Source organism: Lathyrus oleraceus, chromosome 6 (genome assembly GCF_024323335.1).
Source record: "Lathyrus oleraceus cultivar Zhongwan6 chromosome 6, CAAS_Psat_ZW6_1.0, whole genome shotgun sequence".
Taxonomy (NCBI): Eukaryota; Viridiplantae; Streptophyta; class Magnoliopsida; order Fabales; family Fabaceae; genus Lathyrus; species Lathyrus oleraceus.
Window position 1 is genome coordinate 421,639,024 of NC_066584.1, and position 72,089 is coordinate 421,711,112.

At 38.1% G+C, this 72,089-nt stretch overlaps 1 protein-coding gene across 1 annotated transcript; it reads left to right on the forward strand.

The window, feature by feature from the left end:
• The first annotated feature begins 20,776 nt into the window (after window positions 1–20,776).
• On the forward strand, window positions 20,777–22,351 carry LOC127096027 (uncharacterized). Its single transcript, XM_051034653.1, has 2 exons — window positions 20,777–21,897; window positions 22,036–22,351. Exons 1-2 carry the CDS (start codon window positions 20,777–20,779, stop codon window positions 22,349–22,351), a joined length of 1,437 nt encoding a protein of 478 aa, XP_050890610.1.
• Window positions 22,352–72,089: the final 49,738 nt, after the last annotated feature.

The following is a 72,089-nucleotide window of genomic DNA, read 5'->3' on the forward strand; positions in this document are numbered from 1 at the left end:
TGCTGATCCAATGTTGTCCGTAACTGGATAACCATAAAGACAGTTGATGGGTACTCCACAAAGCATGCCGAGGGACATGAGTGTCCTAGATGGAATTTGCCCATCCTGCGTAACAGGATAAATGTCTATGGGCCCAATATTGAACTGGACAAGGATGACACGGTCTATACCTTGTGTTCAATATAGACATAAGGGCAAAGGGGTAATTATACACATAATTATTATCACAAGAGGTTTTTTCAGATCACATGACATTTTCGTGACTTGGGTAGCAGTGATGTGTTGCTAGATACCGCTCACTGTTTATTATGTTAAATGCGTGATTTAATATAATTGCCAACGCCGCGAAAACCTATAGGGTCACACACAAAGGACGGATTGATGAGAGATAGAATAATTAAGGAACATCGTAAGGTACGGTGTACTTAAGTAGAATACGAAATATGGTAAGGTACCAAATACTTAAGTGATTTTGGCATATTATGAGATATGGGCCAAAATGCACTTAAGTGGGCTTTTTGGCTTGAAGCCCACACAAGTGGTTCTATAAATAGAACCCCTTGGGTAGAAGCATTGTCACTCACTGAGATAGACAACACAACTGAAGAGTTGGAATTTCGTATCTCTCTCTCACTCAAAGCCTTCATTCATAACAGCTAGCACTGCGATTGAAGGAATCCGTTCGTGTGGACTGAGTAGAGACGTTGTCATCGTTCAACGTTCGTGATTGCCCCGTGGATCTGTATCAAAGGTTTTGATCATTATCAGAGATCTGCACCAAAGGTTTGAATCGCCACAAGAGGTAACGATTCTATCACTGATCATGCCCATTCGTAAGGGTCACTAAATGGAGAAATTTTTAAATTCCGCTGCGCCTTGGATGGCAATTCTCCAACAGGCTGAAGTATTGGACTTGTAGTGTTTAGATTGATGAAAATTTATTGTATCAAAATACTTGTATATTAACTTTAAAAATAGTGGAAGACCTTATAATTTTCAATGGTGAAACCAGTTAAGAGTGGACTAAGCTATAAGGGACGCATGAGTTGAACAACTATATATTTGGGGTACACTTTTCATTCCCTATCTCCTTTTATTTTCCGCATTATATCACATTCTTTAAAATGGTTTGTCTTTTATTAGAGATATGTTAGCTTAGGGTAGCTCTAACTACCATGACTAATAATTTTCAATTTAGTCTGTAATTTAGCATGCAATAGCAGATCAACTGATTGTTACTATAAATGGAATCACTTGTAGTATTTTGTAATCAATCAATTCATAATAAAAAAAAGTTAGTTACAACTAAAGTATGAATAGTGAAACTATCAATTTCTAACATGGTATAATATTTCTAACACCATATTCGACCATGACTTCTCCACCGCTGGTGTCGTTGCTATCTTCAACTCATGTTTCAACCACTTAGGTGTCGGTAGCATCATCGGCGAGTGATGATCTACATCGTCTCAATTTTCCTTCAAAATTTCAAAAAAGTTCTATGAAAATAATTGTTACCTCTGGTGTCAATAAGTTGAACCTTACATCAATGCACATAATCTCATAGAGTCTATTGTTTGCGCGTGAATTCCTCCTCAGTTTCTTGGTGATGCATCTCATAATTTTGGATCTTTTAATCACGTGTACTCAATGTGGATTCAAAAGGATCAAATCTTGTTGTCTTGGCTTCAATCTACATTTTCCAATGAAATCCTCTCTCATGTTTTAGGTTATTCGCATGCGAATCAACTATGGGTTAAGTTGTTTAGCTATTTTCAAAAGCAAACATGTGCACGAGCTTGTCAATTGAAAGTGGAACTATGTGATATTACAATCAACAATCTGACTATTCAGGATTATCTCCTCAAGATTCGTGCAACTGTTGATGCCCTAGCTTTTATTGGTGATCCAATTTCATGCTCTCATCAAGTAGATGTGATATTTGAAGGTTTGTATGTTGATTATGCACCGGTTGTTTCTATTATCGAACGAAAGTTTGGTGTTATGGACCTTGATAAGGTATAAATTGTATTAGTTTCTCACGAGCTTTGTCTCACCAAGTTTAAAAAGAATTTAGTTCCTGATTTAGTGTCTCTTAATCTAAATCATATTGCATCTCCTCATCCACCTTATGATGACTTACAAACTGCCATCTTTGAGTTCTCTTAGTCTCTAATCCCTACTTCTAATATTTAAAAGTGATTATAAAGCCTTTCGCGGTAGAAATAACATAAGAAAAGGTCCAATTGGCGAAGGTATAGGGGGTCGATTCTCCAATTCTAGCATCCAATGCACCATTTGGTCCAAATTTGGTCACTCTGTCTCGAACTACTAGAACGAGTTCAATCAACATTTTCAAACATCTTCCTTCAATGGCCTTAATACCTACGGCAACAAACATAAGGCTTGGCAAGGTTATCATCATCTTTCTTCATTAGCCATAATCCATATGGTAACACACAACATGCTTTACAAGGTTACAAACAACCAATCTGAATCCTCTTAGTCTCTAATGCCTATTTTTATTCCTTAAAATGATTATCAATCCTTTTGTAGTAGCAATGACAGAGGGAAAGATCAAATTGACATAGGTATGAGAGGTCTGTAACACTCCCAAATTCGATTAATTAATTTAATTAGACTATTTGGAATTTTATTTGATTAATTGGGGTTTTTTAAATTATTGTTGTGTGATTGTAGGGGTTAGTATCCTTGGAATAGAGGTATAGAGAGAGTAAGAGTTTAGTTTAATTGTTTACAAATTACCAAATTAAATAATGTTTTATTCCAATTAATTAAATAAATAGTAAAATGATAAAATTGGGTCATTTATGAGAATTAGAGAAAATAGGTGGTGAAAATAGAGAAGCTAGTAATGAGTTGGGAAAAAACTAGGTGATGGGGGACTATATATTATAAGAATAGGGAGAAAACTAGGTTTTAGAGAAACCATCTAACATACGTAGAAAAGAGGTAAAAATGAGAGAAAGAGAAAAAGCTAAAAATTTGAAGAGGAAGCTCATAGAAGTTGTCCAATTCAATATCAATTTATGGAAATCTAAGGTAGAGTGAATTGCATGTTAGTCATAGATAAATGATGTATTATTAAGTTAGATGTTAAGAAATAGTAAAAATTTATATGTTTTTAGGTATAATGATGTATGGCATGTTTTGGAACCGTTAGAGGTTAAAACTTAGGGTTTGGAGTCAAATGAACGATTGAAAAACAAGAGCGATCGCACAAAATCACGAGAAAATTGGGTTTTTCTAGGCTCTGCTACGTATCGTAGCACGTGCTTCGGGTGGCTGTAATTGCCCTCTGGTTTTTGTACTAGAGGCATGCCCAAAAAAGGGTTTTTGGATGGGGAGTGCTACAGGTGGCCGTAGCAGCTCCCTGGATTTTTACCAAGTGAGACGTTTTCAAGCGTAACTTGAGTTTCGTGACTCAGATTGAGGTGTGGTTTGAAGCATTAGAAAGCTAATGCACAAAACTATCACACGATGATGATTCATGAACTATTAGAATTATAATCATCTACCTACTGTGGCAATGTTTGTGATGACTTATGTGATCGGTTAGAGAATCGTTATGGTTATACAATGATGTGTCATTGTTTTGGTGGAGTAACATGAATAAATGCTTATGAATTTAGATATATGAAATTATTGTTGTTTGTTGTTATTTAGTGATATCGTGACATTGATTGATTATTGAGTATGATGAATGATCTTATCGTGTGAAATAAGATTGTGATGATGTCATTATGTGTTAAGGTGATATTTATGACTATTATGTTATTGCATGTATGAGTAATATCTTGGATGAGGAGAATGATTGTATAGTTGTGTTGCATTTAATTATATTATATTGTGTATTTTGTGATTGTAATTATGATGTAATCTAGAGAGGGAATTACTAGAGTTGTCAATGCATTATGTTAGGATCAGAGAGGGGTCTTAACATATCGATTTAATGATATACTTATAAATCATTGAGTCATGTCAAGAGGCATGCCTGCTAGTTCAGAGAAGGGACTAATGTCTTGTCCAAAGTTCAAAAAAGGGGCTTGAAGATCAGAGAGGGTTCTCATCATTGAGTTGTGTCAAGAGACATGTTTTCTAGTTTAGAGAGGGGACACCTGGCTTGTCCCAAGCTTAGAGAGGGGCTCATGGGTTCGAAAAGATTGAGACCCAGTTTCCATAGAGAATCGAATATTGATTTGGTACCAAATGCATATGCATAGAGTTGCATTACTCCAGTAACATTGCATAATGAGTTGTATGCATAATTATTGAGTTGTGATTGGTTGATAAGTTTGGGTTTTAGAATATATTGTGATATACTGTGAATGAGATTGTGTAGAACATATTTTGTTTGATATCCTACTTGTAGTATATGCATGCTATTATTATTTGTGATTTCTCACCCCTTTCTTATTGTTGTGGTCTATACTCCTCTTCAGAGTAAAGGTAATGAGGAAACTGAGTAGCTGCTTAGAGTCATAGGAAGGCATGAAGTTGTTTTTCATTTTTGTGTTATAGTTTACATGCTCTGATATGTAACGCTGGGGAATGTTTCTGAATTTGTTTCTTGTATTTTCATTAGAGAGTTAATGTACACTCTCATGTTTGATATTTTTATATTTTGAGGAGATTCCATTTATGAGTTTAGCTATGCCATAAAGTGAATTTGAATTTTAAATTATTTAATTAATCCATGCTTTATTATTAAATTTTCCACTACAATGATACCCTAAGTGAAAGTGAGCATGCGATGACACTCTAAGTGAAGGTGTTGATTGTTGTTTTATTTGATAAAGTGTTACAAGGCATGTATGTTTTGAAAAGAGAATGTGTGATATCCTATTAATTCTGTGAGTAATCTTACTTTAATATGTATTTATGCGCAAGGTAAATAGGGTGTTACATAGTTGGTATCAGAGCATGTTGGTCCACCAACCATGTTTTTAAATGTTGTTGAGTCCCTAGTACGCGACATGTGTGCAAACATGGTTGATGCTTTTTCAGTTCTTTTTCTCTACTAGTTATAATTGGTTAAACTGGTTATGCATAAAGGAATTGATGGCAGGATTGATCGTGTGATTGAGAAAAAATTTCAAGTGATGGCTCTAGTTGAAGGAAGAAAATAGAAGTTCCAGCATAATGGTGCAGGTGGGAAAGAGAAAAGTCGGGGACGGACTCCTGCTTCTGTGAGATGTTTCAAGTGCGGACAGTCAGGTCGTCGTGCTGCTGAGTGTAAGAGGGTAGACCCAAAACGCTTCAAGTGTGGGAGGACAAGTCACCGTATTGATAAATGCAGGAGTAATAACTCGACTTGTTTTAACCATGGAGGGTAGGGCCACATCAGTACTACTTGTTAGAAAACTAAGGAGGCTTAATTTGGAAGGGAAGTTTTTGTGATGTATGGAGTACATACTGTAAGGACAAATTTAGTTCTACAATGTATCTCTAAGATTTTGATGATAACAAAGGATGAAACAAAAATGGTACCCTAACGAAATATTTCTAAGTGTGCAGGACTCTAATCAAACCAGTAAGATAGACAATCATCAAATATAGAATCAAGCACTAAGATACCACTCAGAAGATACGCAACCAGAAGCTCTGAGTCTGATCAAACGCAAGTGCAAGCTAAACTAAAGAAGTCAGAAACTCTGAAGTGGAAGAATGACTCTAGAATCTGAAGACGTACGCTCTGATAAAGTCAAGTAAAGAGAAACTCTGAAGATAGTCAGCAACAAGCATCCTCTGAAGTCGCCATTGCTCAAAGAAGACTCTGACTCTAGGATTCTTGATTCAGAAAGCTTAAACTTGAAGAAACTCGCTTATGGAAAGAAACTATTTTTACAAGGATGTTAGGGCACTCCAAATATTGCTTTGGAAAGAAAACGAAGATTAATTACATTAATCATTCATCAACGCCCAAGATTCTAACATCAACATCACCCAATGGTCTTCTCACTCTCCTATATAAAGGATGGAACGCCACCCAAAGAAAATACCTAAAACACACGAGAATACAATACTTCCTCCAATCATTATTCTCTCTCTCACGAGATGTTGCTCTAACGTGGGAATATTTCCTATTCTTATCTTGTGTAATATCTGCTTATTGTTAGAAACACTATGCATTATTGTAAACATATTATTGCTAAGATAATTCCTTAAGTGACTTGTGAAGTCTGAAAACTTGAGAGGGCTAAGGGATCATTATTCTCTTAGACGGTTGGTTGTGTAATCTTTCAAGATTAGTGGATTAAGTCCTTTTTGAAGGCGAAATCACCTTGGCCGGGTGGACTGGAGTAGCTTTGAATTTCAAGCGAACCAGTATAAAATTCTGTGTTGATTTCTTTTGTTTTTGCGTGTGTCTCAATTCGAAAAAGTTTTTATTCTTATAAAACAATTCAAACCCTTCTTTCTTGTTTTTCTATACCTTCAATTGGTATCAAAGCTTTGGCTCTGTTATTGATTTTCTAATCAAACACTTAACAATGTAGAGAGATCCAGCATGAGAAAAACACTATGGCCAACACCAATGAAAGAGATAGTTACAATGCTAAACCTCCAATCTTTAATGGATAAAAATTGATTACTGGAAAGATAGAATTGAAAGTTTATTTCTGGGATAGGATGTTGATCTGTGGGACATAGTTACTATTGGCTACATACCTCCTGTATCTGACGCTGGCGTTGCCATTTCCAGAAGCAAGATGAAAGATGATCAGAAGCGCGACTTCAAAAACAATCACAAAGCCCGAACAATACTGCTGAATGCCATTTCCTACAATGAATATGAAAAGATCACCAACAGGGAAACAACTAAAGAAATACTTGACTCCCTAAGGATGACTCACGAAGGAAATTATCAAGTCAAATAGACAAAGGCTCTGGCTCTAATTCAGAAGTACGAAGCCTTCAAGATGGAGGACGATGAAGCTATAGAGGTAATGTTTTCTAGATTTCAAACTTTAATTGCAGGACTCGAGGTTTTGGACAAAGGCTACACAACTGCAGATCATGTCAAAAAGATAGTCAGAAGCTTGCCAAAGAAGTGGAGGCCCATGGTCACATCATTAAAATTGTCAAAGGATCTGAACAATATCAGCCTTGAAGAACTTGTTAGTTCACTCAGAAGTCACGAGATAGAACTTGAGGAAGATGAGCCTCAAAAGAAGATCAAATTTGTAGCACTAAAGTCCAGATCTAAAAGACGCAAAGCAGAAAGGAACAAAGCCTTCCAAGTTGAAGAGGAAGACAATGAAGACTCTGAAAAGGAAGACTCTGATAATGAAGAAGAGTTATCCCTTCTGACCAGAAGAGTAAAATAACTATGGAGAAAAAGGAATAATAACTTTAGAAGACCAAGACCCAAGGGAGATCGCTCAGAATCAACTTCCAGAGGTAAATCTAATAAAGAAATAACATGTTATGAATGTAAGGAAACATGTCATTACAGAAACGAATGTCCAAAGCTGAAGAAGGAAGGCTCCAGAAGAGAAAGTTTCAAGAAAAGCTCCTTCAAGACCAAAAAGGGACTGATGGCCACCTGGGACGACAGTGGATCTGATTCCTTTGAATCAGACTCTGAAGAATAGGAAAATGTTGCATTCATGGCTACCACCTCTGGAAACACATCAGATGGAGAATCTGATCCTGAAGAGGTATTTTCTGATCTTTCTCGCTCTAACCTTGAATCATGCCTTTCTGAATCTTTGAACTTATATCAAAAACTTAAACAAAAATTTAAAGCACTAAAAAGGGTTCTTGAAGGAACCTTCGAAGAATGTGATAAGCTTGAGATGATAATTTCAGAACTAAAAGATGAAAATCTAACTCTGACAAAAGAAAGAGACTCCACAAATAAACAATGTTTAAAACTTGAAGAAGCTTTATCTCAAGCCCCACAAACTTCTAACACAATGATATATAAATATGAAAAATCTTTTAAAAAATTTATGAAAAATGGGATAGAAAGAAGCAGAATGGCATCCATGATTTATGGAGTCGGTCAGAATAATAAAAGAGGAATAGGGTATGATCCTAGTAAAGATAAAACTTCGACAGATGACAAACCCCAATCTCCTTTTTCTTATCACTACACACATGCACAAGCACAACATTTTGATAATGCAAGAAAACCCAAAGTTCTAAGAAACTCTGAGAAAACTAATCACAAAGGACCCAAAATATTCTGGGTAGTAAAGGATAAAATTGTTTATGTTGCAGATATCTTATGCAACAGAGTTAAGACACCAATCACGGTACCTGGACTCTGGATGCTCGCGATACATGACGGGAAGAAAGTACATGTTCCAAAGCCTAGAACTTAAAGATGTTGGCTTTGTATGTTTATGAGGAAATCAAAAAGGAAGAATCATAGGCTCCGTAACTATTGGTGATGGAACTCTTCCCTCTATATCTGATGTTCTCTACGTAGAAGGATTAATGCATAACATGTTATCAATAAGCTAATTAAGTGATAACGGTTATGATGTAATCATCAATCAAAAAACATGTAAAGCAATTAATCAGAACAATGGAACAATTCTATTCACTGGCAAGAGGAAAAACAACATTTACAAAATAAATCTTTCAGATCTAAAAGAGAAAAATGTAAAATGCTTGATGTCTGTTCACGAACAGAAATGGGTATGACATAGACGCTTGGGCCAGATTAGCATGAGAAAACTTTCTTAGCTAAATAAACTCGAGTTAGTCAAAGGTCTACCTAAGCTGAAGTTTTCTTCAGAAGCTTTGTGTTAGGCATGTCAGAAAGTAAAATTTTCTAAAACATCTTTTAAAAAGAAAAATGTTGTTTCCACCTCGAAGCCTCTGGAACTTCTTCACACTGACCTTTTTGGGCCTGTTAAGACAGCATCTGTCAATGGAAATAAGTATGGACTAGTCATTGTTGAGGATTTTAGTCGCTGGACATGGGTAAAATTCCTAAAGCACAAAAGTGAGTCTCACTCTATATTCACTAGCTTCTGTTCTAAAGTGCAAAATGAATTTGACTCTAAAATTATCAGAGTCAGAAGTGATCATGGTGGCGAATTCAAAAATAAGTTCTTTGAAGAACTGTTTGACTCTAATGGAATATCCCATGATTTCTCCTGCCCTAGAACTCCACAATAAAATGGAGTTGTAGAAAGGAAGAATAGGACACTCTAAGAAATGGCCAGAACCATGATCAATGAAACAAATGTGGCTAAACACTTTTGGGCTGAAGTAGTAAATACATCGTGTTATATTCAGAATAGAATCTCTATAAGACTTGTTCTAGAAAAGACTCCCTATGAACTGTGTAAGAGAAGAAAACCCAACATTTCTTATTTCCATCCTTTTGGATGCTCTTGTTTTATTCTCAATACTAAAGAACATCTGAGCAAGTTTGATTCAAAAGCACAAAAAGGTATTATGTTAGGATACTCAGAATGCTCTGAGGGATATAGAGTATACAACACAAAAACCAAAACTGTGGAAGAATCAATACATGTTAGATTTGATGATAAGCTTGACCCTGAAAAGTCAAAGCTAGTTGAGAAACTTGCAGATTTGGAGATAACTCTTGTAGGCTCTAACGAAAAGACTAAAGCATCAGAAGAATCTAAGAAACAAAGTCCAGATACAACTGAAGTTTCAACTATCCAGAAAAGATCAAGAAGTCTCCCTAACATCTATGAAGATTTGATTCTGGGAAACAGGGATGAACCTGTTACAACTAGGTCAACATTCAAAGTATCTGAAGAAACTCCTCTAGGATTAGTATCTCTAATCGAGCCTACTTACTGTGATGAGGAACTTCAAGACAATGGATGGGTTCTGGCAATGAAAGAAGAACTGGATCAATTCTCAAAGAATGATGTCTCGGATCTTGCCCCAAAGCCTAAAGGAACTCATGTTATTGGAACAAGATGGGTATTCATAAACAAACTGAACGAAAAAGGAGAAGTAGTCAGAAACAAAGCACGACTGGTGGCATAAGGTTATAGTCAACAAGAAGGCATTGACTACAATGAAACCTTTGCTTCAGTCGTCAAGTTAGAATCTATTCGCTTACTTGTTTCGTTTGCTGTAAATCAATCCATCAAACTATATCAGATGGATGTCAAAAGCACATTCCTTAATGGTTATATATCAGAAGAAGTGTATGTCAATCAACCTCCAGGTTTTGAAAATTCTAAATGTCCAGAACACGTTTTTAAACTAAAGAAATCACTGTATGGACTAAAACAAGCTCCTAGAGCTTGGTATGAAAGATTAAGCAACTTTCTCCTAGAACATGACTTCATTAGAGGAAAGGTTGACTCTACGCTCTCCTGTAAAAACATTAGAAATGATCTCATGATATGCCAGATATATGTTTATGACATTATTTTTGGTTCAGCTAACCCCTCTGTGTGTCAAGAATTCTCTGAGCTAAAGCAGGCAAAATTTGAAATGAGCCTAATGCAAGAACTAAAGTTCTTTTTGGGAATTCAAATCAATCAAGCTTCAAAAGCTACCTATGTATATCAAAGTAATTGCATAAAAGACATTCTAAATAAACTAGAAATGGAAGAATGCAAACCTGCTAAGACACCCATGCATCCAACTTGCACTATGGAGAAAGAAGAAACTAGTCAAAAGGTTTGTCAGAAGCTCTATCGTGGTATGATAGGCTCTCTTCTCTATCTGATGGCTACACACCCTGATATTGTTTTTAGTGTATGTCTTTATGCCAGATTCCAATCAGATCCTAGGGAATCTCACTTAACAGTTGTTAAAAGAATCCTAAGGTATTTGAAAGGAACCCCTAACCTTGGCCTGATGTATGAGAAAACATCAAAGTATAGGCTCTCTGGTTATTGCGATGCAGATTATGAAGGGGACAAAATGGAACGCAAAAGTACATTTGGGAACTGTCAGTTCTTGGGAAATAATCTCATATCGTGGGCCAACAAAAGACAGTCAACCATCGCCTTGACTACTGCAGAAGCAGAATATATATCAACTTCACTCTGCACTACTTAGATGCTCTAGATGAAAAATCAACTAGAAGACCTTCTGATCTTTGAGAGTAACGTTCCTATCTTCTGTGATAATACTGCTGCAATATGTAACACCCCGATAAAAATAAGATAATTATTTAATTTAAGTTAATATTATATTTATTAATTTAATTAAATAATTGGAATTATTGGATTATTATTATTATTATTATTATTGGAATAATAATTATTGGAAAATATATAAGTTGGAAATAAGGAAAAAGAGTTCCATTTTTTGGTAAAAAGAGTTTTCACGTGAAAACAGAGAAGCGGCTGAAAAGAGAAAAAGGGCAAACAGGCAGAGCAAGAGGAAGAAGGTTGGAGAAGAGAAAGCTTGAAGCTTGAAGATTCGCCGGATTAACTCAGGTAAGGGGGGTTTATCGTCGTTTAATGGGTATTATGGATTAACATGTAATGGGTAGTGATAAGCCGTTGAATTGACCCTAATTGGGATGATGAGTGCTGAAAAATTGTGATGAATAAACTGTGTTAAAGCTGTAATTGAATCTGTATTTGTGTGAGTTGTGATTTCTCGAACGTATAACTTTTTACGGAATCGGAATCGGAGGTCCGGAAGTCCTCCAACGGCGGAAAATGCGGAGAATTCTGCATTCTGCTTTGTGTTAGCGCAGGAACAGCTTTCTGTCTTGCGTTAACCGGTTAACCCAGGGTGTTAACCGGTTAACACTGTTAGGAACTATGAAACATTGCTGTTTTGCTTGCGTTAACTGGTTAACCCAGGGCGTTAACCGGTTAACACTGTTGTGATTTCTGAGAAATTGCTGTTCTGTCTGCGTTAACCGGTTAACCCAGGGCGTTAACCGGTTAACACTGTTAAATTTGGCCAGGAAGCGTGTTTTGGTCTGCGTTAACCGGTTAACCCAGGGCGTTAACCGGTTAACACTGTTGGAAAAGTGAAAAATTAATATTTGAATAATGTGTGCATAATTGGTGTTTGGCCTATATTGGCGTGAGATGTAATAGGGATTAATTCCCGCTGTTTTGAGCAGTATAGGTATTAGTGGAGTGTGCTAATACTGTGATTAATTATTTGACATGATATGATGTTTTGATACATGTGCTGATGATGTGTGAAAATATGCATAATGTTGTGAATGTATATATTATGCATATATTGGTGAATGGACTGTTTTATGGCTTAGAGTGTGAGCATATGTCCATTGTGGATTGTTGTTAATGATGTTGCATGCTAGGTGATTTGGCATAGCATAATGTGGCCTTTATGGTGGTAGCTAATTCCCATGGTGAGGAATTAGTGATGTTAGTCATTTTGGACTGTTGTTGATGTTTGCATGCTAGGTGATTAGCGTGCATAGCATGGCCCTTGGGGTGGTAGCTAATTCCCATGGTGAGGAATTAGTGATGTGAGTCACTAGGTCTCAAATGAGTGGGACTAGTGAGCTTGGTAGCCGTACCTGGATTTGGTCGGTGAAGTTGAACTATATGTTCACGAATAGTCGGTACCGCATGCATGGAGTCTCATTGCATAATGTATGTATGGCGTATAATATGAATGGATGTATTCCAATATTATACGTGTGTTTTGTGTTGGTGTTGAGTATGAATTGAGATTATACGTATGCTTTATGTTGGTGTTGAGTATGATGTTTGAGTTGATGTGCCGTTACTGAATGTGTGTTATGATTAGGGTGATGAAATGTGTTAAATTACTTAACATTGCATGATATTTTATAATGCTTATTATATCGATTGAGGAACTCACCCTTACAACTATTTTTCAGGTAACGAGCAGTGATTGAGTAGGAGCTAGTGCTTGAAGTCTAGTGTAGTTCCTTAGTGGGTCATGCTCTGGTAGATGTAACATCGGGATGAGATGTTTTAAATGTTTTATTGTTGGTTGTGAACCAGTTTACATGTAATATGCTACATGTTTTGCATGATTGATTTAATCTCTATCCGCTGCGTATTGTGCAAATGCTTTATGTTTTGAATTAATAAAAGAGCATGACAGTTATCATGGTGAATGGTGTGAAGTAATTGTGTGACACCCTTAATTGCATATTTACTCTGATTGATATATGTTGTTATTTTAATTAAACTTTTGGGGTATTTTAGAAGGGTGTTACATTAGTGGTATCAGAGCATAGTCGGTCGAGTCGAGTCGTAATTATTTTGTTTCCCCTGTACGGGATAGGTGTTGTATAACCCTATCAGTACTTATTGTTTTATCTTGTTGGGTTCTCAGAATAGAGATGGCTGGAAGAAGTAGAGACGATGCTGCGATTGCTGAGGCTCTGGGTATGCTAGCTGGAGTACTTGGGGAAATCCGAATGTTGTGGGAATGGGAGCTGCTCGTCAACTGAGTGAGTTCCAGAAGAACAATCCTCCAATGTTCAAGGGAGCATACGATCCAGATGGTGCTCAGAAGTGGTTGAAGGAGATCGAGAGGATCTTCCGAGTGACTGAGTGTGCCGATAACCAGAAGGTCAGGTTCGGTACGCATATGCTGTCAGAGGAAGCAGATGATTGGTGGGTTGCTACCCGCACTGAGTTGGAAGCTGCCAGGAGTGCTGAGGTCACTTGGGCGGTGTTCAGAGAGAGATTTCTGAGGAAGTACCTTCCAGAGGATGTCAGAGGAAGGAGAGAGATAGAGTTCTTAGAATTGAAGCAAGGCAACCGGTCTGTTACTGAGTATGCTGCTAAGTTCACAGAGCTGTCGAAGTATTACACTCCCTATGATGAGGCTACTGGAGAATTTTCAAAATGCGTGAGGTTTGAGAACGGGTTACGTCCCGAGATCAAGCAGGCTATTGGGTATCAGCGGATTAGAGTGTTTTCTAATTTGGTCGACTGTTGCAGAATGTTTGAACAGGATACCAAGGCCAGAGCGGAAAGCTATCAGCAGAGGGTTGATAGGAAAGGCAAGAATCAGAATGACGATGGAAAACCGTATGCAGTTGGCAAAGGTTTTCAGAGACAGAGTGGGATGAAGAGGCCTAGTGGGGGAGACTCTAGTGCCCCTGCTAAGTGTTACAGATGTGGTCAGGCTGGACATCATGTCCATGAGTGTGCCAGTGCTGCGAGGAAGTGTTTCAAATGTGGCAAAGGTGGTCACTTGGCTGCAGAGTGCCGGTTGAAGACTGTGACTTGTTTCAACTGTGGAGAAGTGGGTCATATCAGTCCACAGTGTCCTAAGCCGAAGAAAGAGAACCAGTCGGGAGGCAAGGTTTTTGCTTTATCGGGTTCTGGGACTTCTGCAGATGATCATTTGATCCGAGGTACGTGTTATATTAATGGCTTTCCTCTTGTAGCTATTATTGACACAGGTGCAACTCATTCCTTTATATCTTTGGATTGTGCTGTGAAACTTAAATTAGAGATATCTGAGATGCATGGAAGTATGGTGATTGATACTCCTGCGAAGGGTTCAGTGACTACTACTTCAGTTTGTTTAAATTGTCCTTTGAGTATTTTTGGTAGAGACTTTGGGATGGACCTAGTGTGTCTTCCACTTGTGCAGATTGATGTTATTCTGGGTATGAACTGGTTGGTGTTTAACCGAGTCTATATCAATTGTTTTGATAAAACTGTGATCTTTCCTGAGATTGAGGAAGGAAAGAGTTTGTTTCTATCTGCAAGGCGGGTGAATGAGGCAGTAGCAGATGGGGCAGAGTTGTTTATGTTGTTAGCGACTTTGGAGGCTAAAGATAAACTGGTGAATTGCAATCTAGCCGTGGTGTGTGATTTTCCTGATGCGTTTCCTGAAGAAGTGAACAAATTACCGCCAGAGCGTGAAGTTGAGTTCTCGATTGATTTGGTACCTGGTACTAGGCCGGTGTCGATGGCTCCGTACCGTATGTCTGCTGTTGAGTTAACTGAGTTGAAGAGTCAGTTGGAAGATCTGTTGGATAAGAAATTTATTCGTCCGAGTGTGTCACCGTGGGGTGCATCGGTGTTGTTGGTTAGAAGAAGTTAGTTTTCTTGGTCATGTGATTTCAAGAGGTGGTGTTGCTGTTGATCCTTCTAAGATAGAAGCGGTATCTCAGTGGGAAGCTCCGAAGTCTGTTGCTGAGATTCGAAGTTTCCTTGGTTTGGCTGGTTATTATAGGAAGTTCATTAAGGGATTTTCTAAGTTGGCGTTACCGTTGACGATGTTGACTAGAAAGGGGCAAGCGTTTGTTTGGGACTCAAAATGTGAAGAAGGTTTCCAAGAGTTAAAGAGAAGGTTAACTACTGCTCCTATTCTGATATTACCGAGTCCGTCAGAACTATTTGAGGTTTTCTGTGATGCGTCATTGTTGGGTTTGGGTGGTGTGTTGATGCAGAACAAGCAGGTTATAGCTTATGCTTTGAGAACACTGAGGGTTCATGAGAGGAACTATCCGACACACGATTTAGAGTTGGCAGCCGTGGTATTTGTTCTGAAGTTATGGAGGCATTACTTGTACGGGTCAAGATTTGAAGTTTTCAGTGACCATAAAAGTTTAAAGTATTTGTTTGATCAGAAAGAGCTGAATATGAGACAGAGGAGATGGTTAGAGTTTCTGAAGGATTATGACTTTGGTTTGAATTACCATCCGGGTAAAGCAAACGTAGTGGCTGATGCATTGAGTCGGAAATCATTGCATATGTCTATGTTAATGGTTAAGGAATTGGATTTAATTGAGCAGTTTAGAGACTTGAGTTTGGTGTGTGAGAGTACTCACAATAGTGTTAAATTGGGAATGTTGAAGTTAACGAGTGGTATTCTGGATGAGATTAGAGAGGGTCAGAAATCCGATGTGCTTTTGGTTGATAAGTTGACTTTAGTAAATCAAGGTCAAGGTGGTGAATTCAGAGTTGATGAGAATGGTGTTTTGAAATTTGGTAATCGGGTGTGTATTCCGGATGTTACCGAACTTAAGAAGAGTATTCTTGAGGAAGGACATCGTAGTGGCCTGAGTATTCATCCTGGAGCTACGAAGATGTATCATGATTTGAAAAAGTTATTTTGGTGGCCGGGAATGAAGAGAGAAATTGCGAGTTTTGTTTATTCTTGTTTGACTTGTCAGAAGTCAAAGATTGAGCATCAGAAGTCGTCTGGGTTAATGCAACCGTTGGCTATTCCAGAGTGGAAGTGGGATAATATCAGTATGGATTTTGTTTCTGGTTTACCGAGGACAATTAAGAATTTTGAAGCTATTTGGGTGATTGTCGACAGATTGACAAAATCGGCTCATTTCATTCCGATCAGAATGGATTATCCGTTAGAGAGATTAGCCGAGTTGTATATTGAGAAGATTGTAAGTTTGCATGGTATTCCGTCGAGTATTGTTTCGGACAGAGATCCTAGATTTACATCGAAGTTCTGGGAAGGTTTGCAGAGGGCTTTGGGAACTAAGCTGAGATTGAGTTCTGCATATCATCCGCAGATTGATGGTCAGACTGAGAGGACGATTCAGTCACTAGAGGATCCTTTGAGGGCTTGTGTTTTGGAAAAGGGAGGTGCTTGGGATTGTTACTTACCTTTGATTGAGTTTCCCTACAACAATAGTTTTCATTCGAGCATTGGTATGACACCGTTTGAAGCTTTGTATGGTAGGAGATGTCGGACGCCTTTATGTTGGTATGAGTCCGGTGAGAGTGCTGTGGTTGGATCGGAGATTGTTCAACAGACTACGGAAAAGATTAAGATGATTCAGGAGAAGATGAGAATTGCTCAGAGTCGTCAGAAGAGTTATCACGACAAGAGGAGGAAGTCACTTGAATTTCAAGAGGGAGATCATGTGTTTCTTCGTGTTACTCCGATAACTGGGGTTGGTCGAGCTTTGAAGTCGAAGAAGTTGACACCTCGATTTATTGGTCCTTATCAGATTTTGGAGAGGATAGGGGAGGTAGCCTATCGTATCGCTTTACCGCCGTCACTTGCGAATTTGCATGAGGTTTTTCATGTGTCTCAGTTGAGGAGGTACATTCCTGATCCGTCGCATGTGGTCACAGTAGATGATGTACAGGTGAGAGATAACCTGACAGTTGAAACATCACCTATGAGGATCGAGGATCGAGAGTTGAAGCAGTTGCGGGGTAAAGAGATTGCTTTGGTAAAGGTAGCTTGGGGAGGACCAGCAGGTGGCAATGTGACTTGGGAACTTGAGAGTCAGATGAAGGAGTCCTATCCGGAGTTATTCGCTTGAGGTATGTTTTCGAGGACGAAAACTCTTTTAGTGGGGGAGAGTTGTAACACCCCGATAAAAATAAGATAATTATTTAATTTAAGTTAATATTATATTTATTAATTTAATTAAATAATTGGAATTATTGGATTATTATTATTATTATTATTATTGGAATAATAATTATTGGAAAATATATAAGTTGGAAATAAGGAAAAAGAGTTCCATTTTTTGGTAAAAAGAGTTTTCACGTGAAAACAGAGAAGCGGCTGAAAAGAGAAAAAGGGCAAAGAGGCAGAGCAAGAGGAAGAAGGTTGGAGAAGAGAAAGCTTGAAGCTTGAAGATTCGCCGGATTAACTCAGGTAAGGGGGGTTTATCGTCGTTTAATGGGTATTATGGATTAACATGTAATGGGTAGTGATAAGCCGTTGAATTGACCCTAATTGGGATGATGAGTGCTGAAAAATTGTGATGAATAAACTGTGTTAAAGCTGTAATTGAATCTGTATTTGTGTGAGTTGTGATTTCTCGAACGTATAACTTTTTACGGAATCGGAATCGGAGGTCCGGAAGTCCTCCAACGGCGGAAAATGCGGAGAATTCTGCATTCTGCTTTGTGTTAGCGCAGGAACAGCTTTCTGTCTTGCGTTAACCGGTTAACCCAGGGTGTTAACCGGTTAACACTGTTAGGAACTATGAAATATTGCTGTTTTGCTTGCGTTAACCGGTTAACCCAGGGCGTTAACCGGTTAACACTGTTGTGATTTCTGAGAAATTGCTGTTCTGTCTGCGTTAACCGGTTAACCCAGGGCGTTAACCGGTTAACACTGTTAAATTTGGCCAGGAAGCGTGTTTTGGTCTGCGTTAACCGGTTAACCCAGGGCGTTAACCGGTTAACACTGTTGGAAAAGTGAAAAATTAATATTTGAATAATGTGTGCATAATTGGTGTTTGGCCTATATTGGCGTGAGATGTAATAGGGATTAATTCCCGCTGTTTTGAGCAGTATAGGTATTAGTGGAGTGTGCTAATACTGTGATTAATTATTTGACATGATATGATGTTTTGATACATGTGCTGATGATGTGTGAAAATATGCATAATGTTGTGAATGTATATATTATGCATGTGTTGGTGAATGGACTGTTTTATGGCTTAGAGTGTGAGCATATGTCCATTGTGGATTGTTGTTAATGATGTTGCATGCTAGGTGATTTGGCATAGCATAATGTGGCCTTTATGGTGGTAGCTAATTCCCATGGTGAGGAGTTAGTGATGTTAGTCATTTTGGATTGTTGTTGATGTTTGCATGCTAGGTGATTAGCGTGCATAGCATGGCCCTTGGGGTGGTAGCTAATTCCCATGGTGAGGAATTAGTGATGTGAGTCACTAGGTCTCAAATGAGTGGGACTAGTGAGCTTGGTAGCCGTACCTGGATTTGGTCGGTGAAGTTGAACTATATGTTCACGAATAGTCGGTACCGCATGCATGGAGTCTCATTGTATAATGTATGTATGGCGTATAATATGAATGGATGTATTCCAATATTATACGTGTGTTTTGTGTTGGTGTTGAGTATGAATTGAGATTATACGTGTGCTTTATGTTGGTGTTGAGTATGATGTTTGAGTTGATGTGCCGTTACTGAATGTGTGTTATGATTAGGGTGATGAAATGTGTTAAATTACTTAACATTGCATGGTATTTTATAATGCTTATTATATCGATTGAGGAACTCACCCTTACAAATATTTTTCAGGTAACGAGCAGTGATTGAGTAGGAGCTAGTGCTTGAAGTCTAGTGTAGTTCCTTAGTGGGTCATGCTCTGGTAGATGTAACATCGGGATGAGATGTTTTAAATGTTTTATTGTTGGTTATGAACCAGTTTACATGTAATATGCTACATGTTTTGCATGATTGATTTAATCTCTATCCGCTGCGTATTGTGCAAATGCTTTATGTTTTGAATTAATAAAAGAGCATGACAGTTATCATGGTGAATGGTGTGAAGTAATTGTGTGACACCCTTAATTGCATATTTACTCTGATTGATATATGTTGTTATTTTAATTAAACTTTTGGGGTATTTTAGAAGGGTGTTACACAATATGTTTAAGTAAGAACCCTATCTTGCATTCCAGAGCTAAGCACATAGAAATAAAACATCATTTCATTAGAGACTATGTTCAGAAAGGGGTAATATCATTAAAATTTATTGATACAGACCATCAATGGGCTGACATTTTCACTAAAACCCTCGCTGAAGATAGATTCTCTTTTATTCTGAAAATTTTAGAAATTGAAAATTTCCCAGAATAAATCAAATGTGCTTCTCTAAAATAGCAAAATAAGGCTCTGAAATAAACATTTGGTATCTGGATCTGACTCTGATACTTCTACCAGTTAGGAGTTATCTGAATAAGAAATCCTCACGATCCAATCATTTGGTATTCCTGAAGATCAGATAAATCAACACGTGAGGTATCATGCGTCTGACTTTGGATCTTCTAGACAACTGTCTAGCAGAAATCAAGAGACAGACCCTTGAGATCTCCTTGAGCAATGTGCTGATTTGGGGATTAAACCTCCATCATAGGCTGTAATCATTTCTCCCCTAAGCGTGTAAACTTGGATAACGTGCATCATTAATTTCATAACTTTTAAGCTACCTCAAACACTATTGTTTTGCATGCATTTATTTGGGTATTTATACTTTTCACTCATCACAGACTCACACTTTTACACTCATGCCCTACACAAACCCTCTCTCTCTCTCTCTCTCTCTCAGTTCATCATCTTCATCAAGTTTTTTATCAACTTCAAGAAAGTTCTTCATCCTTCAAACCATTTTAACAATTCCTTCATGGATGCTTAACAACAATCAGTCTACAACTACTCATAATAGATGGAATCAACTGATCAAATATCCATTTCTCCTCAACAAACAACTACAACCACTGGTGTCGTTTCAACCCACCATACATTCTTGATCATGAACCTCACACTCACCTTGCAACGCCATTTGAGAAGCTTGAGGTACTGTGCGAATAGTTGGTGGATTTCGATAATATGAAGCGAAATGGCATAAACCTCACCGAGCAGTTAAGAATGCAAGGGTGGGAAACCTACTTTCATATACTCTACGGTCCGGTGTACAGCTATCTGGTAAAGGAGTTCTCGCGCTTCCCAGACTCAGATGATCACTATATCGTCTCTCACGTTCTGGGAGTCAAAATAGTCATCACTGAGACGTCAATAGCCTCCCTTATGAACATGGAAAAGACGGGGGGAAGAAGAATCTACAACATTAATCCTAGGGAAAAGTATTTATCCCAGGAAATAGCCCTCACCATCTTTCAACAGAACACTGAGGGAAAACACTCCAAGAACAAAGAACTTCATCATAATCTCGCGTCTGGCTGAAGATCATCCTGGGCACCATCCATCACCGCCCTGCATCAAACTCTTCTGACTACATCAACACGGATCAGAAGTGCATCCTTTATTGCATCCACAAAGGGCTGAAACTGAATCTACTAGCGCTGCTCTTCAAGTATCTCAGAGATTTTATCAAGGATACCTGAAACAATATGAAGCCCGGAACCTACATTCCTCTAGGAAGACTTATCTCGGATTTTCTGATTGAGAATGGATTGGTGGATCACCTGATCCGACACAATCTGATGGAGGATGTCATTGTTGACACTAGAAGACCTCTGAATGCTCAGAATCTAAAGAGTATGGGGGTGATTGAGCAAGTCAGAGCTAAACCAACTCTAGACACTTCCTGGGAACCACTCAAGGATCATAGGAAGATTCCCAACGGTCTCTATCTTTTCTCAAAGATTGACCCTCCAGAAGTAGTGGCTCTCTATCTGAAAGACCTTGCAAGCCAATGGGTGGATATTTCTGAGTTCTCCATGGACTGGCTGCCTAAGCATCCACCAAACTTCATGAAGAGGATGCGAGAGCCTTCTGAAAAGTCAAAGAAGGACAAAAAGGCTAAATTGGGAGATGCTTCTGGGTCAAGACATCCAGTCCCTCTGGATGATTCTCCAAGTAAGTCTCTGCCTCCCTCTCGCTCTGTTAAATTAAAGCCTATTGCTTATTCTCTTTCCCAAACCACTCCCATCTACACCCAATCAGAAACACCTCCCTCCACCACCAGAACTTCTAACCCACCATCTCTCAAATTTAATCTCGCAACCACTACCCTACCCGTTTCTGAAGCAGAAATGTTGAATGAAACCACCTCACCATCATCTTCCTCACCTTCATCCCCACCATACTACATTCTCTCATCATACAACGAACCCTCTGACCCCCAATCCCCCACTCTAGCTCAACTTCAGGCACATGCTCTGGCCTCACAACAGCCAGCACAACCTGAACCTGAACGTGAAGTCACCTCTCCACCCTTTGAACAACAAAATCCACCTCCATCTGAACAACCACAAACACCACCTCCTGAACAACCAGCACCTTCACCCTCTAAATATCAACCTAGTCCATCACCTGCACAAACGACACCACTTCCCTCTGATATTCCCCCACTACCAACCTCTGAAGACATCATCACTCCTCCAAATCCCGTTGACACCTACCCAATTCCACCATCCTCCCCATCCTCTAACCCTGAATCGGAAACAACCTTCCCCACATTAGAAGAAGCAATAACTTTATTTGCAGAGTCTTCAGTGGAGAAGATCAAGTCTCTGTCTATCAACTCTAGCATCAGTGATGATCCCTTTGCAGTGAGGATCCACTAGAATAGATTGATCAGATGGATGACCGCTGAGGCCTTCAAACTGAAAGGCCTCTCTGAACAAGTCCGCAACGACTTTATCAGAGATACTGGAGTAAGGCTACAGGCTCGCTTGGTCAGAGAGGCTGAGGAAAAGGCCAGGAAGGAAACAGAAGAGAGATCTCTCTTGGAAGAAGAGCAACGAATCAAAGAAGCTAAAGAGAAGGCTGTTGTTGAAGCTGCTGCTGCTGCGGCTGAAGCTGAGGCAAAAGCAAAAGCCGAAGCTGAAGAGGCAACACACATTACTGCAAAGGAAGCTGCAAAGGCCAGTGCTAATGCTCTGAATCAGGGGGAGCAATCTAACTATGGTTTTTCCCCTTTAGTCTTGAAAACTCGGGAAGAACTGCAAAAAGAACAATAAGTTGTAAGAGCAAGGTTGGATCTCCAGAACTCCGTCAACAACAACATTCAGAACCTGTTGACTCAATTGCTCTAAAGGATGCCTCCGCCTCCAAACCCTTAGGCACTTAGGCTCCTTGTTTCTTTTTGTTGTTTTCTTCTGATGTCTTTCTTATGCTTTCTGATATATGCTTTCATTGCGGCCTATCTGTACCAGTTTTTCTCTTATATATGAATATCCATTTCCTGCCTAAATTTCTATGTCTTTTTGAGTCTGACAAAAAGGGGGAGAACTATAACAGCTCTGATGAAAATACATATCTAAACCTCCTAATGCACTACGAACATTTATATCTTAATGACTTATGAGAACTAAAGTTATGCAGGATAACAACTAAGGTACAAAACCAACTACCATACAAGGAAGGTCCGGTAAGAACTTCTGATAAATCTGATGATCTAACTCAGAGGGAGTCCGTTTATCCTTATCTGATTCTGAGACATTACTTATTGTTTCATCTTCACTCTGACCTCTTTTGTTATCATCAAAAAGGGGGAGATTGTAAGAACAAATTTAGTTCTACAATGTATCTCTAAGATTTTGATGATAACAAAGGATGAAACAAAAATGGCACCCTAACGAAATATTTATAAGTGTGCAGGACTCTAATCAAAACAGACAGATAGACAATCATCAGATACAAAATCAAGCGCTAAGATACCACTCAGAAGATACGCAACCAGAAGCTTTGACTCTGATCAAACACAAGTGCAAGCTAAACTAAAGAAGTCAGAAACTCTGAGGTGGAAGAATGACTCTAGAATATGAAGACGTACGCTCTGGTAAAGTCAAGTAAAGTGAAACTCTGAAGACAGACAGCCACAAGCATCCTCTGATGTCGCCATCACTTAATGAAGAATATGACTCTAGGATCCTCTGATTCAGAAAGCTTAAACTTGAAGAAACTCGCTTATGGTAAGAAACTATTTTTAGAAGGATGTTATGGCGCTGTAAATATTGCTTTGGAAAGAACACGAAGATTAATGACATTAATCATTCATCAATGCCCAAGATTCTGACATCAACATCACCCAACGGTCTTCTCACTCTCCTATATAAAGGATGGAATGCCACCCAAAGAAAATACCTGAAACACACGAGAATACAATACTTCTGCCAATCATTATTTTCTCTCTCACGAGCTACTACTCTAACATGGGAGTATTTCTTGTTCTTATCTTGTGTAATATCTGCTTATTGTTAAAAGCATTATTCATTACTATAATCATACTATTGCTAAGATAATTCCTCAAGTGACTTGTGAAGTCTGAAAACTTGAGAGGGCTAAGGGATCATTATTCTCTTAGACGGTTGGTTGTGTAATCTTTCAAGATTAGTAGATTAAGTCCTTTTTGAAGGCGAAATCACCTTCGCCGGGTGGACTGGAGTAACTTTGAATTTCAAGCGAACCAGTATAAAATTTTGTGTTGATTTCTTTTGTTTCTGTGTGTGTCTCAATTCGAAAAAGTTTTTATTCTTCTAAAACAATTCAAACCCCCCTTTCTTTTTATTCTCTACCTTCAAATACTATTGCATCTAATAACTTGATTCAAGGTACCTACTTTATTAATAATATCCCTCTGGTTACTATTATTGATACAGGTGAAACACATTTGTTTATATCTGCTGAGTGTGCTGAGTGTGTGAAGTCCAAGGCGGAGCATCAGAAGTCGTTAGCTTTGATGCAGCCATTGTCTATTCTAGAGTGGAAATAGGAAAAAAATTGATGGATTTTGTGTTTGGTTTGCCAAGGATAGCAATGGGTTGTGATACAATTTGGGTCATCGTCGATAGGTTGACTAAATCGGCTCATTTACTTTTGATGAGACTTAATTATACATTAAAGAAACTAGTGGAGATGTATATTGAGAAGATTGTTAGTCTGCATTGTATTCCTTCTAGTATCGTATCAGATAGAGATCCAAAGTTTACTTCAAGGTTCTGGGAGAGCTTGCGGAAAGCGTTAAGTACGAATTTGTGGTTGAGTTCCGCTTATCACCCACAGACAAATGGTAAGACGGATATGACTATCCAATCTTTAGAAGACTTTTTGAGAATTTGCATGCTTGAGAAAGAAGGTGCTTGTGATGGATTTTTATCGTTGATAGAGTTTACCTACAACAACAGTTTCCATTTGAGTATCAGAATGACACCGTTTGAAGCATTGTATGGTAGAAGGTGTATGACATCTTTGTGTTGCTATGAATCGGGATAGAGTGTTGTAATTGGACTTGAGATTATCCAACAGAAGACATAGAAGATTAAAGTGATTCAAAAGAATATGAGAGCTTTGTAGAGTCTCTAGAGGAGTTACCATGACAAGAGGAGGAAAGCACTTGAGTTCCAAGAGGGTGATCAATTGTTTCTTGGAGTTACTGCAATAACTGGTGTTGGTTGAGCTTTGAAATCCCAAAAGCTCACTCCGTGTTTCACTGGTCCATACCATATTTTTGTAGAGGATATGAGAGGTAGCCCATCGAATTGATTTACCATCGTCGCTTGTTAATCTTCATGATGTGTTTCCTGTGTCTCAATTGAGCATATATATTCTAGATCTGTCTCATGTGGTCCAAGTGGATGATGTGAAAGTGAGAGATAACCTGACAATTGAGGCATCACCCTTGCACATAGAGGATCGGAAAGTGAAATAGTTCTATGGTAAAGAGATTACCTTGGTGAAGGTATCTTGAGGAGGACCTACTGGTGGAATCATGACTTTAGAGCTAGAGAGCCAAATGAAGGAGTCGTATCTGACTCTGTTTGCTTAAGGTAATTTTTTAGGGTGAAATTTTTTCTAAGTGGAGGAGAGTTGTAACACCCCAAATTTGATAAATTAATTTAATTGAATTATTTGGAATTTTATCTGATTAATTGGTGTTTTTCAAATTATTATTGTGTGATTGCGGGGGTAAGTATCTTCGGAATAGAGGTATAGAGAGAGTAAGAGTTTTGCTTAGTTGTTTATAAATTATTAGAATAAATAATGCTTTATTCAAAATAATTAAATAAATAATAAAATGATAAAATTGAGCCATTTGTGAGAATTGGACAAAATAGGTGGTTAAAATAGAGAAGCTAGTAATGAGTTAGGAAAAATACATAATTAAACTAAGTGATGGGGGACCATATATTCTAAAAATAGGGACAAAGCTAGATTTTAGAGAAACCATCTAACATACGAAGAAAAGAGGCAAAAAGGAGAGAAAGAGAAAAAAATAGATATTTGAAGAGGCAACTCATAGAAGTTGTCCAATTCAACATCAATTTTTGGAAATCTAAGGTAAGATGGAGAATAACCTTCAATAAGGGCTTATGCATGAGGGGTACGGTAGAGGAGTCCATAACCTTTTTAAGGGTCTTATGTTTTTCTTCTTATGAATGGTTTATGATGAGTTTCTGAAAATTGTTGATGGACATGGTGCTTATATGTGTTGCTATTATGAATCCATGATGAATTGAGTGAATTACATGTTAGTCATAGATAAATGATGTGTTGCTGAGTTAGATGTTAAGAGATGATAAAAATACATATATTTTCATGTACAATGATGTATGGTATGTTTTGGAACTGTTAGAGGTCAAACGATGGGGTTTAGGGTCGAATGAACGGCTGAAAAACAAGGGCGGTCGCACAAAATCGCAAGAAAATTGGGGTTTTCCGGGCTCTGCTACGGGCTGTAACACATGCTACGGGAGGCCGTAGCAGCCCTCTGGTTTCATGACTCAGATTGAGGAACAGTTCAAAGTGTTTGTAAGCTAAAATACAGAGCTATCTCACGGTGATGCTTAGTGAACTATTTGAATGATAATCATGTACGTACTATTACAATGTTTGTGATGACTAATATGATCGGTTAGAGAGTCGTTAGGGTTATACGACGATGTGTTGTTGTTTTGATGGAGTAACATGAATAAATGCTTATGAATTTACATTTGTTGAATTGTTGCACTTTGTTGTTATTTAGTAATGTCGGGACATGGATTGATTGTTGAGTATGATGAATTATGTTTCGTATGAAATAAGAGTGTGATGATGTCATTATGTTTTGAGGTCATATTTATGACTATTGTGTTGTTGCAAGTATGAGTAATAATCCGGATTAGGAGAATGATTGTATACTTGTGTTGCACTGAATTATATTATGTTGTACATTTTATGATTATAATTGTGATGTAATTCAAATAGGAGATTACTAGAGTTGTCAATGCATTATATTAGGATCAAGGAGGAGTCTTAAAGCATTGATTTAATAATATGCTCATGCATCATTGAGTCTTGTTAAGAGGCATGTCTGCTAGTTCAGAGAGGGGACTAGTGGCTTGTGCCGAGCTCAAAGAAAGGGGTTGGAGCTTATAGAGGAGGTGCATCATTGATTTGTGTCAAGAGGCATGTCTGCAAGTTCAAAAAGGGGACTAATGAATTGTCTCAAGCTCAGAGAATGGGATCATGCATATGCATAGAGTTGCATTAGTCGAGTTGCATTGCATAATGAGTTATATGAATAATTATTGAGTTGTGATTGGTTGACGAGTTTAGGTGGGAGAATGTATTGTGATATACTGTGAATGATATTGTGTAGAACATGTTGTATTTGATATGCTACCTTGCAATATATGCCTGTTATTATTGTTTGTGATTTCTCACCCCTTTCTTGTTGTTGTGGTTTGTGCTCCTCTTTGAAGTACAGGTAATTAGGAAACTTAGTAGTTGCTTAGAGTCCGAGGAAGGCATGAGGTTGTTCTTCATTTTTCTTTCTGCATTGTAGTTTATGTGCTCTGATATGTAACATCGGAGAACGTTTGGGAATTCTTTTCTTCTCTTTTGATTAGAGGGTTAATATACACTTTCATGTTTGATATTTTTATGTTTTAAGGAGATTTCATTTATGAGTTTGACTATGCCATAAAGTGAATTTAAAGTTTAAATGATTTAATTAATGCATGCTTGATCAATCACCATTTGCATTAAGTTTTCGTTACTGATTCGACAAGAAACCGAGGATTTTGAGACACTGTGCAAGCATTTTTAATACTTTTCAAGGAAATTTTACTTCCGGTATAATATTTAAGCATTTCCATTCATTGTTATATTTTATTTATATTTTCGTGATTTTATTCGTGGGATAGCTATGTTTTTGTCCGACATGTCCAAGTAGAAGAACCAGGAAACTCAATGCAAGACAATGCCAGATTCCTATAAGCAAAGGAGTGGAAAACCTCGATACAGGAGGCCTGACACGGCCAACCGTGTCACCTAACACGGGCCGTGTCAGGAAAAAGGGGGTGTGGCAAGGAAAACAGTGGCCTGACACGGCCACCCATGTCAGCTGATACGGGCCGTGTCAGGCACCATCCCCAGCCGTGCCAAGAGGCCATGGGCGTGTCACCAAGAACAGCAGACTAACACAACCACCCGTGTCAGCCCAAGACCAAAAAATTTCTATTTTTATCAGGCTTTTGAATATCGGTCTTTTAGAGAGATTTTTTTAGACATGTCCACCTGTTGCTTGGAATTTTCATTATAAAAGAGGACCTTCTGCCTAAGGAAAGATCATCTTGGAACAAGGAAAAACACAATATTGTCAAGCAATTAAGTATTACAGAGAGCGAGGAGTTCGGAGAGCTGAAGGTTTTCATGACCGGAAGCGATTGAAGGTCGAAGTCATCCAAATACTTGTAATGTGTAATTTTTATCTTGCATTTGTTTTGAACAATATGAGTAGCTAAACCCCCCAATTCTAGGGGGTGTCCCTGATTTAGAATTTAACGAATTTGAGTTTACATTTGCATTTATAATATTATGTTTACGGTAACCTTTTGATGTATTTAATGCTTTCTCTTTCGGACCAATCGAGATTGTTTTGTGATTATCAATTAGGCTGAACCGCCATTGATAAGGTTTTCATACGGTTACTCTACAGTAGATATCACCTAGGACTAGGGATACCCTGTATGAACCAGAGTATTCTTGATATAATAAAACTTAACTTCACCTTAATTGCCTATGGACATAGAAATTAGGATAGATTGATTAAAGGTTTTCTCACCAAGGACTTGGGAGAAAATACCCTGGAGAACTGGTAGTAATTTATATTTATTGATGCAATCATGACTTAGAGTTGTTTCAGGGATAAATTATACACCTTCCCTGGAATTGTTCCTTTTACCCTGCAAACCCTTATTTTCATTCTTATTTGCCTTTGCCTTTATTCTTATACTTTTACATCTAAAAATCAAATTAATACGTTTTGTTTAATTGAATGATAATTTGAACTCGATATTAACGTACAGTCCTTGAGATCGACATTCGGGGAATTTCCCCATTATTACTATAAAAGGCAAAATAATACACTTGCTATTTTCCCGATCAATTTTTTGGCGCTGTTGCCGGGGACTGCCAAAATATAAAGTTTAATTTTAAATTCAATTAAAATTTTGTTGCTTTGCAATAAAATTATTTTTATGTCATTTATAATTTACTAATTGGTGTATGCGAGGAGAATCCTCAGCTGAATTTCTTTTTCAGACAGAGATCGAGAGAACTCTTCACCGAAGATGCAGATATCAAATAGTGGATTACAAAGAAGAAAGTACCTCTGATCACTCAGAAGTGAAAGAACCAATGGCTGAAGTTCCTCCAATTCCACCTCCTCCACCTCCGGGAAGACTCCTAGGTGACTATGGAGGTGCAAATGCACCGGGTGGTCGACTGACCATTGTCAACCAACCGGTGAATGTGACGAATTTTCAACTACATCCTATCACAATCAATCAATTGGAAAGAAAACCTTTCACCGGAAAGGTTAATGAAGATGCCAAGAAACACCTGCAAAGATTTCTGACCATGAGCACAACGTTGAAAATTGATGGTCATACTGATGAAGAAAAAGAATTAAGAATGTTTCCGTTCACTTTAGTTGAAGATGCGGATGAGTGGTTCTATTCTCTTCCTGCCGGCAGTATCACATCATGGGAAGAGATGGAAATTGCATTCTTAAATGAGTACTTTTCAGCATCAGTATTCCTGAGAAAAAAGTATGAAATCCTTAATTTCAAACAAAAGGATGGTGAATCATTAGGAGACTCCTATAAAAGATTCAAAAGGGTCTTAGTAACGTGTTCAACTCATAATATGGATCAGACCGAACAAATGCAGATGTTCGTTAATGGGATGGAAATAAAAACAAAACAATTGATTGACACAACAGCTGGTGGCTCAACAAATTTCTCAACAGCCACTGGTATTAAGAGGATTATTGAAGCAATAGCTGCCAATGAGCATCTAGAATTATACGATAGGTGTACTAGTCAGCCAGAGGGGGTGATTGATCTAAAATTAGAGACAAATAAAGTCCGCCTGGAAAACACAGTTGCTGCCGAAGTAGACAAGAAGTTGAAAGCTATGAATATAGGTACTCAACAGATAGCTCCGGTCCAACCGGCTCAGGCTAGCACTTGTGAAATCTGTAATGGACCTCATCACACGGTCTATTGCTCTGCTACCCCCCAACAAATTGAAGAGATCAAATTCTTAAAGCAGAATAATCCCTACTCTATCACTTACAACCCAGGTTGGAAGAATCATCCGAATTTCTCTTGGAAAGATCAGAGAGGGAATGTTCCGCAATAGGGTACATGGAAATATCAGACTCAGTATCAACAACAATAACAGGCACCTAAAAAGGATGAATGGGAAATCGCCATTGAAATATTAGCCACCCACAAAATGCAGTTTCAAGAAGAAACCAGGACTAATCAGAAAACACCCCTGCCTCCATAAAAAATCTCGAAGTCCAAATGGGTCAAATAGCACAACAGTTAGCTTCAAATTATAAAGCCCCGGGTACCCTACCTATTGGTACGGTAACAAATCTGCGGGAATATAACACTGTTAACACTGTCATAACCCGAAGTGGAAAGTCAACCAAGGAAAACAGTATAGAGAAAGATGGATTGCTAGAAGTGGATCTAATAATCAAGGAAACCAAGGACCAATATGAAGAAGTGGTACTACCACTTGTCAAGGAGAAAGAAAAGGTTCCAAAACCAGTCATCAAACTCCCTTACCCTCCAAGATAGAAGAAGAAAGATCAACATGAAAAAATTTCGAGAGGTTCCTGGAAATGTTCAAAAAGCTGGAAATAAACATCCCTTTTTCTGAGGCATTGGAACAAATGTCAATATATGCCAAGTTCATGAAACACATCATCTCCAAGAAGCGTTCCACTGATATAGACCCAATCATCCTCACTGAAACATGCAGTGCCATTCTCCAAGGTATGAAAATCCTAGTGAAAAAGAAAGACAGGGGATCGGTTACTATTCCATGCACTATTGGTGATAGAAAATTCAAGAAGGCTCTGATTGACTAAGGAGCAAGTGTAAGCTTGATGCCACTATTCATCTATAAGAAATTAGGCATTGACACCGTTCAAGATACTCGAATGACACTTTAGTTTGCGGACCGCTCTGTTAGGAGACCCTATGGGATTGTGGAAGACGTTCTTGTAAAAATTGACAAGTTTTTTTTCCTAGTTGACTTCGTCATTCTAGAAATGCCCGAAGATGAGGAGATTCCTCTCATATTGGGAAGACCATTCTTGGAAACAGGACGGTGTATGATAGACATCGAGGAAGCAACAATGACCTTCAAAGTCTATCATGAAGAGTTAAAAATATATGTGAGGAACACAATGCAATACAAAGATGATATTGGCACAAGCCACACTATAAAGATAATAGATCAAGTAATTGTTCAAGAAATTGAAAAGCATATACCCCAGTCATCATTAAAACGTGTCTTAAGTCTATCGATTTTTGAAAGTGATGAAGATGAAGGAGAGTCTGAGGTGCTCGCAATGATGGAAAAATAACCTGAATGGATTAGATCTAGACCACACCGGTGGGTAGATTTAAGACCACCACCACCATCAGATGTAATTAAAGAACCCAAAACATGGGTAAATCTGAAGCAGCTACCAATAAATTTGAAGCATGTATTTCTGGGTACTGAGAAAAAATTCCCAGCTATTATCAATGTCAGTCTACAAAGTATCCAAGAAGCAGAACTAATTCATGTGCTAAAAAAATACAAAGGAGAAATCGGATGGGCAAGATCTTAATGGAAGATGATCACAAACCGGTGGTGCAACCACAACAAAGACTTAACCCAACCATGAAAGAAGTGGTATGCAAAGAGCTTGTAAAATTGTTGGATGCAAACTTATTTTTATCCTATTTCCGACAGTTCATGGGTAAGTCCAGTCCATGTGGTACCAAAAAAAGGGGGCACTACGGTGATGAAAAATGAGAAGAATGAGTTAATTCCAACCATAACTGTTACAGATTGGAGAGTGTGCATAGACTACATGAGACTAAACATGGAAACACGAAAGGACCACTTTCCGTTACCATTCATTGATCAAATGCTGGAAAGGTTAGTTGGACACGATTACCATTGTTTCCTAGATGGGTACTCGGGGTACAACCAGATTGCGGTTTCCCCTGAAGATCAAGAGAAGATTACATTCACATGCCCCTATGGTATTTTCACTTATAGAAGAATGTCATTTGGGTTGTGCAACGCACCGACCACTTTTCAAAGGTGTATGACATCAATCTTTGCTGAAATGCTCGAAAAGCATATGGAAGTATTTATGGATGACTTTTCAGTATTCGGTTCTTCATTTGATAAATGTTTAACTAACTTGTCACTTGTGTTAGAAAGATGCCAGCAAACAAAGTTGATCCTGAATTGGGAAAAGTGCCATTTCATGGTACGTGAAGGTATAATGTTGGGACACAAGATCTCCAACTGAGGTATCGAAGTAGACATAGCAAAAGTTTAGGTAATAGATAATTTACCACCTCCGATAAATGAAAAAGGCATCTGAAGCTTCTTGGGAAATGCGGGGTTCTACCGCAGGTTCATAAGAGATTTCTCCAAGATCGCAAAACCACTAACTAGTCTACTGGTGAAGGATACACCATTCCTATTTGACAAAGAGTGCAGACAAGCCTTCGAGACCTTGAAGAAGGAACTGGTGTCAACCCCTATAGTTATTTCCCCTTATTGGTCTCTGCCTTTTGAGATAATGTGCGATGCTAGTGACAATGCAGTAGGGGCAATATTAGGGCAACGAAAAGAGAAGCTTTTGCATGTGATCTATTATGCAAGCCACATATTGAACCCTGCTCAAAAGAACTATGCAACCACCGAAAAAGAGCCCCTGGAAGTTGTCTATGCGTTTGATAAGTTCAGATCCTATTTGTTGGGATCAAAGGTAATTGTGTATACTGACCATGTAGCTTTAAAATATCTTTTTGCCAAACAGGAATCAAAACCAAGGTTGCTACAATGGATCCTACTACTACAAGAGTTCGACTTGGAAATCAGAGATAAAAAGGGGAGTGAAAACACTTGTTGCTGATCACTTGTCTCGGATGACCCCGATTCAAGAAACAGAAGAAACACACCCCATCAGAGATGAGTTCACTGACGAACGTATCCTACTCGTTACGCATATCCCCTGGTTCGCAGATTACGCAAACTTTGTGGTAGGTGGACTAATACCTGATGACTTTGACTTTAACAGAAGAAAAAAGTTTTTGCATGATTGCAGGTTTTATGTGTGGAACGATTTGTTCCTATACAAAAAGGGAATATATGGCCTAGTGAGGAGATGTGTTCCGGAGGAAGAGCAAAGGGACATCCTCAAAGCTTGTCACAACCCAGAATATGGAGGATATTTTAGCGGAGATAGAACTGCAACAAAAGTCCTCCAGTCCGGACTGTACTGGCCTACACTATTCAGATATGCACAAGAGATAGTAAAAGAGTGCGACAAATGTCAGAGAACAGGAAACATATCAAAAAGAAATCAGATGCCTTAGAATTCCATGTTAGAGGTAGAACTGTTCGATGTGTGGGGAATAGATTTTATGGGACCCTTCCCACCGTCCTTTGGAAAGCAATACATTCTGGTCGCAGTTGACTATGTGTCAAAATGGGTGGAAGCAGTAGCACTACCCACGAATGATACGAAAGTGGTGATCAATTTCCTCAAGAATAGTATCTTCGCGCGAATAGAACATAATGCTTTTCTCAGATGCCAATTAAAATTTTATCTAATCAGCGATAAGATGCCACACACAATATTGAATCAATATGTGAGACAAGTTGGTATAAAATAATAGATAAATGATTGAACAATGTAATAAATAAAAGATAAAAAAATTTGTTATTCCAGTTCGACGCAATTGTCACCTACACCTGAACGACAATAACTTAGTGGAAAGAAAATTCATTATTCATAATCAGTTAATAGTACATGGTGGTCTTACCTAAACTATCCCGAGTTCAGATCTATTTTTCTAATACTACCCGTAAATTTCAACTCAAACTCTCTTGAATTTGAGATCTCTCCAGTTCCACTTAAACACTTTCCCAAGTGTATGTTAGTCTCCATAAATAAGAACGTGATAAACTTGACAAAAAAAACTACAACTCTGTCTCTCCAAAAATGAATAGTTAGAAAATAACATATGATATAGTTGAAAACACAACCAAGACACACTTTATTTCCTAATTAGCAAAATATAAACTACAAGTCCATATGATGAGCGCATGTTTTCTCTCTTGATATGGAGAAAATTCGATTAGCAGGTTCATTAGATTTTCATAAACAAATCCATAACATATCCAATCTTAAACACAAAAAATCTTCTCAAAATAAATCATGCAGACTTTGAAAAATAAAACTTTTTTAAAGAAACTTTTCCAAAATAAATGACTTGTAAATCCAATCAAATCACGCAAAATCCAGAACAAAAGAAAAATACGATCCTAATATGATTTTCTTCCAAAAGATCATAATTTAAAATGAAAAATCTTTCTAAAAATAACGCATCAAAAGATAAGATAGTCATAATATCTGAACAACTTATATGACATCTTGCTTAACATTTTTTTTTGATAAAAATAAACTAATCCATACTTTCTCAGTCATAAAATAAATGTCATATTTGTAAAAGTTATATGTGTCGCTTTTAGTTTCCCTTTCGTTTTTAGATTTGATCGTTCAATTATATCCCTAATTAATACTTCTAATTTACTATTTAGTTCATCTTACATTAATGATAATTAAAACTCACAAATAATAAAATAAGGATATTTTAATAAAATCGTTACTATTTAGACGTTCTTTTTATCTTTTTTCTTTCTTCAGAACTTAATGGGTACGCCTTGTACCGGTTGCTTTTGTTTCTATACGTTTTTCTTCAACTTATTTGAAAAAGATTTTTTTTTAACTTACTTCAAATTATATTTTTTAAATTGAATCTAATCTAACTATTTATATTTTTATATAATTATAATTAATATCTTATTTAGTTAACTATTCAATTAAATTTAAATTAAATTTAAATTAAATACTATGATTTAGAGTTATTTAAAAAACTTACGTTAAACTCCACTTATAGATACTTGATAATACATCTTAAATTAGCTGTCAAATTGATTTAACTTTATCACTAACAAAATATTATTGAAATGTGTAAGTATACTAAGTATGATACATAGTCATTCTAAATCACTCCTACCGTAATTTGATATATATTATTAAGTAGATTAAATTTATAAATTTGTTTAGAATTTAAAAAATTATTTAATATATCATTATATCAATTTATTTTAACATGTAATAAATTATTTAAAATATGTGAAGATATCAACTACAACAATAGTTTAAACTTTATATACATGATCATCATTTAATATTAACGTGCATTTATTTAATTTAATTTATGTAAAGTTTTATTAAAAATATAAATATATCAATTGGTTATATATAATATATATATATATATATATATATATATATATATATATATATATATATATATATATATATATATATATATATATATATATATATATATATATATATATATTCCCTTAAAAACTTATAAAATAAAAAAATAATTCCCAACATGTTGCGTGAGATGTTTGGGGGTAATAATTTGTTAATTGGACGAGGGTTTCCTATTTACACATATTTTATATCAACAAACATCAAAGACATTATTATCTCATCATGTCCTATCCATATACAATTATGGCGCCAACACTATGCTATGTGAACGTTGCGTTTCTCTTTCGAATTTTAAATTCCAAACCTCTTTGATCGTTGCACTTGCACTTGAAAATGACATGATATTGTGATAAGGTGGTTGAATAATGAAGATTATTTTTCAATATATTAACATTTTGTATTCTTCTTCCGTGGTCAATATATGTGTATATATATATAATCGTACTCTTAATTTCTCATCCATAGAATTTTCTCATTAGGAATTAGAACTTGTACCATAATTAATATTTTTTCAAATTAATAGAGAAAAGATTTTTGGACGATAAACATTGAAAAGTATTTTTTTATACTTTTGAACTTTATTAATGAATAAATAAAGATATATTTTTTCTTACAATAAGGATTTAAAGGAATATATTTACTTTACTTTCCTGTGTTTTCTGCCACTTCACGAATATATTAAATCAATAATTGAGTTTAAAAAGGAAATAAAAAACAAAATGCGAAATGCAACCATATGTAATTATGCAAGGCCACTGGACCCACTCAATTAATATGACATTTAATGCAGATAATTTTGAAGGTTATCTCTATTACAAGGTCCATATGGTATCATTAGGTGTACAAATCCAAATTTACAAAACACATAAAAATAGATGCATTGGATCCTTTAGTCAAAATAGATAAATAAAATATACAAGATACTTCCTTATCGGATATATTTACTTTACTTGAAATTGACGAAGCAATGCAATTTGTTGGTTGAGACAGATTTGCCAGGTGACTTATTAATTTGGAAAGACTTTAATTTTTAAGTGGTTGTAAGAAGGATGAATTCCCTGTCGACGAATTGTTGAATCAAGTTATAGATAATTTATCATCAAATATTCTGATGATCAAATTAATAAAATTTGAGTGCGAGTTTTAGGATATCAGAATAGTATGTATCAAAATGTAATTGTTCTTTAGGATTTGTAGTGAGATTATAGGACTTAGAGACCCAAAAATCTTATTTAGGGCAAATTGTCTAATAAGGTAAGTGTTATAGGATCTCACTTACTCTATCATCTAATGGTGTATAGAGATTGATCAATCCTAATCATACGTACTTTTAGGATGTAATTATTTTCTGATTCAAGACCCAATAATCTTCTCTAAGACGATTGTCTTGAGGAAAAGATGTCATCTCTAAAGATCGATGGAGCTTTATCAAATGTGCATTAAAGACATGTCTATCTATTACTCATTTCTTTCAAAGATTTTGGGTGACTTGGTGCGACTCAGTTTCTTGAGGATTGTATTTTATTCCAATATGAAATAGTTTCTCCCCGAGCCTAAGCTGGCAAGACTAAATTCTGGCTTATAATTAACTTCATGGTCACAATGTGTTCTATAATAGATATGGATACAACCACCTTTTCTTGCAAATTTGGAGTGATTGGTGACTATTAATGACTTGTTGGGTTGGAGCGTAATTTGGGGTGATTGGCTCAAATCGCAAAATTTTCAGGAGGTATATCAGTAATGTTTTGAAGCTTGAGTGACAAACATCCATACTCCTTACTTACTAGGATTCGTAGAGGGCCGAGGATCTTGTTGGACTCCTCCGTCATACACGTTATTGTTCACATTACGTTGTTCCACTTAAGTACATCATTTCTTACGTACATCATTTCTTACGTTGTTACGTATTGCACTTAAGTACATTGTACCTTAAGATGTACCGTGTCTCTCCAATTAACGCTAGTGCATTGCAAGACCACACAATCTAATACGATTTTTTTTATCTCTCATCAATTTTTCCTTATGTATTTGACCTTATAGGTTCTCGTAATGTTATCAAGTCACATATTTAATATAATAAAGAATGAGTTATATCTAGCAACACATCACTGCTACCGAAGTTATAAAAATGTCATGTTATTTGACAAAAACTTTGTGTGCTAATGTTTATGTGTACGATTACCATTTTCCATCATATCTATATTAAACACAAGACATATATCATGGAACTCTTGTCCAATTCAATATTAGGCCTTTGGAAATTTATCCTATTACGTAGGATGGGTGAGTTTCATCTAGGTTACTCGTGTACCTCATCATGATTTATGGAGTACTCATCAACCATTTTTATGGTCATCCTATTACCGGAAACGTTTGAACGGTAATAAAATACACGATCCACATCTAGGGTCTATAGTAGTTCTAGGTCGAAGAGTGTTATATACCACTATGACCATGAGAATAACTTATGACACTTGTATAAACTTTTGTATAGCATTATCATGGAAAATCAATCCAATGTTAATATTACTCATAATATTTATACCTATGTGAAGACTTAATAAATTTATCCATGATCCATGTGATCATTAGTCTATCCATATAATAGTCTCAATCCTCTAATGTTATACCAATTCACCATAAATCTTGACTACAAATATTTTAAGAATATTATTCTTATGTTTAATAAGGTTTCTTGATTAAGATATATTTAATGTTTCATCAAACATACTAGTTATTATAAGGACTTTATGACTTTGGAAAAACAAAACATAATAAGAAATTTCTTATTATTATTGATTGATAATTTGATATAACTACCAAGTTCTAATAAAACTATAGGTTTATAGGGATTTCACCAACAGTTTCCCACTAGAACTAGAGCCAATGATTCATACACCTAATACCCAGAGATCTAGTATGGCTGTCATGTTTCTGCTGAGCAAACGGCTTTATAAGTGGGTAAAAAACATTGCCAAATGTTGGTACTCTGTGTATCTTCACATATCCTCTATCTATTATCTCTCAAATGAGGTTATATCGCTTAAGTATGTGTTCGGTGTGGATCTATGTGCTTCCAGATATAAAGATGAAAATCCCACAGAAGATCCATCTGAAGTTTTGATGATGACAACATCGACTTAAGAAGGTGGGAATAGCTTTCAGCTCTTTGATGATGGTGAGCTAACCAGAGAAAATTCTCATCCCTCATCAATTGAAAGAGACTTAGGTTTAAAGTTCTCGTATGATCGATGTAATTCTTAGAGTTATAATAGAGAGGAAGTGTGAAAACTCGTGAGGTTGTGTCTTTCTGAATGACCTTAGTTTTGTAAAAGTAAGGAGTAACTCTTAAGTACGAAGGCAACAAACATACACACCTTAAAAATCCTTTTCAAACATTTTTATCTTGAAAATTGTTTTCTAGACCAAGCCCAATGATTAAGAAATTGTCCAATCTCTTTCTTAATCTTTTTTTAATTAACCAGACGATTGGATACTTAAGCCAATTGATTAGAGCATTAAACCAATCTATTGGAGAGAGCTTAATCAATTAACCAAGCGATTAGGATATCAATTTAATGAATTGTAACAACTCTATATTAAATATTTTCATGTTGGGCAAGGTAGTCAATTAAAAATGACTAATCCAAACGATTGGAGTCTTATGCCAATTGATTGGCTCATCAATTTTGCCCATGGAATTTTTTATTTATTTTTCCAACTCCTATATAAAGGAGGCGTGCCTCCTCTCCATTTCACGCCATTTTTTTGGAATTTATCACTCTAGTTTCTCTCTCCCTATCTCTTTTAAAAAAAATCACTTAAAGTTGCCATAGTACTTTTGAGTGAAACTTTGCTTGGGGGGAAGAGTTTGTAAGTGGTTGTTCTGTCTGTTTAAATCTTGAGATTGTGATAATCTTGAGAAGATTTAGTTTGGTTTATGAGATAAACCAATCATAAAATCTTTGTTTTAGTTTATTGAGCTTTGCTAGAAGAAGTTTTATTTTTGGTTATTGAGATCAATATGAAAATCTCTAAGAAGGTTTGTTAGCTTAGCCTGTGGTAAAAGTTATCTTTGATTGGGATAAGCTTGTAAAAATATCAAGATCATATTGTATAAAGGTTTGTGGGCTTAACCTTAAAAAGTTAAAACTTTATAGTCAAATTTTCAAGAAGATCTCTTGGGGACATGACTAGCCCAACGTTCGGTCAAACCTATATAAATTTGTGGTGCAATCTCTTTAACCTTATCCTTTTAATTTCTACTATTTATCATTTTAATTTCCGTTTATTTTTACTCTTAATAAACTACTAACATAATTTTAAGTTTAAAACTTGAGAAAATTTTAAAAGTAATCACGAATTTTAAATACCACAATTCACCCTATCCCTTGTGCTTGAAGTTATTTGTCCAACAAGTTGCATCAGAGCCTAACTCCTATTGAGGACTAATTGTATCAGAAGGAAAAATGTGTTCAATCTGTTCACTAAACAATCCCCCATTCTTCAATGGAGAAGAGTATAGTTTGTGAAAAGAAAAAATGAAAATTTTCATAGAAGAGACAAATCGTGGTATTTGAAAGGTTGTGAAAGAAGGTCCATTTGTCCCTACACACAATGTTGATGGTGTTGTAGTAGACAAACCTGAAAAGGATTGGAACAAATATGAAAAATAGAATGTGCAGCGTGATTTGAAAGAAAAAATATCACCAATACCGCTCTCGGTCTTGACTCACGATCTCAAAAAAAGATGAAAGCATATGTTGCATGGAAAGACAGTGATATGGAATCCTCGAAAGATGAAAAAGAATAAAAATCCAACATATAACTTATGGAAAATCATCAAGATTGTGAGGTAACCTCTCACTTCTCCTATCATGATCTATTTTGAGTCTGTAAAAAACTAACAAAAGAAACAAACAAACTAGAAAAAATTGTTTATGCATCTAAGGATTATATCCTCTCTCTTTAATTTAAAAATAAAATCCTTAAAAAGGAGATAGAACTCCTTAGAGAGAAACAAAATTATTCAATTCAAAGCTCTTCCATTTCAAATGAAGATGATAAAACTGACAAGTGCAATAGATGTGATAATTTAAAGAATGAAATTTGCGATCTTCAAAAAAGACTTGTCATGTTCACCAATGTAAGATATAACTTAAATGTTTTATTAGGAAATTTAAGAGCCTCTTACAACTAAGCAAGCCTAGGCTATGAACCAAATAACAATAGTATAAACTTTGAAATTATCTATAAGGCCAAAACTATATCTCATTCTAAAACCTTTAAATGCAACTAGCGTAATAAAGAAAGACACATGCCATATTTTGTTTCATCAAGAGAAGTCATGAAAGTAAATAAGGGCATCCTTCTTCATACTTTTATTACAAACAATGTGAACACAAAGAAAAAAAATTCGAACCTTAAAAATGCTTATATCTCTAAAACAAAGAAGAAAAATGTTTATGAAACTAATAACCAAGGATCCAAGATGATATGAGTACCTAAGGTTAAGACCAACATTTTCTTTGTAACAATGCTTTACAGTCTCAAACACCAAATGGTATCTTGAAAGTGGTTGTTCAAAGCATATGATAGGTGACAAAACCTTATTGCCCACCTTCTTTCATAAAGAAGAAGTTTTTTTTCCTATGGGGATAATAATAAGGGAAAAATTGTAGGTTTTGACACCATTGGTAAGTCCTCAAATCCAACGCTTAGGGAAGTTGTCTTGGTAAAAAGGCTTAAACATTACTTACTTAGAATAAGTCAATTATGTGACAAAGTTAAGAATGTAACTTTTGACTCTTCTGGTTACAGGGTCATAAAATATAATTAAAATGAAACTCTATTTACAAGCTTAAGAAGTGGAAATACCTACACATTGAATTTAAATATGATTCCTTTAAGTGATGTATATCTCATAAGTAACGAGGATGAGTTTTTTCTATGGGATAAGAGAATAACTCACATCCACATGGATCACTTTAACATGTTGGTCCACAAAGATCTCGTAGATGGTCTTCCAGATTTAAATTTTAAAAATAATAGATTATGTGATGCATTCCAAAAAAGGAAGCAAGTAAGGGCATCTTGTAAATCTAAATATATAGTTTCTACTGATCGACCCTTGCAACTACCTCACTCGGAACTTTTTGGCTAATATAAAACGGTAAGTCTAGGTGTAAACGTCTATGCTCTTGTGATTGTGAATGACTACTCTCTTTATAACTGGAAATAATTTTTATCTCAAAAAAGAGACGCGTTTGTTTCCTTTCTAAAACTATCCAAGGTTATCCAAAACAAAAAAGGTGTAACCATTGTATCTATTTTAAGTGACCATGGTGGAGAATTCCAAATGATAAATTCAAAAAATTATGTAACGAGAATTGTATTCGGCACGCCTTTTCCACTCCACGAATTCCCTAACAAAATGGGGTAGTAAAGAGGAAAACTAGGTCTCTAGCAGAGCTTGCGATGACTATGCTCAATGAGACAAATCTTCATAAATACTTATGGGAAGATGGTGTGAGTACCTCTTTCTATGTTATTAATTTTGTATTGATAAGAGAAATTCTAAATTGGACTCCATATGACCTATACAAAGGAAGAAAGTCGAATATCTCTCATTTACACTTTGGTTGTAAATGCTTTATCCTTAACAACGGGAAGGATAACCTTGGAAAATTCGATGCAAAATCTGATGAAGGCATATTCATAGGAGATTCCACTTCTATCAAAAAATTTAGAGTCTTTAATAAAAGAAATATGACAGTTAAAAACTCAATTCACGTTACATTTGATGAATCTAACCCTAAACAGAAGTAAAAGTTGCTAACTGTGTAAGTATTCTGGAAAAGACAAATTTGGAGGAATATCAAGAGCCAGACCAAGAGCAACATGAGAATTAAGTCATAGAGGAAGAACCTATTCAAGATCAAATTCCATGCACTCCACCAGAACATCCAGATCTTCCAAAGAAATGGAGACCGACAAATGACCACCCTATTCAAAACATTATTGAGATATATCCAAGGGAGTCACTACCCGATGGTCCCTTAATAAGGTATGTAACTTTATGGCTTTTGTTTCACAAATTGAACTAATGGAAATTGAGGAAGCTATCATCGATGGACATTTGTCTATTTTCAGGCAAGATGAGTTAAATTAATTAGAATGAAACAATATTTGGGAACTCATTCCCAAAAACCTCAGCTAATCTAATGATTGGTACCCGATGGGTCTTTTTCAACAAGCTAGATGAAGATGTAAACATGTTAATAAATAAATCCAAATCGTTACGAAGGGATACAAGCAATTGAGGGAATATATTTCGATGAAACCTATGCTCATATAGCTAGATTAAAATCCATAAGGATGTTATTACCTATCTCATGCATCATGAATGTTAAATCATTTCATATGGATGTGAAAAGTGATTTTCTAAATTGAAACATCCAAAAGGAGGAATATGTTGATAAACCTTCAGGTTTTATCAACCTAATTTTTCTAGATCATATTCTCAAGCTTAAGAAAGTATTATATGAACTAAAATAAGCTCGTAGGAGTGGGTATGATCGTGTTAGCTCATAATTTCGACGCCCACTGTAGAATTACCAAAAGGGAAATCCTATGAAGAGATGTTTCGACCATGTAGAGATGTTTCAACCGGATATGGTATTAAAGAGATCCAGTCGAAACTTCCTGGGTAATAAGGGCCAGCGTGCGGTTAGGACTTAGAAATATTTCTTCAAATGGTTGAAGGCGGTTTTAGATTAGAGATTCAAAATTCAAATAAAGGAGGGAACTGTGCTCTTATTTGAAACCGCTGAAGGTACACGTGGGGCATAATGGATAGTTGCATCCATGCAAAGTTCCATGTGTCTCGAAGCGATTGAAGGGCCGTTAGAAACGGTTATTTCGATTGAGTATAAATAAAGGGTCTTAGTGTTAGGATCAAGTCTGTGTCAAAGTGTGTATAGAGTTTGTAAAATTTACCAAGTACCCGTGTGAAGAGGAACCGTAAATTAAGAAATGTACGTTCGTTTACACCATTGTCAGTTATTTTGAAGTAATACAATTTACCTTTACTTTTCCAGAAATACATCTTTTTACTTCTTTATTTCAAACAGTCTTTTACGTCTTTACTTCAAACATAATACTTCTTCATTTCGAACATTTTCCTTTACTACTCGGTTATCATCAGTTTCTTTTACAATTCTTTTTCTCTTTAATTCATATTAGCCTTTTACTGTCTAAGTTTTAATCATCAGTTTCACAGACACTGTCGAAGTGTTCATAGTTACTAGAATTCACTTTAGAAAACAATTAACACATGTCCTAGGATCAATTTGATCGATCCTGTAAGTAACCAAATTTAGTAATTTGGAAGATCAACGCTTGTTTACCAATTTTCACGATAAACGAATTGGCACACCCAGTGGGACAGTGCTAACGTTTTTGGAATTGCTTTTATTTTTGGTTGTTAATTCAATTTCGCCTTTTTTCAAAAAGAGTTTGTTGTATGTTATTAAGGAGTGGTAAAGTATCCATAAACAAAGAACAAAGACAAAGGAGAGAATATCATACGAGGATGGCGAATTGAAATGCACCAGATAACCAAAATTCTCAAAATCCATCAGCCAGTAACATAACACCCCCTTCTCCTTAGATAGTGGCGAACACGACCACAATGCACGTGTCTGAAATAGTTCCATCTATGGCGAGTTCGATGCCAATGCATTTGATCTCCCATACTAAACCGATTTTAACTTACATCGGGCCTAGGGGACCTCCACATACTTGATCGCTATATTCACAAGTGCACGAATCACGTCAGAGTAATATAAAAGATTATCGATCCCACAGAGACCAAATCGTCAATCTATCGACTACTATTGTTACGATGTTTATCTAAGGCGGTACAAATGAGATACTGATATCGCAAAATAACAGTAAATAAAGAAAATAATAAATACAGTGTAGATAAAGATAAGCTTGAATGTATTTGACGTCAGTTAAACGATGCTTCGATCGTCTAAATAGAACTACTTATGGGGCAATATTTTCTACTCTTGAAAAGAATCCATTTAACAGGAACTGTCGCTTTCGCGTATTCAGAACCGAGTTTACCCTTAAATTAAGGACTTTTATTGTCACTTATAAAAGGTGCGCAGAATGCTAAAGTAGTAAACCTATTTTTAAGAAATAATACTTGTAAACTTAGTTGAAAAGTGATTTTGATTCGTAAAGTTTACCCAAGGAGTTTCCTGATTTTAAATCTATCAACACATCCGAAAACAGTTTCAAAAATCATTTTTCCTTAAAGTGGTAAAAATTCTTAGTTAACTAAGCCAGGGTGCTTTCGCACTCCTTTAGTAGTTAAAATTAACCAAGTTTGTTTCAGAAAACTCGAATTAAAAATCAAAACAGCCCCTAAAGCATTTCTACAGATGCAATATGTGAAACATGTCTTTAACCGCGATCCTTACATTCTAACCTTTGAAAGATTTAGCCAGACATGGTAATACAAACAAATACAACGATATTGAATATGATGAAAAGAAGTTTAGAATGTAAGACGTGAAGAACAAGTAAAGTGTGTAAAACAATTAAAACGAGCAATAAAGATAATGGCGAGAAAATTAAATAAAGTAAAGACAATGACAGGAAATTAAATAAAGTAAAGACAATGGTAGGAAATTAAATAAAGTAAGGCATGACAAGGAATTAAATAAAGTAAGGCATGGCAAGTAAAATAAAAAGGCGATTTAATTAGAACCTGCTTCAAACGGAGGCTTTAAATCTGGTACAAGGAAATAAATGAACTTTGACTTTGAAAATAAAGATGACGGCAAAATCAAAGTGCTCCAACTCAATTACACTAAGGTGCGATAACCCCTCGATGTGACAGATTATCGCTTTTATAGATGATATTATAGTCTTAGTGTTGTAAACTAAGTTGGATGATTTGGAAGTGAACTAGAACGACCTATTTATAGAGGAAATCAATAGCATGTAAAGACCGGGATTCCCTTCAACTTCTCTTTAGTGGGAATGTGGAATTCAAAGGTGGCGCCCGCCACCCCTCCATGGCGCCCGTCATGTGAGTAAATGGGGAAGTCTGTGGAATCGTGACAGTTTCCTCTTGGTTGAGGGCTGATGTGTCATGGATTCTCCTATAGCGGCCGCTATGCAGAACACCACGAGTACAATATTTGCCAAAACCCCTTATTTTTTGGTCTTTTTGCTTCGTTTCTTCTACAAAGGTCTTGAAAGAGCTAAATACCTGAAAACAACACAAAAGAAAGCATAACACAAGCAAAATGATAATAAAGACCTAATAAACACGTGCAATCCGAGTCAAATACGCGGTGTTATTCAGTGTGATCAAATTCTCCCACACATAAACCTTTGCTTGTCCTCAAGCAAAACTCTTTATAGCTCATACAAGAAAAACAATATCAACCAAAGTTAATTCAAGGCTAAAAAGGCTTATAAGTTCATTCAAGGAATGTATCAATAGGTAGTAACGAATCAAACTAAGGATATTGTAGTGACACTTTCTGCAAATGCGGTCATAGGCTTTGTTCCTATACAAATCAATCCATATCACCCCAATATACCTAGGCCTTATTTTCATCTTCTTCAAGTACTTTTCATTCAGGTGCAATCACATTAAGCCCGTTATCCGTACATACTCATAGTAAGGTGACCGGTTAGTGATTATGATCTTAAGCATGGGGCTCTGGTACATAAGTTGGTGTAGCCCCTTTATTCAACCCAATTGTAGTTGTGGGGGATTGGATCGTAATCCACCCTACCAAGTTCAGCACCAGATACCTCTGAACCAACCAACAATGGGCATATTATTATATTTTTTTATTTATTTTTCTGCATGTTTCGCAAACCTCTTTATTTTACTAGGTTAAATGATCGTGTGAGAGTCACCTAGCCCGAAATTTCATACAACTAGAAAACAAAGCAGAAATTTTTATGATCATTCACTTATTTTCATTGGTCCCCTACGTAGAGCATGCTTAAGCCAGAGCTGACTGCAAGGATAAACTACTTAAGGAGTTATATGGAACAAAAATTAGGGCGACAACATATGGGGTATCGGGATCGACTCTTATAATCATGAAGCCTACGGTGTCAAGACGATATCGATTTTTAGAAAAAGTTTTCCCAAATATTTTACATCTTGTCATAAACCTGTCTTATAGCCTGAATATTCAAAATACACTGTTTTCTTTGCTCACAAAATTTTTGGTAAGGCTAAAGAAATGGGAGAAGTACGGATACACCACACAGATGACTCGTCAAACACATGTTATTTTATTGAAAGAAAAGCAAACGACTAAAACACAAAAAACATACGGAAAATAAAGGAAAGCGATAAAAATCTCCTCCCACACTTAAACTGAACATTGTCCTCAATGTCTCGATATGATATAGGGTAGAAGTAACCTGACAGAGAGAGAACTATGGCTGATCACCGTCACCGTCACCGCCCTGGTCAGGATGCCTGAGTTGACGACTCCTGCTACGACGACTAAGACCTTCTAGCAGCTGCCTAGAGCGACCTAAGAGAGACCCCTTGTTGGCCTCGATAAGTGCGAAGTGTCGTTCATTAGCCTGTTGTTGGCGATGCTGCTCATTAGTGATCGCAAGCAAGGACTCCGTGATAGTCCGATGTGCTAGCTCATTACGCTGCTGGGAGGCTACCATAAAACTCATATTATCAGTCAATTGTTGGTTTATGGTATTTAGAAGGGTGTCACGCCTTTCTTCCCAAGCTAGGTGCTCGCGCCACATCGCCTCAGTGATGTAAAAACCGGGAGTGGTACCTGCAAAATGGTCAGAAGAAGAAGGTGCAGTGTGTGCAGGTGATGCAGTGTGTGTGAAGGTGCTTTCGCGTATCATGAGCAGGGGTCTCGTCGCACCGGTCATACTTAGCATCGGTCCCTTGCCCATCGTCCATAGGGACATTAGGTGGCAAAGGATCGGTAAAAGGTGGAGCATCAAGATCATATGTCCAGTTCCTTGCATGTCGCACATCTGTACGCTAAGAGAAAGGTAAAATAACACTCGCTATAGCTGTAACACCCCGATAATAATATGATAATTATTTAAATTAAGTTAATAATATATTTATTAATTTAATTAGATAATTGGATTATTATTATTATTATTATTATTTTGGAATTATTGAATTATTATTATTATTGGAATAATAATATAATTTGGAAAATATATAAGTTGGAATAAGAGAAAAGAGTTTCATTTTTGGAAAATAAGGTTTCACGTGAAACTCAGGGAAGCGGCTGAAAGAGGAAAAAGGGCAAGAGGCAGAGCAAGAGGAAGAGGGTTGAAGAAGAGAAAAGCTTGAAGCTTAGAGATTGCCGGATTATCTCAGGTAAGGGGGGTTTATCGTCGTTTAATGGGTATTATAGATTAACATGTCATGGGTAGTGATAAACCGTGGAATTGACCCTAATTGGGATGTTGAATGCTGAAATATTGTGATGAATAAGTTGTATTAAAGCTGTAATTGAATCCGTAGTTGTGTGAGTCGTGTTCCCCAGAACGTATAGCTTTTTACGGAAATTGAATCGGAGGTCCGGAAGTCCTCCAACGGTGGAAAATGCGGAGAACTCTGCATTCTGCCTTGTGTTAGCGCAGGAACTGCTGTTTTGTCTGCGTTAACCGGTTAACCCAGGGCGTTAACCGGTTAACACTGTTATATTTTGTGGAAATGTGTTGTTTTGCCTGCGTTAACCGGTTAACCCAGGGCGTTAACCGGTTAACACTGTTGCGTTTTGCCAGAAAGTGTATTTTGTCCTGCGTTAACCGGTTAACCCAGGGCGTTAACCGGTTAACACTGTTGGAAATTGGAAAAATTGATATTTTAATGTTGTGAACATAATTGGTTATTGGCCTATTATCGTTAATTTTGATGAGTAACTTTGTTGAGTTTATGTTATGAAGTGTTGATACAAATATGTTGATAAGTTGTGTTAAAGTTGTTGAAAATACTGAGTTGTAGGCTTGGTGAGCCAAAGTTGATTATAAGTTGATTATAAGTTGATTTTGTTGAAAACATTGTTGTATTGCTATTCTTATTATGTTGTCGACAGTTTAAAGTCGTGTATGCCATGTACATTCATATGCATTAAGTCGGAGCTTTGCTCACACCACGTTGGCCTGGATTGGCAAAATTTTAAGTTGAAAGTTGAAGGCTTATGCCTTGATGCCCAATAAAATGGCAATGATTTTAAGTTGGGAGTTTTACTCCGAATGGTACCACATGCATGACGAGTCGAGTCTCATTTGAGTTGCATTTTATGTTGTTATTGAGTATGGTATTGGAGTTGATGTGCCGTTACTGAATGTGTAAATCTGATTTGGGTGATGAAACGTTTAAATTACTTAGCATTACATGATGATTTATAATGCTTATTATATCGATTGAAGAACTCACCCTTACAACTATTTTTCAGGTAACGAGCAGTGATTGAGTAGAAGCTAGTGCTTGGAGTCTAGTGTAGTCTCCGTAGTGGGTCATGCTCTGATAGATGTAACATCGGGACGGGATGTTTTTAATTGTTGAATAATTTTACATGTAATCTGTTATATGTTTTGAATGGTTGATTTGATTTCTATCCGCTGCGTATTGTGCAAATGTTTTATGTTTTGAGTTAATGAAAGAGCATGACAGTTATTATGGTGTGAAATGTTGTGTGACACCCTTGATTGCATATTTACTCTGATTGATATGTGTTATTTTAATTATATACTCGGGGTATTTTAGAAGGGTGTTACATTAGTGGTATCAGAGCAGGTCGGTCTGTCCGGCCAGTTGTCGTGTCGTTACTGTTTAACAACTGTGTATTGTTACTAATCTAACTTTTAAGTTGTGTTGTATTGATAAGTTGGAATGGCTGGAAGGAATGACGCTGCAATGGCTGCCGCAATGCAAGCGATGGCACAAGCTGTGCAGAACTTGCCAAATGCTGGGGGTGATGCTGGATCATGTAGCTTGGAGACTTTTCAGAGAGAGAATCCACCGGTGTTTAAAGGGAAGCATGATCCAGATGCAGCCTTGGGATGGTTGAAAGAGATTGAGAGAATCTTCCGTGTTATGGATTGCACTCCAGCTCAGAAGGTTCGGTATGGTACTCACATGCTAGCAGTCGAAGCTGATGACTGGTGGCTAGAGACTCACGAGAGGTTGACCGTGGCAGGTGAAGTCATTACTTGGGATGTATTCCGTAGGGAATTCATGAGAAAGTATTATCCGGAAGATGTCCGTGGTAAGAAGGAAATTGAGTTCCTTGAGCTGAAGCAAGGAAACATGTCTGTCACTGATTATGCTGCGAAATTTGTGGAGCTGTCCAAATTTTATCCTCATTACACTGGTGCTGGTGCTGAATTTTCAAAGTGCATCAAGTTTGAAAATGGACTGCGCTCTGAAATTAAGAAGGCTGTTGGGTATCAGAAGATACGCATTTTTACTGAATTGGTTGATAGCTGCAGGATATTTGAAGAAGACAATAATGCTCATTACAAGATTGTCAGTGACCGCAGGGGCAAGCAACATCAAACTCGTGGCAAGCCGTATGATGCCCCAGTGGGAAAAGGGAAACAGGGAGCTGCTCCGGCTCAGAGGACTAGTAGGGGAGGTGCTCCTGCTGGTATAGTTTGCTTCAAATGTGGTCAGGCTGGTCATAAGAGTAATGTATGCACTGCTGAAGTAAAGAGGTGTTTTCGCTGTGGTAAGACTGGCCATGCAATAGCTAATTGCAAGCACAAGGAAATGATTTGTTTTAATTGTGGCGAAGAAGGGCATATTGGAAGTCAGTGTCAGAAGCCAAAGAAATCTCAGACGGGGAAGGTGTTCGCATTGACCGGAACTCAAACCTCCAGTGAGGACAGACTTATCCGAGGTACGTGTTATATTAATGGCTTTCCTCTTGTAGCTATTATTGACACAGGTGCGACTCATTCCTTTATATCTTTGGATTGTCCTGTGAAACTTAAGTTAGAGATATCTGAGATGTTTGGTAGTATGGTAATTGATACTCCTGCGAAGGGTTCAGTGACTACTACTTCGGTTTGTTTAAATTGTCCTTTGAGTATTTTTGGTAGAGACTTTGGGATGGACCTAGTGTGTCTTCCACTAGTGCAGATTGATGTTATTCTGGGTATGAACTGGTTGGTGTTTAACCGAGTTTCTATCAATTGTTTTGATAAGACGGTGGTCTTTCCTGAGATTGAGGAGGGAAAGAGTTTGTTTCTATCAGCAAGGCAAGTGAATGAGGAAGTAGCTGATGGGGCAGAGTTGTTTATGTTGTTAGCGACTTTGGAGGCTAAAGATAAACTGGTGATTGGCGATCTAGCCGTGGTGTGTGATTTTCCTGATGTGTTTCCGGAAGAGGTGAATGAATTACCGCCAGAGCGCGAAGTGGAGTTCTCGATTGATTTGGTACCTGGTACTAGGCCGATATCGATGGCTCCGTACCGTATGTCTGGTGTTGAGTTAACTGAATTGAAGAGTCAGTTGGAAGATCTGTTGGATAAGAAATTTATTCGTCCGAGTGTGTCACCGTGGGGTGCACCAGTGCTATTGGTTAAGAAGAAGGAAGGTACTATGAGGTTGTGTGTGGACTACAGGCAACTGAATAAAGTGACGATCAAGAATCGGTATCCTTTGCCGAGGATTGATGATTTGATGGATCAGTTGGTTGGTGCAAGTGTGTTCAGCAAAATAGATTTGAGATCTGGGTATCATCAGATCCGTGTGAAAACCGAGGATATTCAGAAGACTGCTTTCAGAACAAGGTATGGACATTATGAGTATTCTGTAATGCCTTTTGGTGTGACTAATGCGCCTGGAGTATTTATGGAGTACATGAATAGGATTTTCCATCCGTACCTAGACAAGTTTGTTGTGGTGTTTATTGATGATATTTTGGTGTATTCGAAATCTGAAGAAGAGCATGCTGAACATTTGAGAGTGGTTTTAGAAGTTCTCCGAGAAAAGAAGTTATTTGCTAAACTATCCAAGTGTGAATTTTGGTTAGAGGAGGTAAGTTTTCTGGGTCATGTGATTTCAAGAGGTGGTGTTGCTGTTGATCCTTCTAAGATAGAAGCGGTATCTAAGTGGGAAGCTCCGAAGTCTGTTGCTGAGATTCGAAGTTTCCTTGGTTTGGCTGGTTATTATAGGAAGTTCATTGAGGGATTTTCTAAGTTGGCGTTACCATTGACGATGTTGACTAGGAAGGGGCAAGCGTTTGTTTGGGACTCAAAATGTGAAGGAGGTTTCCAAGAGTTAAAGAGAAGGTTGACTACTGCTCCTATTCTGATATTACCGAGTTCGTCGGAATCATTTGAAGTTTACTGTGATGCTCATTGTTGGGTTTGGGTGGCGTGTTGATGCAGAATAAGCAGGTTATAGCTTATGCTTCAAGACAGCTGAGGGTTCATGAGAGGAACTATCCGACGCACGATTTAGAGTTGGCAGCTGTGGTGTTTGTTCTGAAGTTATGGAGGCATTACTTGTACGGGTCAAGATTTGAGGTTTTCAGTGACCATAAAAGTTTAAAGTATTTGTTTGATCAGAAAGAGCTGAATATGAGACAGAGAAGATGGTTATAGTTTCTGAAGGATTATGACTTTGGTTTGAATTACCATCCGGGTAAAGCAAACGTAGTGGCTGATGCATTGAGTCGGAAATTATTACATATGTCTATGCTAATGGTTAAGGAATTGGATTTAATTGAACAGTTTAGAGACTTGAGTTTGGTGTGTGAGAGTACTCACAATAGTGTTAAATTGGGAATGTTGAAGTTAACAAGTGGTATTCTGGATGAGATCAGAGAGGGTCAGAAATCCGATGTGCTTTTGGTTGATAAGTTGACTCTAGTGAATCAAGGTCAAGGTGGCGAATTCAGAGTTGATGAGAATGGTGTTGTGAGATTTGGTAGTCGGGTGTGCATTCCGAATGTTACCGAACTTAAGAAGAGTATTCTTGAAGAAGGGCATCGTAGTGGGTTGAGTATTCATCCTGGAGCTACGAAGATGTATCATGATTTGAAAAAGTTATTTTGGTGGCCGGGAATGAAAAGAGAAATTGCGAGTTTTGTTTATTCCTGTTTGACTTGTCAGAAGTCAAAGATTGAGCATCAGATGCCGTCTGGGCTAATGCAACCGTTGGCTATTCCAGAGTGGAAGTGGGATAGTATCAGTATGGATTTTGTTTCTGGTTTACCGAGGACAAATAAGAATTTTGAAGCTATTTAGGTGATTGTTGACAGATTGACAAAGTCGGCTCATTTCATTCCGATCAGAATGGACTATCCGTTAGAGAGATTAGCCGAGTTGTATATTGAGAAGATTGTAAGTTTGCATGGTATTCCGTCGAGTATTGTTTCAGACAGAGATCCTAGATTTACATCAAAGTTCTGGGAAGGTTTGCAGAAGGCTTTGGGAACTAAGCTGAGATTGAGTTCTGCATATCATCCGCAGACTGATGGTCAGACTGAGAGGACGATTCAGTCACTAGAGGATCTGTTGAGGGCTTGTGTTTTGGAAAAGGGAGGTGCTTGGGATTGTTATTTACCTTTGATTGAGTTTACCTACAACAATAGTTTTCATTCGAGCATTGGTATGGCGCCGTTTGAAGCTTTGTATGGTAGGAGATGTCGGACACCGTTATGTTGGTATGAGTCCGGTGAGAGTGTTGTGGTTGGACCGGAGATTGTTCAACAGACTACATAAAAGATTAAGATGATTCAGGAGAAGATGAGAATTGCTCAGAGTCGTCAGAAGAGTTATCATGACTAGAGAAGGAAGTCACTTGAGTTCCGAGAGGGAGATCACGTGTTTCTTCGTGTTACTCCGATAACTGGGGTTGGTCGAGCTTTGAAGTCAAAGAAGTTGACACCTCGATTTATTGGTCCTTATCAGATTTTGGAGAGGATAGGAGAGGTAGCCTATCGTATCGCTTTACCTCCGTCGCTTGCGAATTTGTATGAGGTTTTTCATGTGTCTCAGTTGAGGAGGTACATTCATGATCCGTCGCATGTAGTCCAAGTAGATGATGTACAGGTGAGAGATAACCTGACTGTTGAAACATCACCTATGAGGATCGAGGATCGAGAGTTGAAGCAGTTGCGGGGTAAAGAGATTGCCTTGGTGAAGGTAGCTTAGGGAGGACCAGCAGGTGGCAATGTGACTTGGGAACTTGAGAGTAAGATGAAGGAGTCTTACCCAGAGTTGTTCGCTTGAGGTATGTTTTCGAGGACGAAAACTCTTTTAGTGGGGGAGAGTTGTAACACCCCGATAATAATATGATAATTATTTAAATTAAGTTAATAATATATTTATTAATTTAATTAGATAATTGGATTATTATTATTATTATTATTATTATTTTGGAATTATTGAATTATTATTATTATTGGAATAATAATATAATTTGGAAAATATATAAGTTGGAATAAGAGAAAAGAGTTTCATTTTTGGAAAATAAGGTTTCACGTGAAACTCAGGGAAGCGGCTGAAAGAGGAAAAAGGGCAAGAGGCAGAGCAAGAGGAAGAGGGTTGAAGAAGAGAAAAGCTTGAAGCTTAGAGATTGCCGGATTATCTCAGGTAAGGGGGGTTTATCGTCGTTTAATGGGTATTATAGATTAACATGTCATGGGTAGTGATAAACCGTGGAATTGACCCTAATTGGGATGTTGAATGCTGAAATATTGTGATGAATTAGTTGTATTAAAGCTGTAATTGAATCCGTAGTTGTGTGAGTCGTGTTCCCCAGAACGTATAGCTTTTTACGGAAATTGAATCGGAGGTCCGGAAGTCCTCCAACGGCGGAAAATGCGGAGAACTCTGCATTCTGCCTTGTGTTAGCGCAGGAACTGCTGTTTTGTCTGTGTTACCCGGTTAACCCAGGGCGTTAACCGGTTAACACTGTTATATTTTGTGGAAATGTGCTGTTTTGCCTGCGTTAACCGGTTAACCCAGGGCGTTAACCGGTTAACACTGTTGCGTTTTGCCAGAAAGTGTATTTTGTCCTGCGTTAACCGGTTAACCCAGGGCGTTAACCGGTTAACACTGTTGGAAATTGGAAAAATTGATATTTTAATGTTGTGAACATAATTGGTTATTGGCCTATTATCGTTAATTTTGATGAGTAACTTTGTTGAGTTTATGTTATGAAGTGTTGATACAAATATGTTGATAAGTTGTGTTAAAGTTGTTGAAAATACTGAGTTGTAGGCTTGGTGAGCCAAAGTTGATTATAAGTTGATTATAAGTTGATTTTGTTGAAAACATTGTTGTATTGCTATTCTTATTATGTTGTCGACAGTTTAAAGTCGTGTATGCCATGTACATTCATATGCATTAAGTCGGAGCTTTGCTCACACCACGTTGGCCTGGATTGGCAAAATTTTAAGTTGAAAGTTGAAGGCTTATGCCTTGATGCCCAATAAAATGGCAATGATTTTAAGTTGGGAGTTTTACTCCGAATGGTACCACATGCATGACGAGTCGAGTCTCATTTGAGTTGCATTTTATGTTGTTATTGAGTATGGTATTGGAGTTGATGTGCCGTTACTGAATGTGTAAATCTGATTTGGGTGATGAAACGTTTAAATTACTTAGCATTACATGATGATTTATAATGCTTATTATATCGATTGAAGAACTCACCCTTACAACTATTTTCAGGTAACGAGCAGTGATTGAGTAGAAGCTAGTGCTTGGAGTCTAGTGTAGTCTCCGTAGTGGGTCATGCTCTGATAGATGTAACATCGGGACGGGATGTTTTTAATTGTTGAATAATTTTACATGTAATCTGTTATATGTTTTGAATGGTTGATTTGATTTCTATCCGCTGCGTATTGTGCAAATGTTTTATGTTTTGAGTTAATGAAAGAGCATGACAGTTATTATGGTGTGAAATGTTGTGTGACACCCTTGATTGCATATTTACTCTGATTGATATGTGTTATTTTAATTATATACTCGGGGTATTTTAGAAGGGTGTTACAATAGCTACACCATGGATCATGAGGTTATAACCTCCTGCTCGCCGCAGCTTGCACAATTTCATATCCTTCAAAAATTTCAAGTTAATGGTGCGGTGAGGGAGCGGTTCTAAGGTAGCTAACTCAACGTTGAGATTTAGTGCTCTAGCAATAGAAGTAATTAATCCACCAAAAGAAATGGTTCCTCCTTTTTTAAAAATGGCGGACATATGTGCAAGCATAAAAGGAACAAGATTGATCCTTCGATTAGTAAGGCAACCCTGTAAAAATAGCAACTCGCGAGCATTTACTTTTTTAGAATTTTCCCGACCAAAAATAGTACATGCCAAAAGATATCGAAAAATACGGATGGTCGGGTTATGAATAGTGGAGGCTAAAATTCCTTCAAAAGAAGTGGCAGCCACATTCGATAATCTATTCCAAAAGTTAAATGCTTCGAGTGCCCATTCTGTATCTAAGGGTGTCTCACAAATGGCCCCCTCTCCGTAAGGAATTCCTAACAAACCTGCTAAGGTATCGGTAGTGTACTCATATTCAACATTGAACATTCTAAAATATACAATACCAACCGTGCTAGCAGTTCCAAGATGAACAGTGTAAATTAGGGAACTTAGAAATTCCCTAGTCAGCCTATCATAGGTGGATTCCTTATTAGCAAAAGTCTCATGCAATCCTAAATTATCTAGCATATGAAAAACACTATGATATGTCCCTAAAATATACAAATAGTCCTCATCTACATACCTGGTGGCGAGAATTTCTCGTGTTTGCAACTTCTGTAAAATTTTGATTTGACGCTCTCCAGGTTTCCCTCCGCGAAAGATGATTTTGTTGAATTCTATTCCAGCCATTAATGGTGAGTGAAGAGAAAATGGGTTTTTTTTGGTAGGGAAGTGAAAATGGGATTGTAGTGGGTTTTTGGTGGAGGAAATTGATGAGTGAAGTTTGGGAATGATAATGGGTTGGAGTTAGAATGATGAAGTTGGAAATTTTTGTGGACTTCAATGGAGGTGGAAGGAGGAAAGAATGGGTTTTTAGAGGTTGAAGAAGGCAAAAATGGGGGATTTAGGGATTCTGTTCCGTAAATGGTACAGACCCCGTGGCGCCCGCTATGAGGCAATGGCGGCCGCCATGAGTCCGAATTTGTTGTTTGGGCCGGGCTTGTTCCTTGCTTCTTGGGCTACAACCTTTTTCTTAATTTGCAAAGGGGGTGTACATAGGCTTCCATAACATGCTGCCTTTTTGGGTTTGATTAAGCTTGATAAATGACAAAAATAAAAAAGTAAAGTAAAGTAAAAAGGATATAAAAAACATAATAATAGTAACACAGACACACACACACACACAGACACACACACACACACACACACCACACAGATATATATATATATATATATATATATATATTATATATATATATATATATATATATATATATATATATATATATATATTATATATATATATATATATATATATATATATATATATATATATATATATATATATATATATATATATATATATATATGAATAGATAGTAATAAGTCACATGTCGAGAGATGTTAGGAAAGGAAAAGCAAGCATAAAGTCAAAAAGAAAAACAAGTATAAATAATAAGTATAGTAATGGGAAATAAGTAAAGCAAACAGTATCTCTCGGTCGGTGATATCATCAATGTCCAGGGAATAATGGAGTCTCCTCAACTTCGGATCCTCGGAGCTCTCCAATCTACTGTCTAAGGTCAGCGATCTCATTGTTCAGTATATCGGTTTCAGTGGCATGCGTGGCATCTGACACTTCAACCTGCAAAGCAACGTCAGCAAGCTCCTAGCGGAGCTGGGCTATCTCCATACGAAGCTTAACAAGCTCAGAATGCATGCTTGGACTCTGAAGATTTGGGTTATTGGTGAGGATCTTGATTCTGGTAGGTGCTGGATGATGCTCTGCTTCAGGTGGGATTCTCTGCTCATCTACTGACTCGCCTTGGCCTTCTATGGCATAGGTCCAGTTGGCCTGATTATAAACACAGCTTACCTGAGGGTCTGGTAAAGTAAAGTAGTGGATAGTCTCACCCTCGATCAAGAGCCTATATTGATCTGGGTGGAAAGAAGATCTCCTAATGAGGCCACGGTCCAGACAGAAGTCAATATCCATCAAAGTATAATTGCAGTAAGATGTTAGGTGAAATAGCCTTCTATCAAGTCCTAGGGCGGAGGCTATATGGGTTACCGTGCCTCCAACATGTATAGGACTCACAACAGAGCGAGCATTAAGATAGAGACTCTCGATCAGAAAATCCCCACAAGCTACTGGGCGTGACTGAGTGGTACAGTACATGAAGAAAATCTCTTCAGCACTTACGTGTGTATCAGTGTCACTCTTCCCTAGGAAGGTGTAGGCAATAATCATCTAAAAATATCTGAAAGCAGGATTATGGATCTTGTTAGAATTTGGGTGGAAGGGTCAGGGTTACCCCCACATGTAATGTCACTCCAGAACTTCTCAACGTCTCTACTCAGGAAATCGCTCATGGGGAGCTCAGATGAGGCATCATATGTAGTCTGAAATCCAAGTAAGTCACCGAAACGCTTGTGGTTGAAGGTGTACTCTGTCCCAAACATCCTGAAATTAATGTAGCCACCATCACTAGCGTGACCAACATAGGGCTCGTAGTTCAGCGAGCTCAAGAACTCCAAAGTGAGGTTCCTGTAAGTCACATGCATCGCTTCAATATACTCATCACATTGCAACTGACTACACAAATGCCTGACACTAGGCTCAATGCCTAATGCTTCCATGCAGCTTGAATCAGGATATCTGGTGGGCAGCATTGTGTAAGACCCTAATTTTGACTCTAAGATCCCTCATGGAATCATATCATTTGCTCATTGCATTGCCTCAAGGATCATTGCATGTGTTGCTACTTAACCCTTGGGTTGGGACTTGTGTGAGTTGGTTTGAGACCACCAAGCATGATTGAATTTTATATTATTGATTTTCTTATTTTGTTTACTAACCAAAAGCACAAAAATATATCACTAACTTGTTTTGTTTTGAAGCTTAAGCAGTCATGTGATCCAAGGCTCCTAGGAGGCTCCTATGCTCAATGAAGTGGCTAGATGAAGATGAAAGCAAGCATGACAATGGTTCACAAAGATCTAAATCATCATATGTGTCTCCCAAGTATCTCAATTTTCCAATTTGATCAAGATAAACCAAGGGGCTTGAGGATTGTTTCCCAAGGAAGCCCTAATTTCAACTATGCATTGACTGTGCCTTGATCATGAAGCAACCTCAACTTATGATCAAATTCAATCAAGGGAAGTTCTTTCATTCATGATTTTATGCATATATGAGCCTATGTGATTATCCTCAATCATTCATTCATCAAGATTTGAAGTTGAGACTTGAGAAGTTGACCAGTCAAGTCACCTCATCAAATTGAAATCCACTGAGACCTAACTCCTGATGTGTATGTCAAATGAATATGACCCCAAGATAAAAAAAATCTTAAGAACCATATGAATAACTTTCATGTTCATCAAAAATCCATTTGAAACTTGGAAGGTCATCATTCATTTAAAAACATTATAGGTCATTTTGACTGAAACCCTAATTTTGGGTCAAATTCCCAAGGACCTAACTCCTTCATTTTTTATGATTTTGAGGTAAGACCAATTGCATTGGAAATATTGAGATGTCTACTTCAGATGTTATGTTGGACACAATTTCATATTCCTAAAATAAACACATGTGATAATACAAAATATTATAGGTCACTTTGTGTCGCAACCTGAAAAATGGAATGCGAAAAAAAACAACTGGCGAAGAAAGACAGGAGAGTCGCCACCGTGCGTTATTTATCCCAAAGGAGGGAAAGGAAATGCTTGAAGTAAACCTGGAAAAAGGAAAGGACAAGACAGGGTCTCGCAACCAAATCTTGGGTTCGGGAGTCGATTATGCGAAGGGAAGGTATTAACACCCCTACGCATCCGTAGTACTCTACGGGATCCACTTTTGTAGTTCTTGTCTAAAGGGTGTGGGTTTATCTAATGTGTTATTTACTAAAAAAAGGGGTCAAAAGAAAATGACTCGCACGGATGTCGCATCCACTGCATACGTATCTCATTTGAATATGAGAATCAGAGTCTTCGTAGCTCAGCTGACCTATGGGTTGGGGGGATGTGTTCGCTAAGACATCGCGTCTTATGCCTACGTATCTCATATGGAATGAGAATCAGAGCAAGCCGTAGTTCGGCTAACTACGGGGTTATGGATTGGGTTTTGGACGAACGACGTCACTACGCAATCTACCGGATGTTCGACCTTTGAAGACTTACTCGCCTGTAGTAGAAGGAGTTAACGTGTTGCTTAGGAGAAGAAAAATCAATGAAGGGTTAGGGTTTGGGATGCTCATGCAAAAAGAGTCCTAGACGAAGGAACCTGTAAAAAAATAAACATACAAAAACATTGCCTCCTATCGAGGTCTTCCAGCTAGGAAAGCAGTAAAATGCGGGAAAAATGTAAAAGTACCACGCGGATAAAGATCCGAAGTAACAACAATTAGAGGAATGGGAAACCCAGGGATCATTCCAAGCTAAACACCATCAAAGAAAGTGAGTCAGTACAGGTAATCGGAATGAACCTCCAGGGGGTATCCCACAAATAAAGTGGAACACCAGGCAGACCTTCTCTGCAAGAGTCATATGAGCCCTCACAAAACAAAACTCAATAAACAGGTTAGAGAAACAAAATAGGGTAACCAAGAGTTGCCCCCAAATCAAAATGTAACCACATGAATCATGCCCTTTCAATTCACAAAAAGCTCACAAAAAGCAACCAAGGGTAGGAGGCCTAAACCTCTTGTCAAACACATGCATCAAAAGGGTATCAAATTCACCCATAATACCTCATACATTTAGAGCATTCAAATTAAAGGCATAAAGATGATGGATATAGGGCAAACCTGATTGGAGAGCTTGATTGAAATTGAGTTGCACTCGTGAGGTTTACAAAACAATCTTTAGGGTTTATGTGAGGCAGAGGTGATTCTGTGCAGTTGAATTCCCTTCAGGGTTTGGAGGCTGCTCTGAGTTCTCTGTCAGGTTTCTCTCCGGGTTTTGTCCAGGGTTTTGTTCCAAGGAAACCTTAGAGTATTTTGCTTCTCTTCCTTTTTCTGTGTGTTTTGTTTCAATGAAACTCTAGTATTTATAGGCTAATATTGGTAGCTTAGTGGGCTTTTGAGAGAGGTCCAAGTTTGAGATTTTTTATTTATTTATTTAATTATTTAATTATTTATTTATTTATTTTTTGGTTTTTTTTTTCGTTTTTTTTCGTGTTTTTTTTTATTGTTTTTTTATTGTTTTTTTATTTTTTTTTAAATAAAGTTTCTTGGATCTGATTCTGATTGACATGATGAAATGCAATATGAAATGTTAAATGACCTAAAAATGAATGCATGAATGAGGAGGGCAAATTTTGGGGTGTTACAGCTGCCCCTTTTCGATCATCAGCTAACCCGAGCAGGATGAAAACGAACAGCTTATCAGACAAACAGGGTGGGCTGTGATTGAATACCAAAGACAGACCAAAAATTTCTGCTTCGAGAACACCACAAAACTGCTGAAATACACTGCGCTGTTTATCTCTCTTCTGATCCTCTGGCTGAATCTGAATCAGTCTTCTGACTTAATCTGGAGTTTCGATCCTCTAGCTGAACCTATACTCAATTTAGTCCTATGGTTGGACGTTAATTTTGATCCTCGGGCTGGATACAATTTCAATCTTCTGGCTAGATCTTCTTCGATCTTCTGGCTAGATCGCCTTTGTTTCGATTCTCTGGCTGAATCTATTTTCTTTGATTCTCTGGATGAATCTACTTCGATCTTCTGGCTAGATCTGAATTGTTTCGATTCTCTGGCTGAATTTATTTTCGGTCTTCGTGCTAGACCTGACTTCGATCTTCTGGCTAGATCTTCTTCGATCTTCTGGCTAGATCTGAATTGTTTCGATTCTCTGGCTGAATCTATTTCGATCTTCTGGCTAGATCTGAATTGTTTCGATTCTCTGGCTGAATCTATTTCCGGTCTTCGGGATAGACCTGACTTGTTTCGATTCTCTGGCTAAATCTAATTTCTTTGATTCTCTGGCTGAATCTATCTATTTTTCGGTCTTCGGGCTAGACCTGACTTTGATCTTCTGGCTAGATCTGGATTATTTTGATGATAAATTCCCATCATCAGGATCTCGCATCTGGGGCATGCGCTGGTTGACCCTCTTTCGAATTCTACAGTCTTCATGTTAGATATGCAGCTTCGAGAATATCCCACTTTTGGGCTTCGTACATATTCTTCAGGCTAGAACATGTTATAACGACTCTTCGATTAGACTTTGGTTTTTTTAATGCGATCCGCGGGCTGGATCCTCTTGTAGGTTGATTTTCTGTTGAGCTGTCAATCTATTCCTCCAGCTGGCTTGCTGGGGAAATAACGCTCGTAGTCGATTCTCTGGCTGAATCTTCGAAATGACCCTCAGGCTGGATCTCTGGAAAACGATTCTCAGGCTGAATCTTCGAAATGACCCTCATGCTGGATCGCACACACACTTGATCCTCTGGCCGAATCTCATGACTTTGGTTGTAAAGTAATTTTTCAGTCTGCTTTGAAGAACCTATTTATCAGCTTATGTGTATGTTTGATATGCATGCAAATGCAAATGCAAATGTTATGCATGGTGCAAAAGAAAAAAGAAATCTGCTTGGGGAAGCAACTCTGGCAGGGAGCGGATCGCTGTATCAATCCTTGAATGCTCTGTGGGGAACGATCCGTCTGCCGGGACCGGGGAGCCACCGAAAATAAATCGGCCTTTTTTGAAAAGTTGACCTTGCTGGGGAAGTATCAACTATGGAAACTTTGCTTGGCGAGGCGCAGCGAGGAGAGTCTGTGAGGAAAGCACTTCCTGGGGAAATGTCGTAGGAATCGACCTTTGCTGGGGATATGAACTGGCTAATCGTCCTCAGGCTGGGGATTAAAACAAATCTGTTAAAAAAAATAATCTGCTAGGGACGAGATGAACACTGGGAACACCACCCTCTTGGGGTATGCGACTACTCCGCTGTAGCTGGGAAGATACAGTCTGGCACTGTCGACTCCGCTGGGGATATACAGTCTGGATACTGTCAACTCTACTGGGGAACCTGCTCTGTAGAGTAGAGGCTTTGTCAACCGCTTGGAGGTGAGGATTCATGACTTGGCATCCGGTTCCTGTGACCTGTAACCAAAAAATACACGTATGCCCCGGGGAATTACTCGGTTTGAATTCACCGTCCGGGATTAAGCACATTCAAAGCAATTTTAACTGTTTTCCTGCGCAAGTCATCTGCAAAAGCCACCATTACATTCAGATGCAATATGTTTCCTCAAGAATTCAGACATCTTTTGCAAACAAACTGATAAATAAAAAGTAAAGAGGCTTTTTAACTGAATTATTCGACTTTTGTTGGTTGAAAATTTTGTGCCAGGAATAGGCGAGTACATCAGGAAGCTGATCCCTAGAAAGAGGCGATCGCTATAAATTGAACAAGAGAAACTATCCTAATGGCAATGTGGAAACGGGGTCCCACCGAGTTTCGACTCTGCTATGGGTCGTATGTCCTCAAGACGCTCTGCTCATCTTGCTTTCTGAAGTGGATGATTAGTCGATCTTTTACCTTCGAAGATTGTCGGATTGAATGAAACGGTGATATAACACGGATGAACTCAGATCGCAGTTATTCGCTTATTCCCTAACTTTTGCGTGGACCGCCCTTTTGGGTTTTCAATCCACCGGGATACCCTTTTTTGCCTGAGCCGCCCTTTCGGGTTTTCGACTCACCGGGTGTACATTTTTTTTTATATCCATAATTTTTGCCCGAACCTCTTCATTCTTTTTTTTGGTTTGTCGGGATGCCCCCTTTTTGCCTGGACTATTCTTTTTACTGTCCAGCGGGTCTATTTTATACGAAGTATTTTTTAACTGCGTCTGAGTTGACAGGGGACGGGAAGTCTTCGCCATCCATGGTTGTTAGCATCAGAGCTCCGCCAGAGAAAACTCTTTTAACCACGTATGGACCCTCGTTGTTAGGTGTCCATTTGCCCCTGTGATCTGTGTTGGGAGGAAGAATTCTTTTGAGTACCAATTCACCGACTCGATACTCCCGAGGGTGCACTTTCTGATCAAACGCTCTCTTCGTCCGTCTCTGATATAGCTGGCCATGACATATAGCTGCTAGTCTATTTTCCTTAACTAGGCTTAGCTGATTGTATCGAGAACGGACCCATTCTGCTTCTGCCAACTTCATTGTTGGTAAAGGGAAAAGTTATTCTGGCACAAAATGGCATATGAACCCCCTCCGGTGTGATCAACACTGCACCAACTCTGCGACCATTGACGTTGACCGCCCCATCAAACATCATAATCCATTTGGATTCAGGGTCAGGCCCCTCATCCGGGAGTGGTTCCTCGCTTCTTTCGATTTGAGAAACATGATGTCCTCATCAGGAAAGTCGAACCTCATAGGTTGGTAATCATCAATCGGTTGCGTGGCAAGATAGTCTGACAAGACACTTCCTTTGATGGCTTTTTGTGAAGTGTATTGGATGTCATACTCTGTTAGCATCATTTGCCACCTAGCAACCCTGTTGGCTTTTCAAAAATATACTTGACTTAATCCATCTTTGATATCAATAGAGTCGTGTGAGTCAATATATACTGTCTTAGTCGGCGAGCAGCCCATGCCAAAGCGCGACAAGTTTTCTCGAGCAGTGAGTATCTTTGTTCACAGTCGGTAAACTTTTTGCTAAGGTAGTATATTGCATGCTCTTTTCGACCTGACTCGTCATGCTGACCGAGCACACAACCCATTGACCTTTCTAACACAGTCAAGTACATGATCAACGGTCTTTTCCTCTCGGCCTGTAGACTGGCCCCGATCTTGATCTCTTTCTTGTCATCTTCGGTACCAATGTTGATGGTCTCAATCACCTCCTGATAAGGTGTGATAGCTCGGTCCTCCTGTTTCAACAACCTGGCTAACTCCTCAGGCAATTCATAATCTTCCTCAACCCCTTCTTCGGCTTGATAGATAGGATTGTCGAAGTCATACTTGGCCATAACAGTGTCGTTAGCAGTGAGATCTGGGTGATCAGTTTTACGAGGTGTTTTTTGGAAAGAAAAACGAAAAAGAAACATTGCCGTTTTTGTAAAAGTAAAAATAATTGAAAGAAAGAGAACACAAAATTGTTTGCAAAAGCTGTCCTTTGTTGATGATGAAAATAATTGCGAAATGCAACTAAATGGATGGCCCTACAGATGAGTCATTACACCTTGGTCAAAGTGTAAGACTTTGTTATGCATGTGATAAAAAGGAAAACAATAAAAATTACTCCTTCAGTAGAGTAAACCGGACGACTTTTTCAGACGACCAATTCTCGAGCTTTTCTCCTGGGACACACGGGCGAATCCAGCTATCTAAGTCATAGTAGCTGTCAGCCTTGTCTTCATCTGCAGCATTGACGGTGTGGGGAGAAACCAAACCCCCGCTGGAGAAAGTACCGACTTCATTCTTCTGAGACCCCGGAGTATACCCCAATCCAAACTTGTCTTCTTTTATGATTGGCTCCATAAAATTGCCCCAGCCTTGAGCATTACAAGCCTTAACCACTTCAACATCTTGCTTGTATGAAGAGATAGAAGTCTCGACCTTCTCAGACTCAGGTGAAAAGACAGTTTCGGGCGCGACCTCACTGATGTTTATGGATTTGAAGCCCTGACACAGCATCTCATGCATCTCGCCATCCATCTCCACATACTTAAATGTAGACAGGTGGCTAACAAAAATATCATCTTCACCACAGACGGTGACGATCTGACCTTCTAGTCCATATTTGAGCTTTTGGTGGAGAGTAGAAGTAACAGCACCGGCAACATGAATCCAGGGTCGACCTAGCAGACAGCTATAGGCAGGCTGGATATCCATCACATAAAATGTACTCTTGAATACCTACGGTCCAATCTTAACTGGCAACTCAACTTCGCCACAAACAGCTCGCTTAGAGCCATCAAAAGCCCTTACAACTAAATTACTCGGCCTCAGGGTGGCGTCATCGCAATCCAACTTCGTTAAGGCTTTCTTTGGGAGAACATTCAGAGAAGAACCTGTATCAACCAAAACATGGGAAAGCACCGTCCTTTTGCATTCCATTGTGATATGAAAGGCTTTATTGTGATTCCTGCCCTCAGATGTTAGGTCATAATCGGTGAAACCTAGCGCATGGCTAGTGTGTACATTCGAAACTACCGACTCCAGCTGGTCAATAGTTATCTCTGGGGGAACATAAGCCATATTCAGTACTTTCAACAAGGCTGCTCTGTGTGCCTCAGAGCACATCAATAGTGAGAGAATCGAGATCTTTGAGGGTGTCTGATTTAGCTGGTCGACTACCTTGTAGTCACTTTTCTTGATAATCCTCATAAACTCATCCACTTCCTTCTCGAATGCGGTCTTAGGAGGAGCTTCCTCGGTAGTAACCTCTTCGGTGGATACCTGTTTTCCTTTAGCCTTGGCAGCTGCCTCAGCTTCAGCATTTGTGCGCAATGTTGATGGTGCAAATAGGCGTCCACTATGAGTGAAGCCACCAATTCCTCCAACATTGTCTACAACGGAGCTACCAATGTCAATGTCTTCTTTGTTAAATTTTTGCCCCTGGCAGTAGATATCAGTCCCATAGTGCCACGGGATAGCACTGTCTTTCTCATACGGAACAGGTCCTGGTACCGTGATGGTGACCGGACCAATCAAAGTCGGTTGAGGGTTGTCAGAGTAAATTGATGCTGGACTTTCTGGGAAATATATTGTTGTCGGAGCGGGTCTCTCGGGAACATATATTTCTTCAGGAGTGAAATAAAACGTTACTGTCGACACATCATTCTTCACTGGACGAGCCTGGTCGAACTAAAGACAACCTTCATCTATCAGTTGCTGAATACCCCTTCTCAAACTATCACATCCATTCTCGGCGTCTTGACAATTTCTGCACTCTTCCCCACAGCCCGGGAAAATCCGTCCTTTCAAGAGTCGGTCTTTGACCACCGATAGCGAAGTCTTCACTTTAGTCACATCAGAAACCAAATTCAAAGTTTCCCCACTATCAACAACATTAATCCTCTACCCGCCGTGAGCTGGCATCGGGTTTTGAATAACATTAGGCACCGGAGAAAAATTAATGGCCTGGGCATCTCTCAAATCTTGTACCTTTAGCTGGAGAGCCTTGCAATTATCTGTAGTATGGCCAGCTGCGTTGGAGTGAAAAACACATATGGCGTTGACATCATAACCTCTAGGCAGATTGTTGGGATCGACCGGTGGGGCCAGAGTTCTCAACATAACCAGATTCATGTCAATCAGCTTGGGAAGTAATACAGAATAAGGCATTGGGATTGGCTCAATGACCCGGTCCTCCTGCCTTGGATGTTGTTGATAGGGTTTTTGCTGACCCGGATTACCTCCTTGTTGTTGATTGTTGTACCTGGGTTGCTGTTGCGGATGATACTGCGGTTGAGGAACAGGGTTGGAATAGTGATTGCGGCCACTTGATCTTGATAATAATTAGGGTGTCCTCTGCCCCTGCCGGCATATACAACGCTCGTCTCACATTCTCTTCTTCGCTGACCGTTACCAGCAAACGGTTTCTTGGGAACTGATGAGTTGGAAGCACTGTTGTCTTGAATTCGGCCCATCTTCAACAGACTCTCGATCCTTTCTCCAGCAATCATTATCTCTGCAAAGCTGATTGACGGGCAAGCAACCAATCTCTCGATATAATTGCCTTGAAGAGTGTTCATGAACATGTCCGCCATCTCCCTTTCAGACATAGGGGGTTGGACGGATGCAACAATCTGTCTCCAACGCTGAGCATATTCTCTAAAGGTTTCCTTGGCAGTCTGAGACATTCCTTGCAACAAGGTCCGATTTGGAGCCATGTCCAAGTTGTATTGATATTTCTTGACAAAAGCCTCTGCCAAGTCTTTCCAGCTCTTGATGGTAGTACGAGACAAATGAGAATACCATTCACGAGAAGCTCCAGTTAAACTGTCTTCAAAATAGTACATCCACAACTTTTCATCTTCAGTGTGAGCTCCCAACCTTCCCAGATAAGATTGGAGATGAGTGCGTGGGCATGAAGCCCCATTGTATTTCTCAAAAGTAGGGGGTTTGAACTTGTGATGGATCCTTACTCCCTGAACCAGACCAAGATTGGTGACATCAAAACCTAAGGAATTTTGAGACTCCAAAGATTTGAGCTTCTCAGCAAGCTCATCCATACGGCGAGTGGTCTCGAGAGCTTCGTTGTGCAAAGAAAATTGATCATACTGACAATCTTCAGTAACGGGGCGCCCGTTAATCCGAATCCCTTGATTCACATTGTACCTTCCGCCAATACCATTCCCAACATTTCCCGTGTTGCAAACATTACCCGGGTTTCCATCAACATTTGTGTTACCCGCGTTTGCAGTGTTCACAGGGTTATCAGTGTTCCCAGGGTTACCACGGTTCCCCTCAGCACTTGGTATTTCCACCTCTGGATCGGGCCTCGGTTGCTCAACCAATTCCTCCAGCTTCGCCTGGCCTTCTGCCATACCAGTCATCAATGTCATGAACTGGTCCATTGCTAGTCGTGGACGATTTTCCTTTGTCGGGTACCTGTGAACTCGCTTGGGACCAATAGTATCTGAAACAGGGAACAAACAATAGACACTGCGGTGACACCTGCAAAACAAACAAGGGTTAGTATGCATGGTATGCGATGCACTGCTTATTCAATTTTAAGGCCCCCCTTAAAAAGGGAATACCCTGCAAATGAATAAGCATGAGATGTTGGATGCAAATATGCAGATGATGTTATGCAATGCAATGGCATGTCAATCAGAATTGCTGGATCCGCTTGAACATCTGTCAGGTTGCACTGCCTGGTGAGAAATTAAGAGGATCAAGCAAAGCACACCAAACAAAGGTCATGGGATGGATCATGTTATCCTTAATATCAACCATCCATTTTTGGTGGATTATGGTTTACACCTTATCAACACCCAAGTTTCATTGATATTAAGGACACCTGAACGGATCAACCATGAATCAAGGGTTTGTTGCAAGTCACGAGCATGAAGTTTAGGTTAAGAACCACCCAAAGGGAGTGTAATAAGGTTTAAACCTGCCAAACATGTTCTACAAAAGGTTCCCATAGTCATAATCCCATCTTTTGGATATTATCGAAGGAACGACTACTCGTATTCCAAAAATATTCTCAAGAGAGACTCTTATGAGTGTAGTATCGCGTAACAATCGTATCAAATCTTACACTTGAACGAATTTCGCACTACGTCCTACGAATAGGCCAAGATGGGTTTGGTAAACTAAGGTCCTTGGCTTCTAAGGTCTATATTGGAAAAAGTAATGTCTAACCACAACTTACTTGTGTGACATTATTGATCCCAACATGACCTCCACCAAGTGAATGGGCTTACAAGTCAACCTGCTAAGGAATAACTCCACACAAGTCAACAAGACTATGCCATTCTCCTATCCTAAGTGCACTCGAGTTCGGGTATAGAACTCATCTTACAAACAGAACCAGCAGATACGGCAGTCATATGTACACAATGCAATAAAGTAGGTAAATGCTGAAAGATAAATAACTGTACAAAAGAATAAACACCCAATAAAAAACAACCTACAAAATCTAGGAGGGACTCGCTTAGGGAAACCGAGTCCCCAGCAGAGTCGCCAGCTGTCGCAACCTGAAAAATGGAATGCGAAAAAAAACAACCGGCGAAGAAAGACAGGAGAGTCGCCACCGTGCGTTATTTATCCCAAAGGAGGGAAAGGAAACGCTTGAAGTAAACCTGGAAAAAGGAAAGGACAAGATAGGGTCTCGCAACCAAATCTTGGGTTCGGGAGTCGATTATACGAAGGGAAGGTATTAGCACCCCTACGCATCCGTAGTACTCTACGGGATCCACTTTTGTAGTTCTTGTCTAAAGGGCGTGGGTTTATCTAATGTGTTATTTACTAAAAAAAGGGGTCAAAAGAAAATGACTCGCACGGATGTCGCATCCACTGCATACGTATCTCATCTGAATATGAGAATCAGAGTCTTCGTAGCTCGGCTGACCTATGGGTTGGGGGATGTGTTCGCTAAGACATCGCGTCTTATGCCTACGTATCTCATATGGAATGAGAATCAGAGCAAGCCGTAATTCGGCTAACGACGGGGTTATGGATTGGGTTTTGGACGAACGAAGTCACTACACAATCTACCGGATGCTCGACCTTTGGAGACTTACTCGCATGTAGTAGAAGGAGTTAACGTGTTGCTTAGGAGAAGAAAAATCAATGAAGGGTTAGGGTTTGGGATGCTCATGCAAAAAGTGTCCTGGACGAAGGAACCTGTAAAAAAATAAACACCCAAAAACATTGCCTCCTATCGAGGTCTTCTAGCTAGGAAAACAGTAAAATGCGGGAAAAATGTAAAAGTACCACGCAGATAAAGATCCGAAGTAACAGCAATTAGAGGAATGGGAAACCCAGGGATCATTCCAAGCTAAACACCATCAAAGAAAGTGAGTCAGTACAGGTAATCGGAATGAACCTCTAGGGGGTATCCCACAAATAAAGTGGAACACCAGGCAAACCATCTCTGCAAGAGTCATATGAGCCCTCACAAAACAAAACTCAACAAACAGGTTAGAGAAACAAAATAGGGTAACCAAGAGTTGCCCCCAAATCAAAATGTAACCACATGAATCATGCCCTTTCAATTCACAAAAAGCAACAAAGGGTAGGAGGCCTAAACCTCTTGTCAAACACATGCATCAAAAGGGTATCAAATTCACCCATAATACCTCATACATTTAGAGCATTCAAATTAAAGGCATAAAGATGATGGATATAGGGCAAACTTGATTGGAGAGCTTGATTGAAATTGAGTTGCATCTGTGAGGTTTACAAAACAATCTTTAGGGTTTATGTGAGGCAGAGGTGATTCTGTGCAGTTGAGTTCCCTTCAGGGTTTGGAGGCTGCTCTGAGTTCTCTGTCAGGTTTCTCTCCAGATTTTGTCCAGGGTTTTGTTCCAAGGAAACCTCAGAGTATTTTGCTTCTCTTCCTTTTTCTGTCTGTTTTGTTTCAATGAAACTCTAGTATTTATAGGCTAATATTGGTAGCTTAGTGGGCTTTTGAGAGAGGTCCAAGTTTGAGATTTTTTATTTATTTATTTAATTACTTATTTATTTATTATTATTATTTTTTTTTTCTTCATTTTTTTCATTTTTTTTTTCGTTTTTTTTTTAAATAAAGTTTTTTGGATCTGATTCTGATTGACATGATGAAATGCAATATGAAATGTTAAATGACCTAAAAATGAATGCATGAATGAGGAGGGCAAATTTTGGGGTGTTACACTTTGGACCAAAACCATTGAATGTTGAAATAGTCCAACTTCAAGTGCCCATAACTTTCTCATCAAAAATCCAAATGATGCAAAATGTAAGTCCAAATTGATAATATTGAAAATACATACAACTTTTATGTTGGAGGGTTTTCCATTTGAGGCTTACATCATTGAAACAGAAGGGCTTGAAGTTGGTCACTTTTGGCATTTTTTTCAAAGACATATTTTGCACATCAAACTTCATGGCCAGGTTTCATAATTTTCCAAACTCCAAATGGAGTTTTGTCCAACATAACTTTTTTTCCTTATGTCAAGACCTTTCCAACCATTACTCACATGCCTATGTTTGGATTTTCGATGTGGGACTTTCGAAGAGGGGAACATTTGTGACCATTTATGCATTTCACATGAAAACTTGATGCACAAGCAAACACCGTTCAAAATGCACGTCCAAACCTGCTTGAAGTGAGATCAGCATTCATTTCCAATTGCTTTTGGGCCTTTCATGCTTCTGTACAAGCCCATGCATGGAGGACCCAAAGCTTCATGCACACGAGTTTCTCCTCATTCGGCAACAACTCTAGCTATAAATACATGACCTGCTTCATTCAAATCTCATCCGGGAATCAACTTGAAGCTATGCAGAAATTGAAACCCAACCACACTAGAGGAATTTTGATTTTTACTTTCTCAAATTCAAACTTGAATTTCAACTTCCCTGGTTGATCTTCAGTTTATAATTCCTAAGCCTATCATCCTCATCATCTCAAGATCAAGCTGCAAGCAAGAATTGGAGTGGATCGTGCTTATCAAAGCTGCACTTCAAAGGTTTACATCTCAACTGTTTTGATCCATATCTCCTCATACAATGTGATTTGCTTGTGTTTGTTTGGTTCTCTGAAGTCCTCGTGTGAGAGGCAAGCCAATAGTGGCTTTAATTTTGTGAATTGATGCATTTCAGATTGAACACCTGGATTTTCCATCTCAGATTTCTCCTTCCATAGGGATCTTAAGGATAATCCAAGGTTATAGGGGTGATGTACATCACCCCATTTTTAATTTGGTATAAGGCACATATAATTTGGTTGAGGTTGCAAAACCTGCAACTGGTGGTCGGTTTCTGTTGGCTCACCAGAGAAGACGGTGGTTTCCACCACCGTCCCCACGTGGAACTCCCTTGGCCATTGGATCTCACATACACGATCTAATCTCAACCTTTGTTCTATTTGACTTTTTTTAATTCATGGTGTGATGCACTTGACTCATGATCACCATGCGCGT

Bases quoted from the DNA above. Each gene is read 5' to 3' on its own strand.
- LOC127096027 (XM_051034653.1), top strand. From the start codon at position 20,777: ATGAAGCCCGGAACCTACATTCCTCTAGGAAGACTTATCTCGGATTTT. The intron at 21,898-22,035 runs GTCTCTGTCTAT...CGACTTTATCAG, and splicing joins TCTTCAGTGGAGAAGATCAA to AGATACTGGAGTAAGGCTAC.